Source organism: Nerophis ophidion, linkage group LG08 (assembly GCF_033978795.1).
Source record: "Nerophis ophidion isolate RoL-2023_Sa linkage group LG08, RoL_Noph_v1.0, whole genome shotgun sequence".
In the NCBI taxonomy this organism is placed as follows: Eukaryota; Metazoa; Chordata; class Actinopteri; order Syngnathiformes; family Syngnathidae; genus Nerophis; species Nerophis ophidion.
The window spans coordinates 24,103,118-24,175,206 of NC_084618.1; the positions used below are offsets into that span (position 1 = coordinate 24,103,118).

Below are 72,089 nucleotides of genomic sequence, written 5' to 3' on the forward strand. Positions count from 1 at the left end.
GTGTGTGTGTGTATGTACACATACATATTGCGCTCTACCACGGTATCGAGCACTATTCTCTGGATAATCCAATCAAGATATATGTATATCATTATTTATTTTTTCCAAATATTTTTATTGAATTTTGCGACAGCAAGTTGAAGTATCTGCACATTTTAAGATATCTAACATAATAAACCCCACCCCTTACAATACCCACCCACTCAAATCCCAAGGTAATTGTCACCTAGTGCCCACAACAAATATAAACACACCTGAATATATGCAAACACAGGTTCAATCTAACAAAATATATTAAAGATAAATAAAAAATAGATAAGTTTAAATAAATAAATCAATTATACATAAGATATACAATAAAGTATAACTTAAAAATAATATATATTTTTTCTAATTATTATAATTTTTTTTTTAATTCGGCCTTTTCCAATTCATTTTTTACCTTCTTTTACTGTGTGTCTCCTTGCCGCTCAGGCAAATCATATTGTCTAAAAATGCATTTTCCCATTGATAACGTGACATCATTGCGCTCAAATATATATACAGTATGTCCGATAATAGCTTTTATGCCGATATCCGATATTCCGATATGGTCCAACTCTTAATTACAGATTCCGATACCAACAGATACTGACATATACAGTCGTGGAATCAACACATTATTATCCCTAATTTTGTTGTGATGCCCCGCTGGATGCGTTAAACAATGTAACAAGGTTTTCCAAAATAAATCATCTCAAGTTATGGAAAAAAATGCCAACATGGCACTGCCATATTTATTATTGAAGTCACAAAGAACATTATTTTTTTTAACATGCCTCAAAACAGCAGCTTGGAATTTGGGATATGCTCTCCTTGAGAGAGCATGAGGAGGGTGAGGTGTGGGGGCGGCGGGGTTGTATATTGTAGCATCCCGGAAGAGTTAGTGCTGCAAGGGGTTCTGGGTATTTGTTCTGTTGTGTTTATGTTGTGTTACGGTGCGGATGTTCTGCCGAAACGTGTTTGTCATTCTTGTTTGGTGTGGGTTCACAGTGTGGCGCATATTTGTAACAGTGTTAAAGTTGTTCATCCGGCAACCCTCAGTGTGACATGTATGGCTGTTAACCAAGTATGCCTTGCATTCACTTCTGTGTGTGAAAAGCCGTAGATATTATGTGATTGGGCCGGCACGCAAAGGCAGTGCCTTTAAGGTTTATTGGCGCTATGTACTTCTCCCTACCTCCGTGTACACAGCGGCGTTTTAAAAAGTCATACATTTTACTTTTTGAAACCAAAACCGATAATTTTAAAACCGATACCGATAATTTCCAATATTACATTTTAAAGCATTTATCGACATCCCTAAAATATATATGTACGTATGTATGTGTATATTTATATATATATACAGTTTGTGTATATATACATATATACAGTGTGTGTGTGTATATATATATATATATATATATATATATCTATATATATATATATAAATATATATATATATATAGATATATATATATATATATATATATATATATATATATATATATATATATATATATATATATAAATATATTATGTATGTATATATATGTGTGTGTGTATATATTTATACAGCCCAGCCCCCGGCCAAGTTTTTTTTCCATTTTTTTTTAACCCAATGTGAGTTGGGTGAGTCAAAAAGTTTGGGGACCCCTGGAGTAGAGGATTAACTTGTTCCTTTCCGCAAAAGTGAATCCTCTTGCAGCGTGTTTGGAAGCGACAGACGAACAAAACAAACCCTCACAGACATGACAGTTTTAGCATTGATTACCTAACCACTTTGGTCAGGGGTCAGCAACCTCCACCTTACAAAGAGCCCCTGAGCCCACTTACCACCAAATAAACAGTATGTAGAGCCACAGACTCTTTTTGATCCATAAAATGATGACAACATCACTACTAGTTTCATTACACTTATGCCATAGCGCTTATGAAATCAAACACGAGACAGAAAACGACTCCGCAAGTATTTTTGCTGTGATCGATGACCGAAACTGCTCTTTTTCGGTCATTTTTTTTGTTGTTTGTTATTTTCTCCCCACGTGGCGAACCATCTGTCTGTCCATGAAGCATCAAATGTTCCATTGCCTTAAAGCCCCACTTAAGAACTTTCAGTTTTGGTTGATTTTGGCGGTACCAGTGCACCAAAGCGGTAGTGTTCTGCCAGAAAATAAGGACTAGCGTCATACTGACTGTAATATTGCCACAAATATTAGGTTTCTAATGGCTATGCTGATGTTAAATAGCAGACACTATCAAGAAATTATTTTGGATTGTGCTACAAACATGACGCTACTACCAAGAATGTATCGGGGTGGATACAGGTAGGAAGCAAAAAACAACCGGCAGAAGATTTTTTCCGAAAGATGTAGTGAAACTATCACACTGGGGGCTATTTTTTTGTTACCATGCAAATTTGCGCTGGCTAATATTAGGGTTATCATTTTTGATTTGAGCATCGAAAGTCACCCACTAGTTTAGCAGGAGCAGAGCCAAGGCAGCATCGGTCTGAAATTCCTCGATTTTGAGCTCACGCCAGCGAGTGAAAGCCGGGGCAATGTTGATCCTCACTGTCCTTTAGTCCGGGTAACAACCCTTTTTCTTTATTTTTTATTTTTGTATTTTTTTTGTCCTGTCCAGCTTCTCCGGCAAATCATAAAGTTGATGTAAATGCGCATATCGGCTGTTCAGATTTACTTTACAAAAGAGAAGTGTAGGATACTTCTCTTGTTGCCTTATTTGTATTTATTATATTATATTATCATTTGGTGCAGCCGGGCCGAAGCAGGAGGGGATAGAAAGAGAAAAACAAAGAAAGACAGAGGGGGAAATTATGGAGACTAGAGGGGGATTAGACAAAGAGACAAAAACAACAACAGCAAACACAACAATAACAACAACAATAGAGCATCATCAACAAATAGGATGTGTACAAATATGATGGTAAAAGTGATAGCAAAGAAGCAGTTAGCGAAATAAATTATAATACAGAAATGACAATGAGCATTATTACACTACAAATGGAGCATTACAAATACCAATAGAAAAAGCGCTATTGGTTATGAACAATACCAATATTTTACCTCTATTATCAACAATACTGTTGTTCAAATGCAACAATACATATACGTAATGATAACTACAGATACAAAAGAATGGAGAAAAATGGAGGGGAAGAAAGAGAAGCAACCTATATTAACCTTGTAGATTGTTATAGTAAAAATGGGTTAAGCTTTGTCAGTGTGCCATGTGTTATCCAGTTTCCTCTAGGGCAACAACGTTAATATATGTTTGATGGAACGTGCTTATGTGCATGAGTGTATGTATGTATATGTACTGAATGTGTATATGTATGTTTGTACAGTGAATGTATATGTACATGTATGTAAATATGTATGTTTGTACAGTGAATGTATATATACAAACCCTGTTTCCATATGAGTTGGGAAATTGTGCTAGATGTAAATATAAACAGAATACAATGATTTGCAAATCCTTTTCAACCCATATTCAATTGAATGCACTACAAACACAAGATATTTGATGTTCAAACTCATAATTTTTTTTTTTTTTTTTGCAAATAATAATTAACTTAGAATTTCATGGCTGCAACACGTGCCAAAGTAGTTGGGAAGGGGCATGTTCACCACTGTGTTACATCACCTTTTGTTTTAACAACACTCAATAAACGTTTGGGAACTGAGGAAACTAATTGTTGAAGCTTTGAAAGTGGAATTCTTTCCCATTCTTTTTTATGTTGAGCTTCAGTCGTTCAACAGTCCGGGGTCTCCGCTGTCGTATTTTAAGCTTCATAATGCGCCACACATTTTCGATGGGAGACAGGTCTGGACTGCAGGCGGGCCAGTAAAGTACCCACATTCTTTTTTTACAAAGCCACGCTGTTGTAAAACGTGCTGAATGTGGCTTGGCATTGTCTTGCTGAAATAAGCAGGGCCCTCCATGAAAAAGACGGCGCTTAGATGGCAGCATTTGGTGTTCCAAAACCTGTATGTACCTTCCAGCATTAATGGTGCCTTCACAGATGTGTAAGTTACACATGCCTTGGGCACTAATGCACCCCCATACCATCACAGATGGCTTTTGAACTTTGCGTCGATAGCAGTGTGGATGGTTCCCTTCCCCTTTGGTCCGGATGACACGATGTCAAATATTTCCCCCAAAAAATTGAAATGTGGACTCGTCAGACCACAGAACACTTTTCCACTTTGCATCAATCTATCTTAGATGATCTTGGGCCGAGAGAAGCCGGCTGCGTTTCTGGATGTTGTTGATAAATGGCTTTTGCTATGCATAGCAGAGCTTTAACTTGCACTTACAGATGTAGCAACAAACTGTATTTAGTGACAGTGGTTTTCTGAAGTGTTCCTGAGCCCATGTGGTGATATCTTTTAGAGATTGATGTCGGTATTTGATACAGTGCCGTCCGAGGGATCGAAGGTCACGGTCATTCAATGTTGGTTTCCGGCCATGCCGCTTACGTGGAGTGATTTCTCCAGATTCTCTGAACCTTTTGATAATATTATGGTCCATAGATGTTGAAATTCCTGAATTTCTTGCAATTGCACTTTGAGAAACGTTCTTAAACTGTTTGACTATTTGCTCACGCAGTTGTGGACAAAGGGGTGTACCTCGCCCCATCCTTTCTTGTGAAAGACTGAGCATTTTTTTGGGAAGCTGTTTTTATACCCAATCATGGCACCCACCTGTTCCCAATTAGCCTGCACACCTGTGGGATGTTCCAAATAAGTGTTTGATGAGCATTCCTCAATTTTATCAGTATTTATTGCCACCTTTCCCTACTTCTTTGTCACGCGTTGCTGGCATCAAATTCTAAAGTTAATGATTATTTGCAAAAAAAAAAGGTTTATCAGTTTGAACATCAAATATGTTGTCTTTGTAGCATATTCAACTGAATATGGGTTGAAAAGGATTTGCAAATCATTGTATTCCATTTATATTTACATCTAACACAATTTCCCAACTCGTATGGAAACGGGGTTTGTATGTATATGTACAGAATGTGTATATGTATGTTTGTACAGTGAATGTATGTGTACAAAAAGACCACATTTTAATGGTCAAATCAATGCCAGAACCCAACATTGATCAAACGTCGTCAAAAAGCTTGTTGTTTCAACGATATATTTGAGCTGCTCTACTTCAGGAAATAATTCAGCCAGTTCACAATGTTTTTTTAAATGTGGAATTAAATTATAGAATGGATTAACCAAAGAAATCAAACAAAGCACCGATATGATTCACTTCAAGAGACGGTTCAAATTACAAGTGTTTACAAAGTACACAGAACAATAATTATAAGGAACATCTCGAACCCCTTTTTTTTATTTTTTAAATGAAGATTATTTATGTATTTAATATTTGTTTACTTGCGAAGGTGTATTATGCAGTTATTCACTGGATGTATGGATGTTCCGTTACAGAGGATAAGAACAAGGAAATGGGATAAAATTGCTATGGTATGAAAAGGGGTAGGATTAAATCAGCTCAGTTTCTTCCTGCTCCTTTACGGACATGCTGTAAATGAAACAGCTATCGCATGCATGTTCGAAATAACCTGAAACTGAACTAAAAGTATTGTGCTTGCTGGGCTGCCTCTCCAAAGAGCCCGGACCTAAGTCATTTATTCATTGAGGTTTGTTTGTCTGTTTTTTGTTACTTAGTTTGTCAAAAATGGGACAGGGAACACATGATTATATTTTTGGCGGTGATATGGATCACTGTCTGGAGTCAGGATGTTTTTTAAGGAATCTTTACTATTTAGCGATAGAGCCTGGCAGAGCTCTCTGCTCTCCCGAGTGCTTTTTTTTTTTTTAGTTATTCAATTATTATGCTTATTTCTCGACTCGAGGAGGAGAAAATGCCAGTGACTTCTCCTCTCTGAAATGCGGGATCGATGCGCTGGCCTCGTCACGGTCGCCTTGCCCGAGGCGTTCACGTTCTGCTAGCTGATGTAACTCCAGAGGTCATCCCGGCTTGACCCCCGCGCTCCTTTCCTCGTTTTTGAAACGATCCATGACACCACGGCAGGATGTGTGCATGTATGAATGCACGTCTGGAATGATTTAAGGCGGCTCCGCCCTGCTTGAAATAAGAAACATTCGCTCACCAGGCGTCGTCGTCTTCTTCTCTGGTATCCACCTACACTCGCTGGATGTTGACCCAAATACAACATCTCCCCAATCATCCTCACCCTGAGGGAGGGCTTTTCAATTGCTATATAATCTTATTTGCCTGACAAATATTTGACTCCAATGCATTTGGGATTTTCGCCCCCCCCCTGCTAACAACGCCTTGCAGTTAGCTCAAGTACAAACACAGTATTAGCTCAAGCAAATAGTCAAACAGTTCAAGAACAACGTTTCTCAAAGTGCAATTGCAAGAAATTTAGGGATTTCAACATCTACGGTCCATAATATCATCAAAAGGTTCAGATAATCAGGAGAAATCACTCCACGTAAGCGGCATGGCCGGAAACCAACATTGAATGACCGTGACCTTAGATCCCTCTCGCGGCACTGTATCAAAAACAGACATAAATCTCTAAAGGATATCACCACATGGGCCCAGGACCACTTCAGAAAACCACTGTCACTAAATACAGTTTTTCGCTACATCTGTAAGTGCAGGTTAAAGCTCTACTATGCAAAGCAAAAGCCATTTATTAACAACATCCAGAAACGCTCCCGGCTTCTCTGGGCCCGAGATCATCTAAGATGGACGGATGCAAAGTGGAAAAGTGTTCTGTGGTCTGACAGGTCCACATTTAAAATTGTTTTTGGAAATATTGGACATTGTGTCATCCGGACCAAAGGGGAAGCGAACCATCCAGACTGTTATCGACACAAAGTTCAAAAGCCAGCATCTGTGATGGTATGGGGGTGCAGTAGTGCCCAAGGCATGAGTAACTTACACATCTATGAAGGCACCATTAATACTAAAAGGTACATACAGGTTTTGGAACAACATATGCTGCCATCTAAGCACCGTCTTTTCATGGACGCCCCTGCTTATTTCAGCAAGACAATGCCAAGCCACATTCAGCACGTGTTACAACAGCCTGGCTTCGTAAAAAAAAAAGAGTGCGGGTACTTTCCTGGCCCGCCTGCAGTCCAGACCTGTCTCCCATGGAAAATGTGTGGCGCATTATGAAGCGTAAAATACGACAGCGGAGACGCCGGACTGTTGAACCACTGAAGCTCTACATAAAACAAGTATGGGAAGGAATTCCACTTTCAAAGCTTCAACAATTAGTTTCCTCAGTTCCCAAACGTTTGAGTGTTGTGAAAAGAAAAGGTGATGTAACACAGTGGTGAACATGCCCTTTCCCAACTACTTTGGCACGTGTTGCAGCCATGAAATTCTAAGTTAATTATTTACACAAAAAAAAAAGTTTATGAGTTTGAACATCAAATATCTTGTCTTTGTAGTGCATTCAATTGAATATGGGTTGAAAAGGATTTGCAAATCATTGTATTCTGTTTTTATTTACCTCAAACACAATTCCCCAACTCAAATGGAAACGGGTGTTGTAAATACATTCAGCGGTTTTGAGCGTGCATCGCTTGTTTTAAAGATTATATCCGTGTTTCCCTTGTAGTTTCGCAGCATTCCGTCTCCAGGGGCTTGTACCGTATGTCCGACTTTAGGTGCACCCAGTGACAAACGAGGCCAGAGCTGTTTTCTGAAAACTCTTGCCTTTATTCTGACGGCCATGTCCGTGTGATGAAGTGTTTGTGGTGTGTCTTACCGCGTTGTGGCGGACAGCGGCTTGTGTTCTGTAATTAGCAGCGTTCTCTCTGGCGAGAACGAAGCCGTAGATGACAATAAGCGGCCTTTATTGTGTGGCCCCGCACAAACACAAAAGGCAACATGATCGCTGTCTTGGTAACGTCGAGGTCACTCTTAAAGGGAAACTGCACTTCTTTTGGGGAATTTTAGTCCATCATTCAGAATTCTTATGTAAGATATGTTTTTTTCCAATGCATTCTAATTAGTAAAATACAGAGGTGGGTAGTAACACGCTACATTTACTCCGTTACATCTACTTGAGTAACTTTTAGGATAAATTGTACTTCTAAGAGTAGTTTTTATGCAACATACTTTTACTTGAGTATATTTATAGAGAAGAAACGCTACTTTTACTCCGCTCCATTTATCTGCAATCAGGTCGCTACTCGCTACTTCTTTTTTTTTTATCGCTCTGTTAATGCACGCTTTGTTTGTTTTTATTTTGTCAGACACGCATTCAAAGTAGGATCTACGCATGCTTGCGTTTCACCAATCACATGGAGTCACTGGTGACGTTGGACCAATCACACAGAGCCAGGTGGTCACGTGACCGTCACACGTAGAACCCGACATGTTGAAAAACTTATTGGGATGTTACCATTTAGTGGTCAATTGTACGGAATATGTACTGTACTGTGCAATCTACTAATAAAAGTTTCAATCAATCAACCAATGAATCTAAAGTGTAAAGGAAAAAAGACACTTTTTATTTCAACCATACTTCCCGTCAAAAGCCTAAAGACTGATCGCACAGTTCCTGTCTTCACAATAAAAGCGCCGCTCCATCGCGCCTGCGCTAACAAAATAAGAGTCTCCGAAAGCCAGCGCAAACAAACTAGCAAACTACGGAGTTTGCCGCCAGTGTATTTCTTGTAAAGTGTATAAAAACGAATATGGAAGCTGGACAAATAAGATGCCAAAAACCAACGACTTTCATATGGTATTAGACAGGAAGGAGGAACTTTTTTTCTCCTCCATTTGAAAACCTGGACGTTATCAGCACTGTACTGTCTGATTCCAATCAATGCAAGTCTTCAGAATCAGGTAATACACCAACTTATATTCTTGTCTTCATGAAAGATAGGAATCTATATGTTTAACATGCATGTATATTCATTAAAACACCTTTAAAATGTCAACAAAAACGGCAAAATAAATAAATATAAATTATATACTGTATATATAAATGTATATATATATGTATATATACACATATACATATATATATTTGTGATATGTGTGTATGTAAATATATATATATATATAACATATATATATACATATATATATATGTATGTATGTATGTGTGTGTGTATATATATATATATATATATATATATATATGATATGTGTGTATGTATATGTATATATGAGGTAGATCACCTCGACTTGGTCATTTATTAAGTAAATGATTAACGTTGAAAAACGTATTGGGATGTTACCATTTAGTGGTCAATTGTACGGAATATGTACTGTACTGTGCAATCTACTAATACAAGTTTCAATCAATCAATCAATCAATCAATGCCTACTGAGCCTATGGTGCTGTTAAGTTATTGTGGCTCAATTTGCCTTAATTTGTTTTTATTTTAATATATATTATTTAATATATATTATTGTTTTAGTTGCTTAAGAGATATTCCTGGCTCTGAATTTGCTCATTGCTATTTTTATGTTTTTGTGCATTATTTGTTGCCGTCATCAGTTACTCACTACTTGAGTAGTTTTTTCACAACATACATTTTACTTTTACTCAAGTAAATATTTGGGTGACTACTCCTTACTTTTACTTGAGTAATAAACCTCTAAAGTAACAGTACTCTTACTTGAGTACAATTTCTGGCTACTCTACCCACCTCTGGTAAAATATGGCAAGTAAGGAGATGTCCAATAATGGCTTTCTTGCCGATATTCCGATATTGTCTAACTCTTAATTTCCAATTCCGATATCAACCAATACCGAAAAATACAGTCTTGGAATTAACACATTAGTATGGTTAATTTTGTTGTGATGCCCCGCTGGATGCATTAAACAACGTAAAAAGGTTTTTCAAAATAAATCAATTTAAGGTGTAGGAAAAAAATGCCATTATTGAAGTCACAAAGTGCATTATTTTTTTTAACATGCCTCAAAACAGCAACTTGGAATTTGGGACATGCTCTCCCTGAGAGAGCATGAGGAGGTTGAGGTGTGGGTGGGGTATTAGGTAGCGTGGGGGTGTATTAATAGCGTCACAGAAGAGTTAGTGCTGCAGGGGTCCCGTGTATTTGTTCCGTTGTGTTACAGTGCGGATGTTCTCCCGAAATGTGTTAGTCAGTCTTGTTTGATGTGGGTTCACCGTGTGGTGCATATTTGTAACAGTGTTAAAGTTGTTTACACGGCCACCCTCAGTGTGACCTTTAATGACTGTTGACCAAGTATGCCTTGCATTCACTTGTGTGTGTGAAAAGCCGTAGATATTATGTGACTGGGCCGGCACGCAAAGGCAGTGCCTTTAAGGTTTCTGTACTTCTCCCTACGTCCGTGTACACAGCGGCGTTTTAAAAAGTCATACATTTAACTTTTTGAAACCGATACCGATAATTTCCGATGTTACATTTTAAAGCATTTATCGGCCAATAATATCGGCAGTCCGATTTTATCAGACATCTCTACAAGTAAGAGATGGCTAACAGTGCCGCAAATGGAAGTATTCTATTGCGCCCATTTAAGCCCCATAAAAAAACATCCAAAAACCGCCAACTATACTTTTTTACATCTCATGACCTTAATATTAACAAAGAAATTAGCGATGTTGTTATTATAAGTCCTAACGTCAAGGAACTACTTTTAACGAGGTCGTGATCGAAGAGAGCTAACTAGCTTGCGCAGCTACAGTTTCTGTCATACTGAGCTGCATCGCCACACAGGGAGTAAAAGTAAATTGTAGATTATAAATCATGCATCTCACTTGGATAGTAGAAAGTTGTGGCAATAAACCAAAAAGTTGGCCATTTTTTACAGTCAACTTTTACCCGGAGATGGCGAGAAAGACATGTACAGACACTTGTTTGCACCCACCTTTGTTTTTTTTGTTTTTAATTATCTGCTTGAGGATTATGATTTACATAAACAAACACATCCAACAGCTTCCAAGTGAGAGCATACATTGTACAGTAAGTGGTTGTCTTATTATGTTCGTAGTTTGTATTTCTTGTTTAGCATTCAGCAGTACATCAGTTTAGCACACACAGCTCATCCTCCGTATATTCAGGCTCAAAAATATAAGGTCCCGGATCGTCATTTGTCCTAAAGTACTCATTGGCTCTCATGACGTCTGCCATGATTAATAGTTGTTGTTGTTGCAGGAAATTGCGAACGTTGTGGTGCATCTGTGGAATAAATAAGCTGGCGTACGTTTAAAATGAGTGAAATATGTAAATAGTAAATGATAAATGGGTTGTACTTGTATAGCGCTTTTCTACCTTCAAAGTACTCAAAGCGCTTTGACACTACTTCCACATTTACCCATTCACACACACATTCACACACTGATGGAGTGAGCTGCCATGCAAGGCGCCAACCAGCATCCATCAGGAGCAAGGGTGAAGTGTCTTGCTCAGGACACAACGGACGTGACTAAGTTGGTACTAGGTGGGATTTGAACCAGGGACCCTCGGGTTGCGCACGGCCATTCTCCCACTGCGCCACGCCGTCCCTACATGTATATATTATAATATTGCATGTAAATACTACTACATTACATTTATACTTACAGCGTGTATATTACATTGACAGAGGTTTTTTAGACCACTTTGTAGGCGGAATAAAGCGATTACCATTACCTCAATTCTTAGCTGACTTTTGCTAGTGTTTGTTTATGACTTAGAATGCATAAAAAATTTGAAAAACGTGTGTTTTTGTCTTAGATGAGGGATGGCCGGCAGCATTAAAAAGAAAGTGCAGTTCCTCTTTAAGTATTGTCGTTAAAACACAACATTAGTCGACATACACGTGTGTTTGTGTGTGTAATATGATGCTTGCATTTATTGATTTATGGATTTTGGACATGTCAGATGAAAAATTAACAACCGTGGGACAAAACTGTTAGCTGTCATAACTCAAAAACTGTGTGCTCCTCAGTGATGTGTCGAGTGCACTCATCTTGGAAATGGTAGCGTTGACGACTCGTCAAACTGATGCAGACTGGAGAAAGACTGGTGAAATATGAAAAGGAGTGGATGTCAGGAAAGGGCAATGAATTACATCAAGATTCAAAAATTAGTTACAATGAGCAGAAGTAAATCTTTGATGTTTCAAGGAAAATATATATATATTTTTTTACATTGTGTCCATCTTCCACAATCCCCGTGTGAGACAACTGTATGTTCAAGATTGTAAATTAGGCGACTACCAGCACAGATAATGACGATTTCCTCATTCCAACTATAAAGTCTTCTTTTACTATGAAGCCACGCTGTTGTAACACGTGCCTTGGCATTGTCTTGCTGAAATAAGCAGGGGCGTCCATGATAGCGTTGCTTGGATGGCAACATATGTTGCTCCAAAACCTGTATGTACCTTTCAGCATTAACGGTGCATTCACAGATGTGTAAGTTACCCATGCTTTGGGCACTAATACACCCCCATACCATCACAGATGCTGGCTTTTGAATTTTGCACCTATAACAATCTGGATGGTGTTTTTCCTCTTTGTTCCTGAGGACACGTCGTGCACAGTTTCCAAAAACAATTTCAAATGTGGACTCGTCAGACCAAAGAACACTTTTCCACTTTGCATCAGTCCATCTTAGATGATCTTGGGCCCAGCGAAGCCGGCGGCGTTTCTGGGTGTTGTTGATAATTGGCTTCCGCTTTGCATAGTAGAGTTTCAACTTGCATTTACAGATGTAGCTAAGAACTGTAGTTACTAAGATTGGTTTTCTCAAGTGTTCCTGAGCCCATGTGGTGATATCCTTTACACACTGATGTCGCTTTTTGATGCAGTACCGCCTGAGGGATCAAAGTTCACAGGCATTGAAAGTTGATTTCTCCATATTCTCTTTTAACATTTTGAAGATTTTACGGACTGCAGAAATCCCTAAATTCCTTGCAATAGCTTGTTGAGAAATGTTGTTCTTAAACTGTTGGACAATTTGCTCAAGCATTTGTTCACAAAGTGGTGAACCTCGCCCCATCCTTGTTTGTGAATGACTGAGCATTTCATGGAAGTTGCTTTTATACCCAATCATAGCACCCACCTTTTCCCAATTAGCCTGCTCACCTGTGGGATGTTCCAAATAAGTGTTTGATGAGCATTCCTCAAATTCCTCAGTCTTTTTTGCCACTTGTGCCAGCTTTTTTAAAAACCTTTTGCAGGCATTAGATTCCAAATGAGCTAATATTTGCAAAAAGTAACAAACTTGTCCAGTTTGAACGTTAAATATCTGGTCTTTGCAGTCTATTCAATTGAATATAGGATGAAAAGGATTTGCAAATCCTTGTATTCTGTTTTTATTTGCTGTTTACACTGAGCTGCAACCTTATCGTGGTAGAGGAGTTTGCGTGTCCCAATGATCCTAGGAGCTATGTTGTCCGGGGGCATAAAGCCCCCTGGTAGGGTCTCCCAAGGCAAACAGGTTCTTGGTGAGGGATCAGACAAAGAGCAGCTCGAAGACCTTTATGAAGATGAAAAACCATGGACCCAGATTTCCCTCGCCCGGACGCGGGTCACCGGGGCCCCCCTCTGGAGCCAGGCCCGGAGGTGGGGCACGATGGCGAGCGCCTGGTGGCCGGGCCTGTTCCCATGGGGCCCGGCCGGGCACAGCCCGAAGAGGCAAAGTGGGTCACCCCTCCAATGGGCTCACCACCCATAGCAGGGGCCATAGAGGTCGGGTGCATTGTGAGCTGGGCGACAGCCGAAGGCAGGGCACTTGGCGGTCCGATCCTCGGCTACAGAAGCTAGCTCTTGGGACGTGGAACGTCACGTCACTGGGGGGGAAGGAGCCTGAGCTAGTGCGCGAAGTCGAGAAATTCCGGCTGGATATAGTCGGACTCACTTCGACGCACAGCAAGGGCTCTGGAACCACTTCTCGAGAGGGATTGGACCCTCTTCCACTCTGGCGTTGCCGGCAGTGAGAGGCGACGGGCTGGGGTGGCAATTCTTGTTTCCCCCCGGCTCAAAGCCTGTACGTTGGAGTTCAACCCGGTGGACGAAAGGGTAGCCTCCCTCCGCCTTCGGGTGGGGGGACGGGTCCTGACTGTTGTTTGTGCTTATGCACCAAACAGCAGTTCAGAGTACCCACCCTTTTTGGGAACACTCGAGGGAGTACTGGAAAGTGCTTCCCCGGGTGATTCCCTTGTCCTACTGGGAGACTTCAACGCTCACGTTGGCAACGACAGTGAAACCTGGAGAGGCGTGATTGGGAAGAATGGCCGCCCGGATCTGAACCCGAGTGGTGTTTTGTTATTGGACTTTTGTGCTCGTCACAGTTTGTCGATAACAAACACCATGTTCAAACATAAGGGTGTCCATATGTGCACTTGGCACCAGGAGACCCTAGGCCGCAGTTCCATGATCGACTTTGTAGTTGTGTCATCGGATTTGCGGCCTCATGTTTTGGACACTCGGGTGAAGAGAGGGGCGGAGCTTTCTACCGATCACCACCTGGTGGTGAGTTGGCTGCGATGGTGGGGGAGGATGCCGGACAGACCTGGGAGGCCCAAACGCATTGTGAGGGTCTGCTGGGAACGTCTGGCAGAGTCTCCTGTCAGACAAAGTTTCAATTCCCACCTCCGGAAGAACTTTGAACATGTCACGAGGGAGGTGCTGGACATTGAGTCCGAGTGGACCATGTTCCGCACCTCTATTGTCGAGGCGGCAGATCGGAGCTGTGGCCGCAAGGTAGTTGGTGCCTGTCGGGGCGGCAATCCTAAAACCCCTTGGTGGACACCAGCGGTGAGGGATGCCGTCAAGCTGAAGAAGGAGTCCTATTGGGTCCTTTTGGCTCATAGGACTCCGGAGGCAGTGGACAGGTACCGACAGGCCAAGCGGTGTGCAGCTTCAGCGGTCGCGGAGGCAAAAACTCGGACATGGGAAGAGTTCGGGGAAGCCATGGAAAACGACTTCCGGACGGCTTCGAAGCGATTCTGGACCACCGTCCGCCGCCTCAGGAAGGGGAAGCAGTGCACTATCAACACCGTGTATGGTGCGGATGGTGTTCTGCTGACCTCGACTGCGGATGTTGTGGATAGGTGGAAGGAATACTTCGAAGACCTCCTCAATCCCACCAACACGTCTTCCTATGAGGAAGCAGTGCCTGGGGAATCTGTGGTGGACTCTCCTATTTCTGGGGCTGAGGTCGCTGAGGTAGTTAAAAAGCTCCTCGGTGGCAAGGCCCCGGGGGTGGACGAGACCCGCCCGGAGTTCCTTAAGGCTCTGGATGCTGTGGGGCTGTCTTGGTTGACAAGACTTTGCAGCATCGCGTGGACATCGGGGGCGGTACCTCTGGATTGGCAGACCGGGATGGTGGTTCCTCTCTTTAAGAAGGGGGACCGGAGGGTGTGTTCCAACTATCGTGGGATCACACTCCTCAGCCTTCCCGGTAAGGTTTATTCAGGTGTACTGGAGAGGAGGCTACGTCGGATAGTCGAACCTCGGATTCAGGAGGAACAGTGTGGTTTTCGTCCTGGTCGTGGAACTGTGGACCAGCTCTATACTCTCGGCAGGGTTCTTGAGGGTGCATGGGAGTTTGCCCAACCAGTCTACATGTGCTTTGTGGACTTGGAGAAGCCATTCGACCGTGTCCCTCGGGAAGTCCTGTGGGGAGTGCTCAGAGAGTATGGGGTATCGGACTGTCTTATTGTGGCGGTCCGTTCCCTGTACGATCAGTGCCAGAGCTTGGTCCGCATTGCCGGCAGTAAGTCGAACACATTTCCAGTGAGGGTTGGACTCCGCCAAGGCTGTCCTTTGTCACCGATTCTGTTCATAACTTTTATGGACAGAATTTCTAGGCGCAGTCAAGGCGTTGAGGGGTTCCGGTTTGGTAACCGCAGGATTAGGTCTCTGCTTTTTGCAGATGATGTGGTCCTGATGGCTTCATCTGACCGGGATCTTCAGCTCTCGCTGGATCGGTTCGCAGCCGAGTGTGAAGCGACCGGAATGAGAATCAGCACCTCCAAGTCCGAGTCCATGGTTCTCGCCCGGAAAAGGGTGGAGTGCCATCTCCGGGTTGGGGAGGAGACCCTGCCCCAAGTGGAGGAGTTCAAGTACCTAGGAGTCTTGTTCACGAGTGAGGGAAGAGTGGATCGTGAGATCGACGGGCGGATCGGTGCGGCGTCTTCAGTAATGCGGACGTTGTACCGATCCGTTGTGGTGAAGAAGGAGCTGAGCCGGAAGGCAAAGCTCTCAATTTACCGGTCGATCTACGTTCCCATCCTCACCTATGGTCATGAGCTTTGGGTCATGACCGAAAGGATAAGATCACGGGTACAAGCGGCCGAAATGAGTTTCCTCCGCCGTGTGGCGGGGCTCTCCCTTAGAGATAGGGTGAGAAGCTCTGCCATCCGGGAGGAACTCAAAGTAAAGCCGCTGCTCCTCCACATCGAGAGGAGCCAGATGAGGTGGTTCGGGCATCTGGTCAGGATGCCACCCGAACGCCTCCCTAGGGAGGTGTTTAGGGCACGTCCAACCGGTAGGAGGCCACGGGGAAGACCCAGGACACGTTGGGAAGACTATGTCTCCCGGCTGGCCTGGGAACGCCTCGGGATCCCCGGGAAGAGCTAGACGAAGTGGCTGGGGAGAGGGAAGTCTGGGTTTCCCTGCTTAGGCTGTTGCCCCCGCGACCCGACCTCGGATAAGCGGAAGATGATGGATGGATGGATGGACAACGTGCCAGCTTCACTGGTTTTGAGTTTTGTACATGCTGGTACCATGGAGTTACAGTATTGTTCACGTTAACATGTAATACTCACAGTATTTTGTTAATATTAAGCATTACCGGGACTTCTTTCCCGAGCACATTGATTTCACATAGCAGCAAACGCTACTTCTGTCTACTACAACATTGCTCCCACTAATCATGGCATACTTTAGGAACGCACATAACGGCTATTTTGGGACTAATGATGAACTTGAACCATATCTTTCTGAGTCTGAATATACGGAGGATGAACTACATGTTTTAGAAGCCGGGTGCGAGGCAGATCCAGCTTTAATGAATCGCTTAGCATCAAGTATCACTATTGTGAAATGTTTAATCAACAAAGTAAGAGGAAAAAAAAGTCATTTGCAATGTCCACTCTCACTGGGATGTTGACTGATGGGATGGTTGTATCTTTCAGCACAAGACTTGCGGTCCTCGTTTAGCTGGGAAATTCAGCTTAACCCTTGTTCCTCTGATCAAAAAATATGGGAGGTAATAAGCATCTTGCTGTGTCTTCCGAGTGATGTCTAAGTTGAGAACCAGGATTCAATGATATTTAGCTTGTAGCATATGCAATTTCTACATTTCAGAGTGCTCCAAACTCAGCAGTAGTAGCACCTCATGTACCAAACATTACCTTTAAGCTCTCCATATTAGCCTGAAGCGCTGTGACAAGGGGCTGTGTCACTACGCCAGAAAAGTAGTTCCTCTGTGTTAGCTCCTACAGTAACAATTGTTGCGATCTGCTGCTCAGATCTTCACGTGTTTGTTTTTTCATTCTCTGTCTGACCCGTTTATTTCCTGTTTTTATCCATCACTATGGTTACACATCAGTCCACCTGCTAGTCTCGCCCCGCACACCTGCTAATAATTATCACCCTCCTATTTAAGCTCACCTTTTCTGTTCACTCATTCTCGGATCCTAATTTGCCCACGCGCATCAGTGACGACTCTCATCATTCGTATGTATTTTCTCGCTAGCTCTCACGCCAAGCCACTTTATTGTCTAGCTTTCATGCTAAATGTTTTGTTTACTCTTTTGTGTCCTCGTACCAAGTTTTAGTTTTCCTTGTTTTATCCTAGCTTTCACGCTAGCGTCTTTTGTTTACTTTTTCTCTTTACACCAGTATTTTTGTTCATAGACTTTTGTTATTAAATAAATACCTTATATCTTACTTTTGCTGTGTTCTGCTTCGACGCATCCACGGGAAAACCACACCGGCATTACCATGCCGAAGAAGAGTCTTCACAGTAGGATCCGAGCATCAAGTTGTTTTTCCGCGTCGAAACCACGGGAGGAACCCTTCGACTTAGGGTTGTGGTTGGAGCTCGTGGCTTGGGAGCAGGAAAGACTCGACTGTGGGCCTGAAGTCTCCTCCGAAGCCGTTCGCGCTGCCCCGAAGAAGCGGGGGGTCCAGTGGAGAGGTCCCCCGCGCGGCAGTAATGTTCCAGCACCACTTATTCCTCCCCATGGACACAGCAAGTTTCACCCCGTCCAGGATTCACCCGTCATTACCGGTAATCCTGCTTGTTTTTTTTTCAAATCATTCCTTAAGCTGCCATGACACTTTTTCTGACACAAGCGATGACGTCATTTGGGGAACGCCCACCGGTGTCGCAACACCGGCCTCTGTTGATGACATATTTTCAGAAGATTTTTTTATTGTGGACGATATATCTCAGCCATTTTCCAAAAACTTGGACAGTAATAATACTTTCACACAGTATCAGGACATTTATATTGATTCTAGTCACCCTCAGTATATTGTTAATTGTCAAGATCAGCCTCCCATTACTTTGGCCCCGCCCACATCTCAGCCTATTTCACGTCCTACCCCTACGTCACCTGATTTTGAAACTGACCTAGAAAAATATAGTCCTGCCTGGATGGACGAGTGGTACAGGAGAGTTTTGATTGAACTGGAGCTGGAGGAGAAATTTCTTGCTGCTCAGAACAATCCTCTCCTCATACAGACTAATGGGGTGGAGTCTGCCCTCCTCCAAACCTCCCACCGTCCGCCCTTACGGTCAGCCTCTACCCAACGGGACCCCGTCTGGAATCCGGGTCTCGAGGGGAGGGCCAGTATTACTACTAAGCCTCCTAGACCTCCACCACCGGTGTTCACCCCTGTTAAACCTGTTAAGCCACTACGGCCTCCTAGACCTCCTCCACCTGTGTTCCGTCTGTGCCCTAGTTCTAGTTTTAGTCACAGTCTCTCTCAGAGTTCGAGTCCCAGCCTTCTTCGTAGCCCATGCTCTAGTCCTACTCGTAGACCGACTTGTAGACTGAGTCGTAGTCCAAGTCCTGGTCCGAGTTTCCGTTCTGATTCTAGTTGTAGTCCTAGTCTTTCTCGTAGTCGTCGTAGTCCTAGTTCCACTCGTAGACTGATCCGTAGTCCGAGTCCTGTTTCGAGTCCGGTCCCGAGTCTTGTTTCTTGCCTTTGTAATATTAGTACTGATTCCCCTCGTGGTCTTAGTCCGAACCCTAGTCCTTACCCAAGTTCTTGTCCGAGCCCCAGTGTTACTGTAAGTCCTAGTCTTTGTCCTAGTCCTTGCCCGAGCACCAGTTTGATTGTTAGTCCCAGTCCTTGCCCAAGCCCTAGTTTGACCGTTTGTCCTAGTTCTTGCCCAAGCCCTGGTATGACTGTAAGTCCTGGTCGTTGCCCAAGCCCTTCTCAAAGCACTAGTGTGATTGTAAGTCCTGGTCCTCTCTCAAGTCCTTGCCCGAGTCCTAGTGTTTGTCTTATCACTCATCATAGTCCTAGTCCTGCTCACAGCCAGTCCCCTAGTTCTCCTCGGCAGACCCCTGTGCCTGCTCCTCGGCTGAAGCCGACTCCTGCTCCTCGGCTGAAGCCGACTCCTGCTCCTCGGCTGAAGCCGACTCCTGCTCCTCGGCTGAAGCCGACTCCTGCTCCTCGGCTGAAGCCGACTCCTGCTCCTCGGCTGAAGCCGACACCTGCTCCCAGTCTGGTTCTCACACCAGCACATGACTCTGACCTGGTTTTCACGCCAGAATTAGACTCTGACCTGGTTTTCACGCCAGAATTAGACTCTGACCTGGTTTTCACGCCAGAATTAGACTCTGACCTGGTTTTCACGCCAGAATTAGACTCTGACCTGGTTTTCACGCCAGAATTAGACTCTGACCTGGTTTTCACGCCAGAATTAGACTCTGACCTGGTTTTCACGCCAGAATTAGACTCTGACCTGGTTTTCACGCCAGAATTAGACTCTGACCTGGTTTTCACGCCAGAATTAGACTCTGACCTGGTTTTCACGCCAGAATTAGACTCTCGCCTGGTTTTCACACCAGAAAATGTTTCTAGCCTTGTTCTCACGCCAGTTTCAGACTCTAAACTGGTTCTCACGCCAGCACAAACTCCAAGGCTGGAGCCCACTCCGGTACCAGCACCACGACAGGTACCGGTGCCAGCTCCGTGCCGCCAAGCACCGGTGCCAGCTCCGTGCCGCCAAGCACCGGTGCCAGCTCCGTGCCGCCAAGCACCGGTGCCAGCTCCGCGCCGCCAAGCACCGCCGACGACGGGGCTGGAGCCCACACCAGCGCCGACGACGGGGCTGGAGCCCACACCAGCGCCGACGACGGGGCTGGAGCCCACACCAGCGCCGACGACGGGGCTGGAGCCCACACCAGCGCCGACGACGGGGCTGGAGCCCACACCAGCGCCGACGACGGGGCTGGAGCCCACACCAGCGCCGACGACGGGGCTGGAACCCACACCAGCACCACCGACGACTCCTGCGGCTCCCAGGCCGCCTCCGACGACTCCTGCGGCTCCCAGGCCGCCTCCGACGACTCCTGCGGCTCCCAGGCCGCCTCCGACGACTCCTGCGGCTCCCAGGCCGCCTCCGACGCCTTCTTCGGCTGCAGCACCCGCATCATCCTCGCCAGCTGCACTCGGGCCTGCTTTGGCTGCAGTCCCCGCACCCTCGTCTGCTGCTTCCAAGCCTGCTGGGATTTCGGTGCTGAGGCGTCGTCCACCACGTCGACCACGGGCGTGGCCTCTGCGAGGTCATCCTCCTCGCCAGATACTCCCTCCTCCATGTCGGCCACGGATGTGGCCGTGCCCGGGTCGTCCGCCTCGCCGGGCACCTCATCCTGCGAGGCGGCCACTAATGTGGCCTTTTCGAGGTCGCCCGCCAAAACTTTTTCGGCAGCAGCGTTCCACCCGCCGCCGCCACATGATGTGTCCTCGGTGGATTCGGGGACATGCGATCTGGCGACCCTCCACCGTGGCCTCCCTCCGCCCTCCCTTCGTTTGTGAACTTTCTGGTTTTGGGGAGGGGGTTCAAGTTTTTGTTTGTTTTTTAAGACATCTGGTATCTGTCTTTTGTTGGGGGGGAATACTGTTGCGATCTGCTGCTCAGATCTTCACGTGTTTGTTTTTTCATTCTCTGTCTGACCCGTTTATTTCCTGTTTTTATCCATCACTATGGTTACACATCAGTCCACCTGCTAGTCTCGCCCCGCACACCTGCTAATAATTATCACCCTCCTATTTAAGCTCACCTTTTCTGTTCACTCATTCTCGGATCCTAATTTGCCCACGCGCATCAGTGACGACTCTCATCATTCGTATGTATTTTCTCGCTAGCTCTCACGCCAAGCCACTTTATTGTCTAGCTTTCATGCTAAATGTTTTGTTTACTCTTTTGTGTCCTCGTACCAAGTTTTAGTTTTCCTTGTTTTATCCTAGCTTTCACGCTAGCGTCTTTTGTTTACTTTTTCTCTTTACTCCAGTATTTTTGTTCATAGACTTTTGTTATTAAATAAATACCTTATATCTTACTTTTGCTGTGTTCTGCTTCGACGCATCCACGGGAAAACCACACCGGCATTACCATGCCGAAGAAGAGTCTTCACAACAATGTTGCTATTGCTTGGTCACTATGCAGGTTACGTCATGTAAATTGAGCATTGTTGGCGGTTTTTGGATGTTTTTTAGAGGTCTTTGATTGATTGATTTATTGAAACATTTATTAGTAGATTGTACAGTACAGTACATATTCCATACAATTGACCACTAAATGGTAACACCCGAATAAGTTGTTCAACTTGTTTAAGTCGGGGTCCACGTTAATCAGTTCATGGTACATGATGTGGTGTTTCTGGGATTAAAGGCCTTACTTTTTCTCCTCCAACATATTGCTAGGTATTGTGGCCAAACCGCGCAATTTTTGTTTCATCTGACCACAGAAATTTCCTCCAAAAGATCTTATTTTAGTCCATTGGATGTCAGATGAAACAAAAATTGAGCTCTTTGGCCACAATACCCAGCAATATGTTTGGAGAAAGGGTGAGGCATTTAATCCCAGGAACACCGCACCTACTGTCAAGCATGGTGGTGTTGTATTATGCTCTGGGCCTGTTTTGCTGCCAATGGAACTGGTGCTTTAAATAGGAAAATGGAAAAAGGAGGATTACCTCCAAATTCTGCAGGACAACATAAAATCATCAGCCCGGAGGTTGGGTCTTGGGTGCAGTTGCGTGTTCCAACAGGGCAATGACCCCAAACAACGGTGCGTTCAAGGACTTCCGAAATAAGGACAAAATGCTGCACGCCAAATACTCTTATCAGTGAAGCATGTTTAATTGGGATTCTTGACAATTAGTGTTTGTGTCATGTTTGTCCTCCTACACAAACCATATTAAAGAAAAATTTAAATTTCCCTCATTTTTTCCCATTTTCATACATTTTTGAAAAAGCTCAAGGGCGGCGCTAAAGAGCCGCTCGTGGCTCAAAACCTGCATGTTGCCGACCCCCAAACTATACCTTGTATTAGAAAGGACCACAACAGTGGCCTAGTGGTTAGAGTGTCCGCCCTGAGATCGGTAGATTGTGAGTTCAAACCAAAGACTATAAAAATGGGACCCATTACCTCCCTGCTTGGCACTCAGCATTAAGGGTTGGAATTGGGGGTTAAATCACCAGAAATTATTCCCGGTCCTCACCTCCCAGGCGGTGATCAAGGGTGATAGGTCAAATGCAGAGAATAATTTTGCCACATCTAGTGTGTGTGTGACAATCATTGGTACTTTAATTTTAACTTTAATGCATATGCATGTACGAGCCAGTCTGCCCCACAACAAGAGGGTGGGGAAAAAGAAAGAACTTGTTGACGACGGCGGCGGACTCGTGCAAAGCATTTTGGGTACATTCCTACCATATAGACAATCCCTTGATGTCACACTTGGGGAAAAACGTCACTAAATTCCAAACGGCTCATTTCCCGGAAGTATGAAAGAAGGCAATTTTTTATGATTATCTCACAAAAAAACACTCAACCGGGTACCAATAGGTAGGATAAGTTGGTTTTGCATAATAGGTCTCCTTTAAGTGTGTCATGGTCTGCGGCTCGGATCATGTCATATTCTGGTTCTGTTCTGTTTGTATATCACATCCTGTTTGGTTTTTGTCTTTCTTAGTTCCTGGTGGCACTTCCTGTTTGTTTCCGTTGCCATAGCCACGCATTAGTGTCACTTGCATCTTGTTTTTCAGGCGCACCTGCTCTGTGATTATCTCCTTTATTTAAGCCTGCCCTTTTTGTTCATTCAGTCTCGCAGTCTAGTTTGCTGTCCGATGCAACAGGTGATGTCGCTATCCCCGATTGTGGTAAATAACTTTTTGTATTCGTTAGCTTCCACGCTATTCCTCTGTTTGTTTCCCTAGCTTACCTGCTAGCGCCTTTAGTTCCTTCTAGCTCCCATGCTAGTTCTGTTTGTTTTGTCTCTAGTGCCTTTGTGCAAGTTTTTCTGTTCCTAGTCTGTTTTGTTAGTATTAATAAATCATCCTTTCTTACCTTTTATGCTGTGTCCAAGTCCGACTGCATCATTCGAGAGAACAAACCCGCACCACGATGCCAGCTAAGAGTCACAAATTGCATATTTTGGCACTGAATGAATAATTCAAATCATATTATATTGTTATATTGCTACAAGAGTCTGTGTTCATCCACCAAGAAAGTAGTCCACAACAAGGTCACTTTTGTGGTTTGTTTTTTTAAATCAGGAGGAATTCAGCAGCCGAGCCTCCTCTAAAATCCCGACTTTTGTTGGATATGTTTGTGTACATGTGCAGGCTCGAACGGTTCTTTGGTTTTAACACATTGGGACGTTTGACCCCAAGAAAAACTGGTCCACGGGTTCACTGGAACCCAAAGGACTCTTGGACGCGTTGTAAGAGACTTGTTAGTGCAGGAGATTGGGTAAGGGGGGGTGGTGTGTGTACTTCGAGCTTCCTGCCGGACAGGAAATTCAACTTCCTGTCGTGATTAATAGGGGGGCTGTTGGATGTTGTTGGGAGGTCAAAAGGGGGGGGGGGTTTCCCACACACAGCACCCTCACATTTCACCTTAAATGTCAGCCTTTGTTTGAAGGCCACACACACACACACACACACGGCTGGAGGAAAGATTTTAGTGGCCACCGCTAGGATCCTTGTCACCTCTCCGGGGCAAAAATTGTTTATTTCTTTAGATCCCTGCGCACATTTCCGCCGCCCCCGCATGGCGGGCCCACGAGGGTCACGATCCAGTCAGACTGGTGTTTCTCAATCTGGTGTCAGAGCGAGGAATGTCAACACAAGAACTGCTGGACTCGTCGCAAATTGCTGTAACTGCTTGGGATGTGCGGTACAGGCCCAACGTTTGGACACACCTTCTCATTCAATGCGTTTTATTTATTTTTCATGACTATTTACATTGTAAACTGTCACTGAAGGCATCACAACTATGAGTGAACACATGTGGAGTTGTGTACTTAACAAAAATAGGTGAAACAACTGAAACCATCTTTTGCATTCTAGTTTCTTCAAAATAGCCACCCTTTGCTCTGATTACTGCTTTACACACCACCCCCAATCCCCGCCCACCTCAACCTCCTCATGCTCGCTCAGGGAGAGCATGTCCCAAATTCCAAGCTGCTGTTTTGAGGCATGTTAAAAAATATAATGCACTTTGTGACTTCAATAATAAATATGGCAGTCCCATGTTGGCATTTTTTTCCATAACTTGAATTGATTTATTTTTGGAAAACCTTGTTACATTGTTTAATGCATCTGTCACGCCAAATTTCTTCTCCCTACAAAAACCTCCCCCCCCATTTACTTCCGGGGTCATGATTAATACAGACGTTTTGTTAACGCTATATTATAAAAATATAACGCTATATTATAAAAATATAACGCTATATTATAAAAATACAGACGTTTTGTTAACGCTATATTATAAAAATATAACGCTATATTATAAAAATATAACGCTATATTATAAAAATACAGACGTTTTGTTAACGCTATATTATAAAAAAAAAAATTAAAACAATTTACAAACACAAGCTATGTAAATAAATGAAGTAAATGCGTCATCCCATAGCTTGTGTTTGTAAATTGTTTTTTAATTTTTTTTATAATATAGCGTTAACAAAACGTCTGTATTTTTATAATATAGCGTTATATTTTTATAATATAGCGTTAACAAAACGTCTGTATTAATCATGACCCCGGAAGTAAATGGGGGGAAGAAATTTGGCGTGACACATCCAGCGGGGCATCACAACAAAATTAGGCATAATATTATTATGCCTATATATGTATATATATATATATATATATATATATATATATATATATATATATATATATATATATACAGTCGTCGAAATAACACATTATTGTGATATATATATACACACATATATATATATATATATATATATATACAGTCGTGGAATTAACACATTATTATCATAATAATGTATTAATTCCACGACTGTAAATATCGGTATCAGTATCGGTAATTAAGTGTTGGACAATATCGGTTATCGGCAAAACAGCCATTATCGGAGATCTCTAATTCTTACAAACTTTTGTGTGGTGTTGCTTCCTTATTTGTCTTTATTCAATGCAGATTTTTAAGTGCAGCAGTGGGAGCTGAACTGAATGTTGCAGCGTGTGATAATTACGTCGGTCAGCTGGAACAAAAAATACCGATAGCTGTATCATTAGTCCAGAATCTTCAAAAACCGGTACCAAAAAATACCGGTACTGGGTATACATCCCTATTAAAGGCCTACTGAAATGAGATTTTATTATTTAAACGGGGATAGCAGGTCCATTCTATGTGTCATACTTGATCATTTCGCGATAGTGCCGTATTTTTGCGGAAAGGATTTAGTAGAGAACATCGACGATAAAGTTCGCAACTTTTCGTGCTGATAAAAAAAAGCCTTACCTGTACCGGAAGTAGCAGACGATCTGCGCGTGGGATCTCCTCACATCTGAACATTGTTTACAATCATGGCCACCAGCAGCGAGAGCGATTCGGACCGAGAAAGCGACGATTTCCCCATTAATTTGAGTGAAGATGAATGATTTGTGGATGAGGAAAGTGAGAGTGAAGGACTATAAAAAAAAAAGACTCTACAGTGGGAGCGATTCAGATGTTATTAGACAAATTTAGTAGGATAATTCTGGAAAATCCCTTATCTGCTTATTGTGTTAATAGTGTTTTTGTGAGATTATGTGGTCGTACCTGTACAACCTGAAGGTCGGCCCCTCACCTTTCTTCAGCACCAGTCGACGGGTGGTGGCGATGCCCGTCTTTGCCCTTCGCAAGGGACCCTCTTCGAAACACGATCTTTCGAAATGATCGCTGCATAATACACTGTACTTTGTGTGTGTGGTCCAATCCAACCGTGTTCGCTTGACCGCTCTGTTCCATAGTAAAGCTTCACTGTCATCTTTCGGGAATGTAAACAATGAAACACCAGCTGTGTTTGTGTTGCTAAAGGCGGCCGCAATACACCGCTTCCCACCTACAGCTTTCTTCTTTGACGTCTCCATTATTCATTGAACAAATTGCAAAAGATTCAGCAACACAGGTGTCCAGAATACTGTGGAATTATGCGATGAAAACAGTCGACTTATAGCTGTGAACGGTGCTGGAACAAAATGTCGTCTAAAATGCGTGACGTCACGCGCACGCGTCATCATACCGCGACATTTCATGAGGATACTACGGTGTGAAATTAAAATTTTCAATTTAGTAAACTAACTGTATTGGCATGTGTTGCAATGTTAATATTTCATCATTGATATATAAACTATCAGACTGCGTGGTCGGTATTTGTGGGTTTCAGTAGGCCCTTAACTGACACATTTTTTTTTCCCTTAAATGTGATGCATTTGATTGACGAAAAGTGTGAGAAAGGACGGGTTGGGGGAGGAGAGATGTGCTTTTTAAGATTTCATGTTCTCCTCCAGCCCCCACAGTTTTGCAGATAATGGTTGCCAAGGTGACTACGGAGAGAAAGGGAAAGTATGTGGCCGCTCCTCTGGTGCGCTGAGGAGAGGATTCCAGTCCGCCTTAAATACCTCTGGATCCGCAAAGTGTTCACCTGAATGTGGAATAACGAGCACGACGGCGAAGATTCTTTACAGCCAAGAGGAAAAACCTCATGTTTATTCAGCCATGGATTTCACATTGTGAAAAAAAAAATTAAATATACAAAATAATGCCATGGAAATAGAAATGAAACATCATGACATAACGACAACAAAGGGTTCCGTCGTGGTTTGAGATGGTGTCGCTGGTTCCCAGATAAAGCAAAGGGAGGACATCCGGATACAAAAAGCAAGGCTCATTCAAGGGTCCGTTTCCACAGAGACCGGTCTTGTGCGGGGGAGGTAGCGCTCTGATGCGATCGGAGGGGCCTTTGGCGTTGTTGGGGAGATCACGTTTGGGAGTTGTTGGATTGTGCGGAAAATTTAAGTTATTGTTGTAAATCTATCGCCGAGCCGGCAACGATTAGGACATCTCACATAGCAACAATTTGTTGCTCGTTTTGGTCTTCAGGAACTTATTGTTTGTTTTTGTTTGAGCGGAACACCAAACTTGTTTTCCTCCGCTGTTTAGCTCAATTCTTGAGCGCACCCGTGTTTAGAGCCCCTTGCACAAGGTTACATAGTTTGATTCACAAAACAGCCCAAAGATTCATTATTGTATTCAGCACCCCCGAAATGACTCCACGGCCTTGTTCACACTGCAGGTCATATCTGACTTTTTTTGCCCGTATGCGACCTGTATCGGATTTTTTCGAGTCAATGTGAAAAGTGCAAATCCGGACCCAGGCCTCCTTTGTACGTGGCTACGAATCGGATATACACTATATTGCCAAAAGCATATGGCTACCCATCCAAATGATGACAATCAGGTGCCCTAATCACTTGGCCCGGTGTATAAAATCAAGCACTTAGGCATGGAGACTGTTTCTACAAACATTTGTGCCATGGGATGCCACCTGTGCATCAAATCCAGTCGTGAAATTGCCTCGCTCCTAAATAATCCATAGTCAACTTTATTGTAAGAAAAGTGAAGAGTTTGGGAACAACAGCAACTCAGCCACCAAGTGGTAGGCCAAGTAAACTGACAGTGGGGGGTCAGCGGATGCTGAAACGCATAGTGCAAAGACTTTTCTGCACAGTCAGTTGCTACAAAGCTCCAAACTTCATGTCACCTTTAATTAGCCCACATACAGTACGCAGAGAGCTTCATGGAATAGGTATCCATGGCCGAGCAGCTGCATCTAAGCCGTACATCACCAAGTCCAATGCAAAGTGTGGGATGCAGTGGTGTAAAGCACGTCACCACTGGACTCGAGAGCAGTGGAGACGTCTTCTCTGGACTGATGAGTCACGCTTGTCGGTCTGGCAATTTAATGGACGAGTCTGGGTTTGGAGGTTGCCAGGAGAACGCTACATTTTGTACTGCATTGTGCCGAGTGTGAAATTTGGTGGAGGAGGAATTATGGTGTGGGGTTGTTTTTCAGGAGTTGGGAACTTTGAATGCTCCAGGATACCAAAAACATTTTGGACAATTCCATGGGATGGCACTTCAAGTTCATATGTGAGTAAAGGCAGGTGGCCAAATACTTTTGGCAATATAGTGTATATCGAATTTGACTGCAGTTTATCTGACCAATATGTCATCAAATAGCGATAAAATGCCTTTCTCATTTGAATTGATATGGTACCGATTCCCTATACCCGGGAATCAATACCTGTACTCAACGGTACTAATTGTGGGTATGTATGTATGTGTTCAAATGTGTTACATGTTATTAGTTTAGAAAATACATATTTAATATTTAATACTGAGCTGTGCTGTCCAGTTGCTATATTGTTTTCTTACACGTCTGTGTCTCATTCGCAAGTATGCAGCCTACTGTATTATAAATCTAAGGTCTAACTTTTTGCTTATAGGTGGCCTGTATCGGATTTTTTCATGTCAACGTGAACAGTGCAGTTCAAAATGTTTGAAATCTGACCCAAGTCTCTTTTGTATGTTGATATAAATCAGATATGTATCGAATATTGACTGCAGTCAGACCAATAAGGTCACGATCTTCCGACCAATACGTCTTCAAATAGTGATAAAATACCTTTCACATTTGAATCGATATCTGTACTCAACAATTTTTGTTTTCATGAGTATGTTCAAATGTGTTGATAAATGTTAGTTTAGAAAAAAAATATTTAACATTTAATACTGAGCTGTGCTCTCCAGTTGTTATATTGTTTTCTTACACTTCTGTGTCTCATTTGCAAGTATGTAGCCTACTGTATTATACAGTAGACTTTGCATGCAATTGCTATTCCAAGACGTTTTTGGACAGTTTTTCTGTCCATATCTGACCTGTATAGGATTTTGTCATGTCAATGTGAACAACCGTATGCCGAATTTTTCCATTTCAACCCAGTATATATATCAGATGTGTATCAAAGGTGACTGCAGTTTGAACGTTTGGATCGCATTAATTTGACCAATACGTCATCAAATAGCGATATGCATCATCATAATATAGCGAAAATAGACGGTTGCAATATACACAGGCCAAAAGTTCGGACACACCTTCTCATTTAATGCGTTTTTCTTAATTTTCACGAATATTTACATTGTAGATTGTCACTGACGGCCTCAAAACTATGAATGAACACGTGGCATTATGTACTTAACAAAAAAATGGTGAAGTACCTCAAAACATGTTTAATATTCCAGTTCCTTCAAAATAGACACCCTTTGCTCTGATTACTGCTTTGCACACTCTTGGCATTCTCTCCATGAGCTTCAAGAGGTAGTCACCTGAAATGGTCTTCACTTCACAGGTGTCATAGTTGTGATGCCTTCAGTGAAAATCTACAACGTAAATAATCACGAAAATAAAGACAACGCATTGAAATGCGAATGTGTGTCCAAACTTTGGGCCTGTACTGAAATAGTTGACAAATGGGCAAAAGCAGGCGAAACTAATGTTTTAGGACAGGGGTCGGGAACCTTTTTGGCTAAGAGAGCCATGTAAGCCAAATATTTTAAAACGTATTTCCGTGAGAGCTGTATAATATTTTTAACACCGACTACAACTGTCAGGTTCAAACATTGATTGATCTATCAAACAGACAAGAAGCAAGATATTAAACAGAGACAGGATTCAATTTAGCTCAATGAGGAGAAACCCATAGGCCTGTACCCTTGTACAGTGTCGTCCCACGCTTTGACAAGAGAATTCTACGCCTCCTCTTTCATTTGGACTTTCCCTGATTACAACAACTAAATGCGCGCATCTCTTACTCTTTTTAATAACATCGTTATTCTGAAGCTAACCAATAATAAATAAAGTACTTACGACCATTAATTTGACTTCTTGAACAGGTGCGGTATAAACTGATGGATGGATTCAAATGCATGAGAATGTTTTATATTTTGAACGTTATTTTTAACACTGTGTTTACCAGCGGAATTATTAATTACTTCTCGTGTTAAGCAATGTCAGCTAAGATTTATCTGAGAGCCAGATGCAGTCATCAAAAGAGCCACATCTGGCTCGAGAGCCATAGGTTCCCTACCCCTGTTTTAGGGGCTCACGTCCATGTTCCACGACTGTCTGACTGCTCGCCCACACGCTTTTCGAAGCAGACTTTAAAGCAAATGCTTGCTCTAATCCTTCGTTCTTACGTGCAATAACTTGTTCCAGAAAATGTTGACTTTGATTGCACCAAATCCTTGAAATTGCCACAAATGCGCCTACTCGGACTGGAGCCATGTTTACTTTACAGATATTGGGTTTCACTATGTAAAAGCGCTTTGAGTCTCTAAAAAAAAGCACTATATAAATATCATTCACTTTGTCCTTCGTAGTTTTTACGTGCAATAACTCGTGCCGGAAAATGTTGACTTTTGATTGCACCAAATCCTTGAAATTGCCACAAATGGGCCTACTCGGACTGGAGCCATGTTTACTTTACAGTAATTGGGTTTCACCATGTGAAAGCGCTTTGAGTCTCTAAAAAAAAGCGCTATATAAATATAATTCACTTTGTCCTTCGTAGTTTTTATGTGCAATAACTCGTTCCGGAAAATGTTGACTTTTGATTGCAGCAAATCCTTGAAATTGCCACAAATGCGCCTACTCGGACTGGAGCCATGTTTACTTTACAGATATTGGGTTTCACTATGTAGAAGCGCTTTGAGTCACTAGAGAAAAGCGCTATATAAATATAATTAACTTCACTGCAGCACGTGTGATGTCATGTCTGCGTGCTTGTCGGTTTGCGTTCACGTTAGACATCGCATTTTCTTTGGAATGTCAACGACTACATAAAAAGATCGGATTTGACCAAACAAAAAAGATCGGCTTTGGACACCCTACCTTGCAGTGTGAACAGAGCCCTAATGTGTCAGCAGAGTTCCTGTGGTAGTTGGTTGGGGGGGTAGAAAAGCACTGCGGTGTCTGCCCTTGTCACTGCACAGTTATTGGATCACGGGGAGGAAGACCAGGAGCGCCAACAAGTGACCTAAACACCCCGCACCCCCATAACCCATTTGTCCCGCAGACAGCTGCAAGGACCGCCGCATTCTTTGGCTCCTCGCCATTGGTCGCGTGACAGTCGCCCCCTTAATGGTTAATTGCTGCATCGGTGCACTTTTCAGGTCCTGGGGTGCGGGGGGTCGGCGCGGCTGATTTAAGGCAGGTTTGGGCCAAAGTCGGAATTCCTTTCACTGGGTTTGGCCTGACCCCCGCGGTCTTAACAGCCTCAAACTGCGGGTAATCTGAGCTTCCCCCCTCAACCCCCCGTCCTCATTAAGACCGCACAATAAAGGCCCGTCGAGGTCACGTGACCACGCAGGGCGGCCTCCGTGAAAACCTTCAGGAGAAATAAATAGGATTAAAACAGGTATAAATTAAAGGACACCGCAAGCTGAGCACATATTAAAGTTTAGGCCAGTTGTGCTGAGTCACTACGAGGGCACATGCTGTTTCAAAACAAAACAAAGCCATGACTCAGCAAAGCAAGCGCGATCACACTAACAGTAAGCGGAGGGAGGTTTCGCGTCCAGCCAAGTGTGCGAAGAAGCCAAGGCGCCGGACAGAAAAACACGGTGGTGACCCGCCCCCCCTTAAACTCAAGTCACCGAAAACTCTCAACGGGTGATCGTCAGCTGCCAATCTTCGTCAGCGTCACGTGCACACGCCGCGCTTGGAAGGGTGCGGGGGGGCGGGGCTTATTAGAGGATGAAGAGCTTTGCGCCTCCGTTGTGCCATGTGTGCCTGCTTCAGTCTAAATACATGCTATACAGTGGTGGTGGTGTCTGGGTGAAATGTCCCACTTGAGCAGCTCCAGTTCGTCTCTTTGAGTGCCTCGTCACAGTCTTAAAAGGACGTCAAACCTGGAAGAGAAAAATATTGTGTAAGTGGACAAGACAAACAACCCCAAACTGATTTTTTTTTTTTTTAAATAAATCAATCAATTACAATTAGTGCACCAACCTAAAAAAACTCCCTCACCCATTCACACTCATTCACACAAAAGGGGTTGTTTCTTTCTGTTATTAATATCCTGGTTCCTACAATATATAAACCCCATTTCATATGAGTTGGGAAAATGTTTTCGATTCAATGCGATTCTCGATTCAAAAACGATATTTTTCCGATTCAAAACGATTCTGTATTCATTCAATACATAGGATTTCAGCAGGATCTACCCCAGTCTGCTGAGATGCTAGCAGAGTAGTAGATTTAAAAAAAAAAAAAGCTTTTATAATTGTAAAGGACAATGTTTTAACAACTGATTGCAATAATGTAAATTTGTTTTAACTGTTAAACGAACCAAAAATATGACTTATTTTATCTTTGTGAAAATATTGGACACAGTGTGTTGTCAAGCTTATGAGATGCGATGCAAGTGTAAGCCACTGTGACACTATTGTTGTCTTTTTTTAATTTTTATAAATGTCTAATGATAATGTCAGTGAGGGATTTTTAATCACTGCTATGCTGAAATTATAACTAATTTTGGTACTGTTGTTGATAATATTCATTTTTGTTTCACTACTTTTGGTTTGTTCTGTGTCGTGTTTGTGTCTCCTTTCAATTGCTCTGTTTATTGCAGTTCTTAGTGTTGCTGGGTCAGGTTTGGTTTTGGAATTGGATTGCATTGTTATGGTATTGCTGTGTATTGTTTTGTTGGATTGATAAAAAAAAAAAAAAAGAGAGAATCGATTCTGAATCGCACAACGTGAGAATCGCGATTCAAACTCAAATCGATTTTTTCCCACACCCCTAATATATATATATATATATATAAGTATAAAAAATCTCCTTCTCACCCCGGTAGGGTGGTATGTGTCATCCTCAAGCTCGGGTCCTCTACCAGAGGCGTGGGAGTTTAAGGGTTCTGCCCAAAATCTTGGCTGTTCCTAGGACTGTGCTCTTCTTGACTGAGGTTTCAGATATTGTTCTTGGGATCTGTTGTAGCCACTCTCCCAGTTTGGGGGTTACTGCTCCGAGTGCCCCCACTACCACGGGGACCACGCTCATCTTGACCTTCCACATTCGTTCCAGCTGCTCTTTCAACCCTTGGTACTTCTCAAGTTTCTCGTGTTCCTTCTTCCTGACGTTGGCGTCAACTGGGATTGCCGCATCTATCACCACCACCCCTTTTCTGCTCTTTGTCCACCACCACTATGTCTGGTTGGTTAGCCAGAAGCTGTTTGTCAGTCTGGAAGGTGAAGTCCCACAGAACCTTGGCCCTGTTTTTCTCAGCCACCTTCTGTGGTATGGCTCATTGGGATTTGGGTACTTCTATTCCATACTGGTTGAAGATGTTCCTGTATACTATCCCAGCCACTTGGTTGTGCCTCTCCATGTACGCTGATCCGGCTAGCATATTACAGCCTGCTACTATGTGCTGGACTGTCTAAGGTAAGAGTGTAACGGTACACCAAAATTTCGATTCGGTATTTACCTCGGTTTAGAGGTCACGATTCGGTTCATTTTCGGTACAGTAAGGAAACAACTAAATATACATTTTTGGGTTATTTATTTACCAAATTTGTATTGTAAACAATGGCTTTATCGTTTTAACATTGGGAACACTGTAATAATTCTGCCCACGTTAATCAACATTAAACTGCCTCAAATTGTTGCTCAGATTAAATAAAATGACAAAACTTTTCTTCTCCATATAAAAAGTGCAAAATTAAACCGTTTCAAGTGAACTCATCATGCTTAATTTATCACAACATTTGGGAAGCCTGTAGTTGATTTTTATTATGTAAATGTTATATTTTTATCAACATGTGATAGCAGGGACCCTGCCATTCAAAGCTTTTCTGTCCGTAAAACACACATACACCCCGCAAAATGAGCTAACTTTACGCTAAAAGCTAATTAGCTTTCACCTCAAGCCAGAACTGCGAGCGAGCTGAGCTGCAGTTTAAGTTTTTAGAAGGTCAACGGGCTCATAGTGACGTTACTAGTAGTTGACTGGGAGGCGTTTATTATCATTTGGGGAGAGTACGCTGCCTTATACTCACCTGCTAAACACTTATCTGCTCGGCGCTGAGGCATTTACGACATGCGCTCTGAATACACACTGCTGATTGGCTGTTACCGCTCTGAATACATACTGCTGATTGGCTGTTACCGCTATATATGTAACCAATCAGATGGTTTTGTGGGTGGGACAATGCTGGGTGCTGAGACAGAGGCAGAAGAAGCAAAGTAGCTTGTTAAGACTTTAACTTAGAAACTCGTTCGGTACACCCCCGTACCGAACCGAAACCCTCGTACCGAAACAGTTCAATACAAATACACGTACCGTTACATCCCTAGTCTCAGGGGCTTCTTTGCACAGTCTGCATCTTTGGTCTGATCTACTCTGGTAGATCCTGGCCTCTATGGCTCTTGTATGCATATATATACAGTATATATACAGTATATATATATATATATATATATATATATATATATATATATATATATATATATATATATATATATATATATATATATGTATGTATGTATGTATGTATTTTGGGATTTTTCAAAGGCAGTATAGTACCCCTTTTTTTATTCATTAGTACTGGTATATGGTGCAACCCTACACTTTTCATGCAAGATTACACATAAGTTCTTAAAAAAACATGTTTCCCTCTCTGACACTTTGTTGTGTACTGTATTTTTGTTCATGTCAGCACCAAAAAGATCACTGTCAGTTATTCAAACTTTACATTTCCTCTTGTAAACAACGAGGCATACTTTTTTCCCCCTACGACAGTTTTCTTCTCCTTTCCTCCTTTCAAGCTCGGCTGTCAGCCTCCGCGATGCTCGACAGGCAGACAAAAGACGAGCTGAGGTTTAAATAAGTGGCAGGATTATACCCTTCGCCGGATACAGCGTGCCGCTGCCTTGGAGACGCTAGAGTCAGTGGACTTAAAGGGAGTAATCCTGCACGGGGTTAGCCACTATGGCCGCTATTAGCAGCTTCCCAGAGGCTTTACCCAACGAGGACGTACACAACAGATGAGGACTCTCTCGCCTACACCTCCCATGATTTGTCCAGAGCTGGCAGCCATGTATGGGTGATGCCTCCCTTGGCCTGCGGCGCCTGACGACAACGCGGGCGCCTCCTACGTCTAGCCTGATAACCATCATCATGCGGTGGCGGGCTGAGAAGGAGGTCAGGAAGGCGAGAAGACAAGACAAAGGGACTCTAAAGTCACGGTACAGTTCATCGGCCACAGTTTGCGTCGGTAAATCCTGTTCAGGCAGTGACGACATAGCAGGGACACCACGGCGTAATAATTCAATAAACGTGACAAAGAGCAAGCTATTGACATCCCACACTGGAAACCTGATTAAAGCTTCTCTTCTTTCAAAATGCACTATAGCAAACTAAACAGTACCAGTTGGAGGAAACATTATCTTGTAGTCTCACACACAAGTACGAATGGCTACCGTTCACATTTGAATAGATACAGTACCAATTCCCGGGACGTAGAAATCAATACCTGTACTCAATGCTATCAATTTTTGGTACTAATGTTTATGTTTAAATGTGTTGATAAAAGTTAATAGTTTAGAAGAAAAAACAGATGTACAAAGCCTGTTTCTATATGAGTTGGGAAATTGTGTTAGATGTAAATATAAACGGAATACAATGATTTGCAAATCCTTTTCAACCCATATTCTGTTGAATGCACTACAAAGACAAGATATTTGATGTTCAAACTCATAAACTTTTTTTTTTTTTCGCAAATAATAATTAACTTAGAATTTCATGGCTGCAACATGTGCCAAAGTAGTTGGGAAAGGGCATGTTCACCACTGTGTTACATCACCTTTTCTTTTAACAACACTCAATAAACGTTTGGGAACTGAGGAAACTAATTGTTGAAGCTTTGAAAGTGGAATTCTTTCCCATTCTTGTTTTATGTAGAGCTTCAGTCGTTCAACAGTCCGGGGTCTCCGCTGTCGTATTTTACGCTTCATAATGTGCCACACATTTTCGATGGGAGACAGGTCTGGACTGCAGGCGGCCAAGGAAAGTAGCCTCACTCTTTTTTTACGAAGCCACGCTGTTGTAACACGTGCTGAATGTGGCTGTGCATCGTCTTGCTGAAATAAGCAGGGGCGTCCATGAAAAAAGACGGCGCTTAGATGGCAGCATATGTTGTTCCAAAACCTGTATGTACCTTTCAGCATTAATGGTGCCTTCACAGATGTCTAAGTTACCCATGCCTTGGGCACTAATGCACCCTCATACTATCACAGATGCTGGCTTTTGAACTTTGCGTCGATAACAGTCTGGATATGGTTCGCTTCCCCTTTGGTCCGGATGACACAATGTCAAATATTTCCAAAAACAATTTGAAATGTGGACTCGTCAGACCACAGAACACTTTTCCACATTGCATCAGTCTATCTTAGATGATCTTGGGCCCAGAAAAGCCGGCGGCGTTTCTGGATGTTGTTGATAAATGGCTTTCGCTTTGCATGGTAGAGCTTTAACTTGCACTTACAGATGTAGTGTATTTAGTGACAGTGGTTTTCTGAAGTGGTCCTGAGCCCATGTGGTGATATCCTTTAGAGATTGATGTCGGTATTTGATACAGTGCCATCTGAGGGATCGAAGATCACTGTCATTCAATGTTGGTTTCTCCAGATTCTCTGAACCTTTTGATGATATTATGGACTGGAGATGTTGAAATCCCAAAAGTTCTTGCAATTGCACTTTGAGAAACGTTGTTCTTTAACTGTTTGAATATTTGCTCACACAGTTGTGGACAAAGGGGTGTACCTCGCCCCATCCTTTCTTGTGAAAGACTGAGCGTTTTTTGGGATGCTGATTTTATACCCAATCATGGCACCCACCTGTTCCCAATTAGCCTGCACACTTGTGGGATGTTTGCATGCAGTCGCAATTCCAGGGCATTAACTGGCACTAGGGTATAGACCATTGGTTCTCAACCTTTTTTCAGTGATGTACCCCCTGTGAACATTTTTTAAATTCAAGTACCCTCTAATCAGAGCAAAGCATTTTTGGTTGAAAAAAAGGAGATAAAGAAGTAAAATACAGCACTATGTCATCAGTTTCTGATTTATTAAATTGTGTGGTCTTTCTTGAACTATTTGGAAGAAAAGATATAAAAATAACTAAAAACTTGTTGAAAAATAAACAACTGATTCAATTAGAAATAAAGATTTCTACACATAGAAGTAATCATCAACTTAGAGTGCCTCTTTGGGGATTGCCGTAGAGATCATGAACTTAATTCTAAACATTTCTTCACACAAAAAAATAAATCTTTATCATCAATATTCATGGAACATGTCCACAAAAAATCTAGCTGTCAACACTGAATATTGCATTGTTGTATTTTTTTTTTCACAGTTTATGAACTTATAGTCATATTTTGTTGAAGTATTATTCAATAAATATATTTATAAAGGATTTTTGAATTGTTGCTATTTTTAGAATATTTAAAAAAAATCTCACGTACCCCTTGGCATACCTTCAAGTACCCCCAGTGGTACGCGTACCCCCATTTGAGAACCACTGGTATAGACTACAGCAGTGTTTCTTAACCTGCTATACACTTACTCACCACTTGTGGCATTAATGACAATAACAAACAAACAGAAGAAGTCCCCAGCTAAAGTTATAGAGAAGTTTCTCAAGTGCAAAAATTATGACTCAAGTGGTGAAGCTGTATTTTTTTCATTTTCACAAAAAATTTATTGACAGTTTAAAATACATATATACTATAACTTATTTATTATTAATTTGGTTAGAATGTATTTATTTTAGCACTGCATATTTGCATGTAAATGTGTTTTTCATTAATTTTTATGAGTCCTTTCCTTTGCAGTATATTTGGTTAGTATTACTTTTTGCCTTGATAATAACCTTTGTGATTAACATGTGTTCATATCATTTGACAAAGTTTATTCTGTTAAACTGTAAGTAGGTTTGATATAATTTTTTTTAAATGATTAAAATTGAGAGTAACTTTACTCAATGTTGATAGTGCTGTAGTGGAAAAGCTGGGCCCTGAAGTCAAAAAGGTCAAGAATCCCTGGACTACAGGGTGTTGCCTTAGCCAAGAAGTAGTATTTGCCTGTCTTTTCTTTTGTTGAGCCCTAAAAAGTATTTAGACTGTAAGTATTGTACTTACAACACACCAGTGGTTTTGATTACCAAATTTGGAGGTGTTGAAATGGCCATGTAAAATCGCTAATGCTAATTTAAAGTTTATTCTGGTAAACTGAAAGTAGATTTGATATAATTTCTTAATATGATTAAAATCGAGAGTAAGTTTACTCAATGTTGATATTTGAGTGGGCCCCGGGTCCCTCTGTAGTGGAAAAGCTGGGTCCTGAGGCCAAAAAGGTCAAGAACCCTTGGACTACAAAGTGTTGCCTTAGCCGAGAAGTAGTATTTCCCGGTCTTTTCTTTTGTTGAGCCCTAAAAAGTATTTATACTGTAAGTATTGTACTTAGACCACACCAGTGGTTTTGATTATCAAATTTGGAGGTGTTGAAATTGCCATGTAAAATCGCTAATGTTAATCTAAAGTTTATTCTGGTAAACTGAAAGTAGGTTTGATATAATTTCTTAATATGATTAAAATCGAGAGTAAGTTTACTCAATGTTGATATTTGATTGGGCCCCGGGTCCCTCTGTAGTGGAAAAGCTGGGTCCTGAGGTCAAAAAGGTCAAGAACCCTTGGACTACAAAGTGTTGCGTTAGCCGAGAATTAGTATTTCCCGGTCTTTTCTTTTGTTGAGCCCTAAAAAGTATTTATACTGTAAGTATTGTACTTACAACACACCAGTGATTTTGCGCACCAAATTTTAATTGCCATGTAAAATTGCTAATGCTAATCTTTAGCATGTATATTGAAAATCCAATGTAAATTGGCATTGAGCTGGCATATTTTGAGAAGTGGAACCATACTCTACTTTTGAGCGCCTGCTTCTCGCATGCTAGATGGTTGAAATCCCCAAAATGTGAATAGTTTTGCACGGTGGAAGTAGGTTTGAAAAGAGGCAATGTGTCTCGGTTGGCACACTACATCCCTCCCTGCCGCATCCCCCGCCAAACTACACTTGTAGCCGTTGATGAATGGCTTCCGACGCGGCTCGAGTCGCCAGTGGCCTCTCCCTCTTCTCACCCGGCGTCAGGAGTGTAACCTCATCAAAGAGAGGCGGCAAAGAGTGGATTAGACTTGCCAGAGCGATGCGGGCTGCTGGCGTGCGGCCCATTTAATTGGCAGACCCCCTTCTTTTCCCGCTTGGAGTAACTCCCCCCGCTGGAGCAATAAAAGTATCCTATTCTCCTTCAATTATCCTGCCTGTCCTTTGGCAGGTCCCCACAGCCACATCAGTCACTTAACTTAACGCATGCAGGCCGACGTCAACCTCAACCCCCCCGCGACTTTCTTGCCTCCCTCCTCCGTGACATTCCTGTTGCTATCCCAAGAACCTGGAAACTTAAGAACCATTACCAGCCAACAATGAATTGATTTGGTTCACAAATTCTTAACATTTCTTGAGTCCAAAATCCCACATTAGTGAACTCTAATTCACGCGCAAAGAATTCCACTAATGCCTGGGTGTACCACCGCTGACGACCACAATGTATCCAACTGCACATCTTTTAGATTTTTCCCATGCATTCCAATACACAAGTGAATGGAAGCACAGTGAAAGGGTCAAAGAGATTGCATTTTGGCTTTAATTTCAAAGTATCTAACCAGAATACAACACTGTAAGATAATACTGCAACTAGTGTTTCTTCGGGTTGGATTGTTGGACGTACCTCATGGAATGAGTCCTGTTGAGGGCTTCAGGCCGGCAGATGCTTCCAGGTGCTGACGAAAGCCGTGGGAATGAGGGAGTACGGTACCGTGGTGATGCTGTTCCAAGCGTCCAGCGTAGGGTCGTAGCAGTCCAAAGTTTTACAGCGCTGAGTGCCAAAGTACCCGCCCACCACGTAGAGTTTGTTTCCCGATGCCACGGCCTGGCAGCTCATGCGCTTGGCCGTCACGTCGCCCACTTTAGTCCACTGATAGCTCTCGCTGCTGAACTTGTACGCCGAGCAAGCCGAGAACTCTGTGTCGCCGCCCATGACAAAGATCTGGTTTCCCAGCACGGCAGCAGCGGTGTAGCGCCAGGGCTGCGGGCAGGACGCCGGTACAGTCCATCGGTTCTCTTGGGGGTCGTAGCACTGGACTTTGGGCAGTTTGTCATGGGTGACGCTTGTTCCCCCGAAAGCAAAGAGCTTGAGTTTGACGCTGACCACGGCCGCGTTGCTCACGCCTTCTCGCAGAGGTGCCACCATGGTCCACTTGTTGGCCACCGGGTCGAACTGTTCCACCTGTTTGAGCGACACGGACGGTGAGGCGGGGAGGCAGCCGGTGGCCGCCGTGTGACCTCCGACCACATACAGGCAGTGCTTCAGTTCGGCTGAGCCGTGACCGAATCTGGCGATGAGCATTGGCGCCGCTTTGGACCATTCTTCATGGACCGTATCATAGACCCAAACGTCTTTGGACACCCCGTTTTCTGAACCTCGTCCCCCTGTGATATAAACCTTACAACCAATGGCACAGGCACTGAATTCCTTCCTGGGGCTCGGAATGTCTGCTTTGGGAATGATCTCCTTGGCCTTTTGGTCCACAAGGTACAGCTTGTCACACATGAATGTCTGCCCCCCCAGGAGAAAAAGGGCATGACTGGTTTTGCGGGGACGGGCACACGGACTATTGACCACGCCGTCGTTCTGCAGGATCTTCAGCTTGCAGCGGATGGCCTCATCTACCAGCTCCTTGCTCTTGGCCTGGGCGTTGATCAGCTCCTCAGTCGAGACGTTTTCCATCAGGAAAATGGCGGGCAAAAGAGCCAGGCGAACCGTTCTGAGGAGTTCAGGAAGGTCGCAGTGTCGTCTCTCTAGATCATAGTTGATCCAGTTCAGGGCAGTCTCATAAACTAGTCGCTCATCTTCAGTCTCTAGCTCTTCATGGGACAAAAGCTGGACCACCATGTCTTTGGGCAGCTGGAGGAAGTCTTCCGTCTTGCAAATGGCGGGGAAGTTGCTTAGGCACATGCTCCAGGAGAGTTCTGACAGCTTGGTACACTGGTGGGCGTCTGACAGCAGGAGCATCCCAAGGCAGTTGGACGGGTGAAGGTTCCTCTCCAGGAATTCTGCACATGCATCTCTGATGTCCTGGAACTCCAGCATGTCCCCGGCTTCCAGAAGTGACTCTGCATTCTCCTCGTTGATGACCACCCGAGAGGAGTACGCGTAGTCCAGCAGGAGCTCCAGGACTTCTGGGTGGATGGACTCGTGGAAGTCAACCTCCCTGGCCTGGCTCTCCCTCAGCCCGCCGCTGAACATGGCCTCAAAGTAACGGCTGCAAGCGGCCAGTACGGCGCGGTGGCATGGAAAGGAGCGGCTGCCGGCGTGAAGCAACACATCTGTGAATAGTCGTTGCTGCCGCAGAGAATTGAGGTGCATGAGGACGCTGTCGGCGTAGGAGGACTTGTGGAACAGGTAGATGTTCATGGAGCCGGTGCTAGCCCGGGATTTCCGGTTCTCGTGGACACACACAGACATTTTCATTGAATCCTGAAAAAGACAAAAAAAAAAAACATTTCAGAAGCATTCATTTATTTTATTTTTTTTTTATTTATTTTACGTGAGTAGCTACTGCCCCAAATACGTCTTCAGCAATACAAACAGGACAGACGGTACGTATTTTTATACAGTGAGTGTTGCAATCCTTCCCAAGAGCCAGCGAGGCATTAGGGAGGAGTTCCTGTGATTACTATTTGCACAACACTCCGAGAGTGAGTCAAAGAAGTCGAGCAGATAACGAGAGCCTTCTTCAGGATGCGGGGGCAGAGCGTGTTGTTTGTTTATTCAGCAAATATCCATTAGCCAAGTGAGTGCCTGTCTGTGAAAAAAGCACAAGCAGAGCAGCAGGACTCCAAAGTCCCCCAATAGTCTTGTTCTGTCTTTGGCCTGTCCTTGCTCAGAGCTCATTCCGCACAGAAACACAACACTTTATTTGTTACGGTGGCGCATTTGCACACATTGAGAACAAAAACATATTTTACTTTTGGGTACCTTATTGTACTTTATTAAGTAAATAGGATTGGTGCAAAACACTACCTTCCAGTAGACCGTGTTCCCCAAATTATCGGTCGGGACTAGGGATGTGTATTGTTTACATAGGGCATGGAGATATGGCAGAAAAGTACATCAGGATATAAATGTTTTATGTTGTTGTTATTAGGGGTGTAACGGTACGTGTATTTGTATTGAACTGTTTCGGTACGGGGGTTTTGGTTCGGTAAGGTGGTAAACCGAACAAGTTTCTAAGCTAAATTCTTAACAAGCTGCTTTGCTTCTTCAGCCTCTGTCTCAGCACCCAGCATTGTCCCACCCACACAACTATCTGATTGGTTACATATATTGCGGTAACAGCCAATCAGCAGTGCGTATTCAGAGCGCATGTAGTAAATGCTTCAGCGTCGAGCAGATAGGTGTTTAGCAGGTGAGCATAAGGCAGCGTACTCTCCCCAAATGATAATAAACACCTCCCAGTCAACTACTACTAACATCACTATGAGCCCGTTGACCTTCTAGAAACTTAAACTGCAGCTCAGCTCGCTCGCAGTTCTGGCTTGAGGTGAAGGCTAATTAGCTTTTAGCGTAACGTTAGCTCATTTTGCGGTGTGTGTGTGCGTTTTACGGACAGAAAAGCCTTGAATGGCAGGGTCCCTGCTATCACATGTTGATAAAAATAAAACATTTACATAATAATGCTGTGATACATTAAGCTCGATGAGTTGACTTGAAACTGTTTAATGTTGCACTTTTTATATGTAGAAAGGTTTTGTCAATTTATTTAATCTTAGCAACAATTTGAGGTAGTTGAATGTTGATTAACGTGGGCAGAATTATTATAGTGTTGCCAATGTTAAAAGGATAAAGCCATTGTTTACAAATTTGTTAAATAAATAACAAAATAATTATTTTTTGTTGTTTTCTTACCGTACCGAAAATGAACCGAACTGTGACCTCTAAACCGAGGTACGTACCGAACCGAAATTTTTGTATAGCGTTACGCCCCTAGTAGTTATTGATAATTATTGATTTTTTTCATGACCTGTCAAAAATAAGGACCAGGACAGAAAATATACTAAACGGAAATGTTTTTACTTCAAATGTAACTTTCCTCTGATTATAATCCCCTCAGCTATCGCGGCAGAAAGGAGAGGAGATGTCAACACAAGCATGGAAAACACTCAAACAATGTAAACAAAATTGTGAAATCACTTGACTAAAAGTTCTTAAAATGAAGGAGCAAAAATAAGGAATATGTAAGAAATGCTGAATAAAGTGTAACAATTTAATCATAGAAAAAACGCAGAAGAACTTTGTCGGGACGAGCGCCTCGCATCTTTTACAGACCACAATATCCCAAAAAACTGACTTTTTTTATTCTATCCACAATTTCTTCATTTTTACAACCTCTTTTAGTTCCGTGCAAAGAATCAACCGGCAGACAACGAGATGGCGCAACCAAGTTTGATACTGTCACCTGATTGGCTCCAAATGATCAGTGATCACTTCCTGCTTTGCTCGGTTACCAGAAAGCGAGTGCCTTTGTTCATGCAACTTCCGCTTCCTTCCCACATAGAAGGGAAAAAAATTATAGAACATTTTATTGACCGTGGTTCTCAGCAGGAAACCGATGGTTTGTACAGTCCAGGTAGAGAACGAGACGCTGTCCCTGGTGGAGGAGTTTAAGTATCTCGGGGTCTTGTACACGCGTGAGGGAAAGATGGAGAGGGAAATCAGCCGGAGAATCGGAGCAGCTGGGGCAGTATTGCGGTCGAGAGCTGAGCCAGAATACAATGCTCCTGGTCTACCGAGCTATCTACACTCCTACTCTCACCTATGGTCATGAAGTGTGGGTCATGACGGAAGGAACAAGATTGGGGATACACGCGGCCGAAATGATTTTCCTCAGAAGGGTGGCTGGCATCTCCCTTAGAGATAGGGTGAGAAGTTCAGTCACCCAAAAGAGTTGAGCCGCTGCTCCTTCGCTTGGAAAGGAGCCAGCTTAGGTGGTTCGGGCATCACGAGCGTCTCCCAAGGGAGGTCCTCATTGCACGTCCCACTGGGAGGAGACCCCGCGGCAGGCCAAGGATTACATCTCCTCTCTGGCTTGGGAATGCTTCGGGATCCCCCAGGAGGAAGTTGCTAATGTTGCTCTGGAAAGGGAAGTCTGGGGTTCTCTTCTGGAGCTGTTGTCCCTGCGACCCGATTCCGATAAGTAGTTGAAGATGGATGGATGGATTGTCTATCCCGATATGTATTGATATAACCCCTACTCGTACGAAATCGGTACTTTGAAAAAGGATGCGGTTCCTTAAATGGTGCCTGAATCAGCACTTAAAAAATAGAAAACTTGCACAACTTCTGTTGAGTAAATTCAGCATCAATAGATCAATAATAATAACTTAGAATTTCATGGCTGCAACACGTGCCAATGTAGTTGGGAAAGGGCATGTTCACCACTGTGTTACAGCATCTTTTTTTTTAACAACACTCAATAAACGTTTGGGAACTGAGGAAACTAATTGTTGAAGCTTTGAAATTGGAATTCTTTCCCATTCTTGTTTTATGTTGAGCTTCAGTTGTTCAACAGTCCGAGGTCTCCGCTGTCGTATTTTAAGCTTCATAATGCGCCACACATTTTCAATGGGAGACAGGTCTGGACTGCTGGCAGGCCAGGAAAGTACCCGCACTCTTTTTTTACCAAGCCACGCTGTTATAACACGTGCTGAATGTGGCTTGGTATTGTCTTACTGAAATAAACAGGGGCGTCCATGAAAAAGACGGCGCTTAGATGGCAGCCTATGTTGTTCCAAAACCTGTATGTACCTTTCAGCATTAATGGTGCCTTCACAGATGTGTACGTTACCCATGCCTTGGGCACTAATGCACCCCCATACCATCACAGGTGCTGGCTTTTGAACTTTGCGTCGATAACAGTCTGGATGGTTAGCTTCCACTTTGGTCGGGATGACACGATGTCAAATATTTCCAAAAACAATTTGAAATGTGGACTCGTCAGACCACAGAACACTTTTCTACTTTGCATCAGTCCATCTTAGATGATCTCGGGCCCAGAGAAGCCGGCGGCGTTTCTGGATGTTGTTGATAAATGGCTTTCGCTTTGCATAGTAGAGCTTTAACTTGCCCTTGCAGATTTAGCGACAAACTGTATTTAGTGACAGTAGTTTTCAGAAGTGTTCCTGAGCCCATGTGGTGATATCCTTTAGAGATTGATGTCGGTTTTTGATACAGTGCCGTCTGAGGGATCGGAGGTCACGGTCATTCAATGTTGGTTTCCGGCCATGCCGCTTACGTGGAGTGATTTCTCCAGATTCTTTGAACCTTTTGATGATATTATGGACCGTAGATGTTGAAATCCCTACATTTCTTGCAATTGCACTTTGAGAAACGTTGTTCTTAAATTGTTTGACTATTTGCTCACGCAGTTGTGGACAAAGGGGTGTACCTCGCCCCATCCTTTCTTGTGAAAGACTGAGCATTTTTTGGGAAGCTGTTTTTTTACCCAATCTTGGCACCCAACTGTTCCCAATTAGCCTGCACACCTGTGGGATGTTCCAAATAAGGGTTTGATGAGCAGTCCTCAACTTTATAAGTATTTATTGCCACCTTTCCCAACTTCTTTGCCACGTGTCGCTGGCATCAAATTCTAAAGATAATGATTCTTTGCAAAAAAAAAAAAAAAATTTTTTTTATCAGTTTGAACATCAAAGATGTTGTCTTTGTAGCATATTCAACTGAATATGGGTTGAAAATGATTTGCAAATCATTGTACTTCGTTTATATTACATCTAAAAAAAATTCCCAACTCATATGGAAACAGGGTTTGTAAATAAATTAATATTAAGTTCTCGATAATAATTCAAGAAATTCTGTCTCACCAGAAAGTAGTTGAGAAGCACTGCAGTAGACAGACATCCAAAAGTGAGGTGACCTTTTCAAAATATGCTGTATGGATACATTATCCAAACACGAAAAACTTTACTCACCAGCAGTATCTTTGCTTTTTCACAAACCCACAACCAACTCCCAGCACAGTCATTGACCTTTGGGGAAGTTGGTAGTAAAACTTTGTGTATTTGTAGACTTTTCATTTCCTCTGCATCCCAGGGTTCATGGATTTTTTATTTTTTATTAGTGACTTACAACGTTATAAATTTCCCTGTCTTTCTCATTGCGCTTCAGGTCAGTTTCCTGCGGTTGCATCACCGCCCTCCAAGCCCTCCCTCTCGACGACACAACCATGCGTGGAGGTTTCTGGTTGAACACGGCCTACCTCCGAGGAGCGTGTGAGGAGAATGTCAAGCATCGCAACAACTTTAACAACCTGACATGATAAGGTAATGGAGGGGGAAAAAAATAGATGCTCGGGATTCCAGGTGAATATAAGCGTATGTACTCAGCGCCCGTCAGCCAACGCTCAAGCTCGAAAAAAATGTTTTGACATGCTGGACGAGTATGTTCCTCACTTCCAGGCATTCCAAGTATGCGTACAGTAAAAGCTCACAAAGCCGATGTTAGCTTAGTGCCGGGACCGGAGGCAGGTAAATGCAAATGGCGAACAAGGCCGTAAAACGGGAATAAGAGGATGCAATGGATCGTAAGACATACAGAGTGCGGAGAGTCACAGGAGTTAACATGTGACAGGGATTATATGTACTCTATGTAACTGGGTTACCTTGGCAACCACAACCTGGAACATCCACATGTCTTTTAGGCTAGTGCCTCAGAGAGCCGCTTCATGGTATTATTTAGTTCGTCCTTTTATGCAAATGCAACCAAATTATGCAGGACCACAGCCAATGTTGCCTAATCCCGAGTTTTAATCTAAAATCTTAACAAGCTGCTTTGCTTCTTCTGCCTCTGTCTCAGCACCCAGCATTGTCCCACCCACACAACCATCGGATTGGTTACATATATAGTGGTAACAGCCATTCAGCAGTGCATATTCAGAGCGCATGTAATAAATGCTTCAGCGTCGAGCAGATAGGTGTTTAGCAGGTGAGCATAAGGCAGCGTACTCTCCCCAAATGATAATAAACACCTCCCAGTCAACTACTACTAACATCACTATGAGCCCGTTGACCTTCTAGAACAGGGGTGTCAAACTCAAATACAGAGTTGGCCAAAATTTAAAACTGAACAAAGCCGCGGGCCAAGGTTGAAAAAATGAACCTTTTAATAGGGACCCAAACAAGTTTTTCATTAACTATTGAACAAGCAAGGCTTATATAATTTTATAGTGACATGCAAAATCCAGTTACAAATAATAAAAAATATCAATGGCATATCAAATAAAATTTAAATAAAAATGTAATGCCTCTATTCTATTTGCAGCCTTCTGAGGTAAATATCAAAACAAACTTTTTCCGCAGGCTAATAATGAATTTGAAAATAAAATAATAATGAATGAATCAAACATTCAAGCCTTGAAGTAGCAAGAGAAAGTGCATGAATAGATTGTTAATTATTGCTCAGTTTGCTATACTGATTTGCTTTAACGCTGAATATGGAAAAAGCAACGCTTATACAACTTAATAGTGCAAAATCAACTTTAAAAAAAACATCAATGGTATATAAAAGAATGTAAATAAAAAATGGAATGCCTCTTTTCTATTTGCAGTCTTCTGAGGTAAATATCAACATTAACTTTTTCCACAGGCGAATACATTTGAAAATAAAGTAACAATGAATAAATCAACCATTCAGGCCTTTTTACTGCTCAGTTTGCGACACACGGTTGTTGGTAGCAAGCGGTGTATATTGTAGCGTCCCGGGAGAGTTAGTGCTGCAAGGGGTTCTGGGTATTTGTACTGTGGTGTTTATGTTGTGTTACGGTGCGGATGTTCTCCCGAAAATGTGTTTGTCATTCTTGCATGGTGTGGATCCACAGTGTGGCGCATATTTGTAACAGTGTTTAAGTTGTTTATACGGCCACCCTTAGTGTGACCTGAATGGCTTTTGAATAAGTATGCGATGCATTCACTTGTGTGTGTGTTAAACCCGCATATATTATGTGATTGGGCCGGCACGCTGTTTGTAAGGAGGAAAACCGGACATGACGACAGGTTGTAGAAGATGCTAAAGGCAGTGCCTTTAAGGCACGCCCCCGATATTGTTGTACGGGTAGAAATCGGGAGAAATTTGGGAGAATTGTTGCCCCGTGAGATTTTTGGGAGGGGCACTGAAATTCGGGAGTCTCCCGGGAAAATTAGGAGGGTTGGCTAGTATGAGTATTAGGGGCGAATGCGGTGTACCGGCGGGCCAGCTCTAATGTTATTTGGAAATTGCCTCAAGGGCCAAATGAAATTACATGGGGCCAGAGTTTACACCCATGTTCTAGAAACTTAAACTGCAGCTCAGCTAGCTCGCAGTTCAGGCTTGAAGTGAAGGCTAATTAGCTTTTAGCGTAACATTAGCTCATTCTGCGGTGTGTGTGTGTGTGTGTGTGTGTGTGTGTGTGTGTGTGTGTGTGTGTGTGTGTGTGTGTGTGTGTGTGTGTGTTTGTGTGTGGGTGTGTGTGTGTGTGTTTGTTTGTTTGTTTGTGTGTGGGTTTTACGGACAGAAAAGCTTTGAATGTCAGGGTCCCTGCTATCACAGGTTGATAAAAATATAACATTTACATAATACAAATCAACTACAGGCTTCCTAAATGCTGTAATAAATTAAGTATGATGAGTTGACTTGAAACTGTTTAATGTTGCACTTTTTATATGTAGAAGAAAAGTTTTGTCATTTTATTTAATCTGAGCAACAATTTGAGGCAGTTTAATGTGGATTAACGTGGGCAGAATTATTATAGTGTTCCCAATGTTAAAACGATAAAGCCATTGTTTACAAATTTGGTAGATAAATAACCCAAAAATGTATATTTTGTTGTTTTCTTACTGTACCGAAAATGAACCGAACCGTGACCTCTATACCGAGGTAAGTACCGAACCGAAATTTTTGTGTACCGTTACACCCCTACCGGGGCCAGATTCTTTATTACACATGTTATGCCTCGCGGGCCAAATTGAAGATGCCGGCGGGCCGCAATTTGGACACCCTTAGTTTAAAGGTTCCAATGGAAAAAAAAAAAAATTGGAAAAGCTTGTTGTGTTAAATAACATTGAGTTAAGAGCTGCAATTAAAAGGATTAAATTTATTTTCTTTCGTCATTAAAATACAAACCCCGTTTCCATATGAATTGGGAAATTGTGTTAGATGTAAATATAAACAGAATACAATGATTTGTAAATCCTTTTTAACCCATATTCAATTGAATGCACTACAAAGACAATATATTTGATGTTTAAAGTCATTAACTTTTTTTTTTTTGCAAATAATAATTAACTTAGAATTTCATGGCTGCAACATGTGCCAAAGTAGTTGGGAAAGGGCATGTTCACCACTGTGTTACATCACCTTTTCTTTTAACAATACTCAATAAACGTTTGGGAAGTGAGGAAACTAATTGTTGAAGCTTTGAAAGTGGAATTATTTTCCACTTTCCAAAGTGGAAAAGTGTTCTGGCCAGAGAAGCCGGTGGCGTTTCTGGATGTTATTGATAAATGGCTTTTGCTTTGCATAGTAGAGCTTTAACTTGCACTTACAGATGTAGCGACAAACTATATTTAGTGCCAGTGGTTTTCTGAAGTGTTCCTAAGGCCTTGTGGTGATATCCTTTAGAGATTGATGTCGGTTTTTGATACAGTGCCGTCTGAGGGATCGAAGGTCACGTTCATTCAATGTTGGTTTCGGGGCATGCCGCTTACCTGGAGTGATTTCTCCAGATTCTCTGAACCTTTTGATGAAATCCCTAAATTTCTTGCATTCGCACTTTGAGAAACGGCTATTTGCTCACGCAGTTGTGGACAAACGGGTGTACCTCGCCCCATCCTATTTTTTGGGAAGCTGTTTTTTTACCCAATCATGCCACCCACCTGTTCCCAGTTAGCCTGCACACCTGTGTGATTTTCCAAATAAGTGTTTGATGAGCATTCCTCAACTTTATCAGTATTTATTGCCACTTTTCCCAACTTCTTAGTCACGTGTTGATGGCATCAAATTCTAAAGTTAATGATTATTTGCAAAACAAAAAATGTTTATCAGTTTGAACATCAAATATGTTGTCTTTGTAGCATATTCAACTAAATATGGGTTGAAAAGGCTTTGCAAATCATTGTATTCCGTTTATATTTACATCTAACACAATTCCCCAACTTGAATGGAAATGGGGTTTGTATATTAATCCATCAAATGCCTTATTGACACAATATTGCTCGGCACATAAAACGATGTGGCGGGCCAGATGTGGCCCCCGGGCCTCGAGCTCGACACCTGTGGGAAAGCGTCTTAACACATGCACGCTTGACTAAGAGCCGGAATGAGGACGAAGCATTTATCAGCGCCGGGATGAAATATCAAACAGAGTGTGACCTTGGCTCAACAGGCCCGATCACATTCCGCCAGCGACAAAGACGACAACGCGTCACCTTGTGGCCTCTAGCTTAGTTATCACACACACACACACACACACACACATCCACACACACACATTCACACACACACATTCACACACACACACACACACACACACACACACACACACACACACACACACACACACACACACACACAAACACACACACACACACACGCCATCGATTCTGATCTTTGTGTTTTCTCATTTCCAACACCTAATTGCATGGGAAAAACTATCCCATCAGGAAAAAAAGAGCGTTTCTGGTGAATCATGCACTAAATGAGGGAGGTCTGTCACCACCGCGTTATAATTAGCAAGACTTTTGATTAAAATAATGGACGCTATTCTCGCACCAAAGAGATTGAAGTGAATTCATTTCCTGCTTTGGGCGGCCGTTAAATCAAGATTAATCTCTAGCTCGCAATCGTTCTCACGCTCTGCACTTCATGGATTGATTGTTTTTCTTTCCTCTGTGTGGAAAGTAATACTGAAGAAACGGCATTGTTTTTTGTTTTTTTCTGGTATAATGACACCAGTTAGAGTCGAGATGAAAGGACGCGTCGCTGTCCAAAACATTCCATGCTTTGCACTCGTCAGACATGACTAATGGAGCGATGAGCTCATCCCAACAATCAGTGCTTATCAATTGCATCCAACTTTTCCATGTTGTTTACTTAGGTTTGTTTCTGTGGCTGTAAAGTGATTATGATAGATCATTGGTGTCAAAGTCAAGGCCCGCGGGCCAAATCCGGCCTCCGAATGAATGATAAATGGTCCCTGGTAAGACATTTGATTAGTATTAGAACCACAGCCGCCTGCTGCTGTTTTGCACGCACCAATACTCCATCAGTGTTGGCGCTGGGAAATTTTAAAGTGCTGTCCCAGGGACCCCATCAAGTCATAAAAATGGGGCCCCACAGTACATTTTTGGGGTCCCACTTTTAACAGATTTGAAAACAAATAATAAATGTACGCATTATCCTTTTATATCTTACAAACCCCGTTTCCATATGAGTTGGGAAATTGTGTTGGATAAAAATATAAACGGAATACAATGATTTGCAAATCCTTTTCAACCCATATTCAGTTGAATATGCTACAAAGACAACATATTTGATGTTCAAACTGATAAATATTTTTTTTTGCAAATAATCATTAAATTTAGAATTTGATGCCAGCAACATGTGACAAAGAAGTTGGGAAAGGTGGTAATAAATACTGATAAAGATGAGGAATGCTCATCAAACACTTATTTGGAACATCCCACAGGTGTGCAGGCTAATTGGGAACAGGTGGGTGCCATGATTGGGTATAAAAACAGCTTACCAAAAAATGCTCAGTCTTTCACAAGAATGGATGGGGTGAGGTACACCCCTTTGTCCACAACTGCGTGAGCAAATAGTCAAACAGTTTAAGAACGACGTTTCTCAAAGTGCAATTGCAAAAAATTTGGGGATTTCAACATCTACGGTCCATGATATCATCAAAAGGTCCAGAGAATCTGGAGAAATCACTCCATGTAAGCAGCATGGCCGGAAACCACCATTGAATGACTGTGACCTTCTATCCCTCAGACGGCACTGTATCAAAAACCGACATCGATCTCTAAAGGATATCACCACATGGGCTTGGGAACACTTCAGAAAACCACTGTCACTAAATACAGTTCGTAGCTACATCTGTAAGTGCAAGTTCAAGCTCTACTATGCAAAGCGAAAGCCATTTATCAACAACAGCCAGAAACACTGCTGGCTTCTCTGGGCCCGAGATCATCTAAGATGGACTGATGCAAAGTGGAAAAGTGTGCTGTGGTCTGACGAGTCTACATTTCAAATTGTTTTTGGAAATATTCGACATTGTGTCATCTGGACCAAAGGGGAAGCGGACCATCCAGACTGTTATTGACACAAAGTTCTAAAGCCAGCATCTGTGATAGTAAGGGGGTGCATTAGTGCCCAAGGCATGGGTAACTTACACATCTGTGAAGGAACCATTAATGCTGAAAAGTACATACAGGTTTTGGAACAACATATGCTGCCATCTAAGCGCCGTCTTTTTCATGGACACCCCTGCTTATTTCAGCCAATTCCAAGCCACATTCAGCATGTGTTACAACAGCGTGGCTTTGTAAAAAAAGAGTGTGGGTACTTTCCTCGCCCGCCTGCAGTCCAGACCTGTCTCCCATCAAAAATGTGTGACGCATTATGAAGCGTGAAATACGACAGCGGGCTGTTGAACGACTGAAGCTCTACATAAAACAAGAATGGGAAAAAATTCCACTTTCAAAGCTTCAACAATTAGTTTCCTCAGTTCCCAAAAATGTATTGAGTGTTGTTAAAAAAAAGAATGATGTAACACAGTGGTGAACATGCCCTTTCCCAACTACTTTGGTATGTGTTGCAGCCATGAAATTCCAAGTTTATGAGTTTGAACATCAAATAGCTTGTCTTGTGCATTCAATTGAATATGGGTTGAAAAGGATATGCAAATCTTTTTTTTTGTTTATATTTACATCTAACACAATTTCTCAACTCATATGGGAACGGGGTTTGTACTTGTTACTTTGTGACTTTGACTTTTCGGCCCCTGGCGGAAAAAAGTTTGGTTCGAAGGGATAACATCATCCATTGTCATTTGTACCCCAGAAGAAGAAATTAGCTCAACAATGAATGTAATAATTCTTTTCGAACAGACTTTGGAAAAAAACACCCATTGCATCCCAGGGAGAAAGGATGACGCCTCTGGTCTCCATCTGAGGCCTGACTGGCTTCAAATCATTGCCAGGTGTCCTTAATCATAGACTCTGGGAGAGGGATGGGAATGTGACGCAGGGGGGGGACGGAGGGGGACTTCCTTCACAAGTAAACATGGGGATCAGATGGGCTCGGAAGAGACAAAAAGGAAAGAGGGCATGTAGGACGACCATCGATCAGCATCAACTCTTCTCCCGCTGGATCTAATTTATAGTCTTGAGCCAGCTGTCGTGAACACGTTAAGACCGCAAGCGTCCGGATAAAACGAATTTACGGGCCATCAGGCTGGCGTGACACCTGATGTCGCCTGTTTAACGAGTATGTGCCCTAAGACAACAAAAGTCGCCTCGGGGCTCTTTTCATAAGGAGCGGGTTTAATGACCGCACGTCTGATACATCAGAGTGAGAACCTAACGTCAGGACGCTGAAAAAGGTTACCATCTGTCTCCACCAATTGGGTTTACAGAAAGGACGGACGGAGTATGCAATAGTAACTATTTCCGCTGAGGGCCACAGACAAAATAACGTGGAGGCCATTTTGGTAGTTTTCACTTTCAAATAAAAGTGATCAGGTTGTGTTTTGTGTGTTGACTCTTTGTGTTGGTAGCAAGTTGTTGTACCATTCGTAGAAAATGTTGAGTGGATTGGGTGATAAAAGGGAATGTTGTGCTGTGTACACTTCAAATTACAATGTAGGGTCATCTCATTGTACACAATAAATTTGCAGCAATTAGATTGTCAGATATTCCCCTGCCGAGTGTGAAGCGACCGGGATGAGAATGAGCCCCTCCAAGTCCGAGTCCATGGTTCTCGCCCGGAAAAGGGTGGAGTGCCAGCTACAATTGGGTAGGAGATCCTGCCCCAAGTGGAGGAGTTCAAGTACCTAGGAGTCTTGTTCACGAGTGAGGGAATAGCGGATTGTGAGATCGACAGGCGGATCGGTGCGGCGTCTTCAGTAATGCGGACGCTGTATCGATCCGTTGTGGTGAAGAAGGAGCTGAGCCGGAAGGCAAAGCTCTCAATTTACCGGTCGATCTACGATCCCATCCTCACCTATGGTTATGAGCTTTGGGTTATGACCGAAAGGACAAGATCACGGGTACAACCGGCCGAAATGAGTTTCCTCCGCCGGGTAGCGGGGCTCTCCCTTAGAGATAGGGTGAGAAGCTCTGCCATCCGGGGGGAGCTCAAAGTAAAGCCGCTGCTCCTCCACATCGTGACATAAAACAATAGTGAACCACTGACCTAGTGTATAAGTGCATAAGTATACATGCTGAAAGTAGTGTAGTGTATGTAAACATCTTCAACTGCACGAATTCCATGCAACTGGATTATTATTTGTGCATATCTGTTAGAGCATGCATAATAATGGAAAAGTATTGATACACAAGTACACAATATTGTGTCCTGGCGCAGGATTTGTGTCTGGGGGGCGTGAGAGGCAATATCGCATATATGCAGATGGATCAATAAACAAACATTCACTTTCGGGAAGGCGTAGAAAATGTTTGTCCTGTATAAAAATGCAACACCCAGCAAGTTCCAAACAGCCCCTTTTAATGCAGTGCTTCTTAAAGCCTGGGGGGGCGTGAGAGCCATGAGCCTAATAGCATCTTTAGCGTTATTAAATAACTATCTTGACACATGCGTAGAAGAAACATAAACATAACTTCAATGTGGGACGTGGGAAAAATCCTGTCCCCTGGGGGGGGGCGTGACATAAAATGATAGTGAACTACTGACTTAGTGTACAAGTGCATAAGTATACATGCTGAAAGTAGTGTATGTAAACATCTTCAACTGCACGAATTCCATGCAACTGGATTGTTATTTGTGTATATTTGTTAGTGCATGCATCATAAGGGAAAAGTATTGATAAACAAGTACACAATATTGTGTCGTGGCGCAGGATTTGTGGGGGTGGGTGGGGGTGGGCGTGAAGGGGGAGGAAATATTGCGTATGTGCAAATGGATAAATAAATAAACATTCACTTTCGGAAAGGCGTAGAAAATTTCTGTCCTGTATAAAAATGAGCAAGTTCCAAACAGCCCTTTTTAATGCCGTGCTCTTAAAGGGGCCTGGGGGGGCGTGAGTGCCATGAGCCTAATAGCATCTTTAACTTATTTATTAAATAACTATCTTGACACATGCATAGAAGAAAAATAAACATTACTTCAGCGTGGGGTGTGAAAAAAATCCTGTCCCCTGGGGGGGCGTGACATAAAATAATAGTGAACCACTGACCTAGTGTATAAGTACATAAGTATACATACTGAAAGTAGTGTATGTAAACATCCTCAACTGCACTAACTCCATGCAACTGGATTGTTATTTGTGTATATTTGTTAGTGCATGCATAATAATGTAGAAGTATTGATGCACAAGTACACAATATTGTGTCCTGGCGCAGGATTTGTGTGGGTGTGTGTGTGGGGGGTGAGGGGGCGTGAGAGGCAATATTGCGTACATGCAGATGGATAAATAAATAAACATTCACTTTAGGCAGGGCGTGGAAAATTTCTGTCCTGTTTAAAAATGCATCTGCGAGCAAATTTTAAACAGCCCCTTTTAATGCAGTGCTTCTTAAATGGCCTGGGGGGGCGTGAGAGCCATGAGCCTAATATCATCCTTAGTGTTATTAAAATAACTATCTTGACACATGCGTAGAAGAAAAATAAACATTACTTCAGCGTGGGGTGTGAAAAAAATCCTGTCCCCTGGGGGGGGCGTGACATAAAATAATAGTGAACCACTAACCTAGTGTATAAGTGTGTAAGTATACATGCTGAAAGTAGTGTATGTAAACATCCTCAACTGCACTAACTCCATGCAACTGGATTGTTATTTGTGTATATTTGTTAGTGCATGCATAATAATGTAGAAGTATTGATGCACAAGTACACAATATTGTGTCCTGGCGGAGGATTTGTGTGGGTGTGTGTGTGGGGGTGAGGGGGCGTGAGAGGCAATATTGCGTACATGCAGATGGATAAATAAATAAACATTCACTTTAGGCAGGGCGTGGAACATTTCTGTCCTGTTTAAAAATGCATCTGCGAGCAAATTTTAAACAGCCCCTTTTAATGCAGTGCTTCTTAAATGGCCTGGGGGGGCGTGAGAGCCATGAGCCTAATATCATCCTTAGTGTTATTAAAATAACTATCTTGACACATGCGTAGAAGAAAAATAAACATTACTTCAGCGTGGGGCGTGAAAAATATCCTGTCCCCCTGGGGGGGCGTGACATAAAATAATAGTGAACCACTAACCTAGTGTATAAGTGTGTAAGTATACATGCTGAAAGTAGTGTATGTAAACATCCTCAACTGCACTAACTCCATGCAACTGGATTGTTATTTGTGTATATTTGTTAGTGCATGCATAATAATGGAGAAGTATTGATGCACAAGTACACAATATTTTGTTCTCAAGTTTCCAGAACGCTTTTTTTGAGGTGGGGGGTATTTAATGATGTAGTTGATAGGCTGAGTGTGTGTGATGAACAATGAAAAGAGCTCACCTCTTTGGGGGAAAGCAGGAGTTCAACCTCGCCCGTGGAATCCCTCAGACATGCCCGTGGTGGGAGAGCCACGATGCCGCCTCGCTCTGAGCGCTTCTCCCGGCAGCAGAGCAGAAGAATCCGCGATCCGACTGTCGGTGCGTGTGTGTGCCTTATGGAGGCCGGTAGAAGACGGGCTTTGATCGGTTACGCTGGTGATGAGTCTCCGCAGCAGGCTACGTTTCTGCTTCTTCTTTTCTGTCTGACTTTGACTGACTGACTGACCGACTGACTGACTGACTGAGCCGCCGGTGCCTCCGTTCTTGTGGTGACCGTTTGTGTGTGTCTGTTCAGCGGGGAGGGGAGGAGGGAGGAGCCGTCACCTCGCGGAGCAAATGAAGTGCGAGCTGGAGTGGAGGGGGGGGGGTGTTGGTTTGCAAAATGCTTGGCGCACACACTCACTCACACACACACACACACACATGCAAACACAAATTTTTGTATTTTATACCTTCTTGAGACACTCCAAAAAATGCCTACCTCTTTAGGACCACCCTTTCTAGATATATAAATATTTGTATTTACAACATTAATATTGGATACATACTATGCAAATATAAAAAGGTAAGATATTAGTTAATATTTAATTATTTTTTTTGTAATTTGTTTTTAAGCTTCATTATTTACTTCAGTATGTCTCTATATACATATTTATTTTCCATCCATCCATCTTCTTCTGCTTATCTGAGGTTGGGTCGTGGGGGCAGCAGCCTAAGCAGGGAAGCCCAGACTTCCCTCTCCGACACAGTCATTTTGAAAAATCTCTCCTTTTTGGGACCACCCTAATTTTGACAGATTTCAACACCAGGGGTGCAAATGAGGTTTCTATTTTTTAATCATTTTACTCTAAAAATGTCACAGTTTTAAGAACAAAAAAAAATTGGCAATATTGTGATAAAAGTCGGAATTTTATATGAAAAATGTCACCATTTTGCATTAAAAAGTAATAATTTTACGAGAAAAGATTGCAATATTAGAGAAACAAAAAGAATATGAGAAATTGTTCTCAATTTTATTAGAAAAAAGTTATGGAAAAAAAGAGTGCTTTTAGTTAATTATTTTTTTGTTGTTGTTGTTTGTTATTGGTTTTTAATCTTCTTTATTTACTTCAAGTTATTACAGTATGTCTCTATATACGTATATATACATATGTATTTATATATATATATATATATATATATTTTTTTTTTTTATTAATTTTGGCCAAGGGGTTGCAATTAAATGTCTTACACACACTTGTAATTACATCAATCAATCAATCAATGTTTATTTATATAGCCCCAAATCACAAATGTCTCAAAGGACTGCACAAATCATTACGACTACAACATCCTCGGAAGAACCCACAAAAGGGCAAGGAAAACTCACACCCAGTGGGCAGGGAGAATTCACATTCAGTGGGACGCCAGCGACAATGCTGACTATGAGAAACCTTGGAGAGGACCTCAGATGTGGGCAACCCCCCCCCTCTAGGGGACCGAAAGCAATGGATGTCGAGCGGGTCTAACATGATACTGTGAAAGTTCAATCCATAGTGGCTCCAAGACAGCAGTGAGAGTCCCGTCCACAGGAAACCATCTCAAGCGGATCAGCAGCGTAGAGATGTCCCCAACCGATACAGGCGAGCGGTCCATCCTGGGTCCCGACGAGCGGTCCATCCTGGGTCTCGACTCTGGACAGTCAGTACTTCATCCATGGTCATCGGACCGGACCCCCTCCACAAGGGAGGGGGGGACATAGGAGAAAGAAAAGAAGCGGCAGATCAACTGGTCTAAAAAGGAGGTCTATTTAAAGGCTAGAGTATACAGATGAGTTTTAAGATGAGACTTAAATGCTTCTACTGAGGTAGCATCTCGAACTGTTACCGGGAGGGCATTCCAGAGTACTGGAGCCCGAACGGAAAACGCTCTATAGCCCGCAGACTTTTTTTGAGCTCTAGGAATCACTAATAAGCCGGAGTCTTTTGAACGCAGATTTCTTGCCGGGACATACGGTACAATACAATCGGCAAGATAGGCTGGAGCTAGACCGTGTAGTATTTTATACGTAAGTAATAAAACCTTAAAGTCACATCTTAAGTGCACAGGAAGCCAGTGCAGGTGAGCCAGTACAGGCGTAATATGATCAAACTTTCTTGTTCTTGTCAAAAGTCTAGCAGCCGCATTTTGTACCAACTGTAATCTTTTAATGCTAGACATTGGGAGACCCGAAAATAATACGTTACAGTAATCGAGACGAGACGTAACAAACGCATGGATAATGATCTCGGCGTCTTTAGTGGACAAAATGGAGCGAATTTTAGCGATATTACGGAGATGAAAGAAGGCCGTTTTAGTAACGCTTTTAATGTGTGACTCAAAGGAGAGAGTTGGGTCGAAGATAATACCCAGATTTTTTACAGAGTCACCTTGTTTTATTATTTGGTTGTCAAATGTTAAAGTTGTATTATTAAATAGAGGTCGGTGTCTAGCAGGACCGATAATCAGCATTTCCGTTTTTTTGGCATTAAATTGCAAAAAGTTAGCGGACATCCATTGTTTAATTTCATTAAGACACGCTTCCAACTGACTACAGTCCGGCGTGTTGGTCAGCTTTAGGGGCATGTAAAGTTGGGTGTCATCAGCATAACAGTGAAAGCTAATACCGTATTTGCGTATGACGTCACCTAGCGGCAGCATGTAGATGCTGAAGAGTACAGGGCCAAGGACCGAACCCTGGGGAACTCCACACGTTACCTTAACATAGTCCGAGGTCACACTGTTATAGCAGACGCACTGCATCCTATCAGTAAGATAAGAGTTAAACCATGACAGGGCTGAGTCTGAAATACCAATTCGTATTTTGATACGCTCTAATAAAATATTATGATCGACGGTATCGAAAGCAGCGCTAAGATCGAGGAGCAGCAACATAGATGACGCATCAGAGTCCATCGTTAGCAATAGATCATTAGTCAGTTTTGCGAGGGCTGTCTCAGTCGAGTGATTTGCCCTGAAACCGGATTGAAAGGTTTCACATAGATTGTTAAACGCTAAGTGCTCATTTAGCTGCTCTGCAACAATTTTTTCGAGGATTTTCGAAATAAAGGGAAGGTGAGACACCGGTCGGTAGTTTACCATGAGGTCTGGATCGAGGTTAGGTCTTTTAAGGAGAGGATGAATAACCGCTTTTTTGAATGCAACGGGAACAGTGCCCGAGGAAAGTGATAAGTTTATAATATTTAGCACTGATGGACCTAATAATACAAAAAGCTCCTTGATAAGTTTCCCAGGAAGTGGGTCAAGTAAACATGTTGTTTGTTTTATTCCATTTACACGTTGTAACAATCCTTCTAATGTTATTTCATCAAAACGAGAGAAACTATTTTGGATATTTGCAGTATCCGCCGTATATACAATCGTATCTGTGTTACTATAACCCCGTTGTAGCTGGGACGCATTGTCTTTAATCTCCTTTCTAATAAGTTCAATTTTCTTATTAAAGAACTTCATAAAGTCATCTGCCGAATGGATGGAGCTACTGGAAGGAGTCCCTTGTTGGGTTAGCGATGCTACTGTACTAAACAAAAATTTTGGATCGTTTTTATTAATGCGGATGAGATTTGAGTAATAATTAGTTTTAGCTAAGGTAAGCATGCGTTTATAAGTTATTAAACTATCACTCCATGCTTGATGGTGCACCTCAAGTTTAGTCGTGCGCCATTTGCGTTCCAGCTTTCTACATAATAATTTCTGAGCTCTAGTTTCTTCAGTAAACCATGGCGTACGCCTTTTTGGAGCCTTTTTTAACTTCAGCGGTGCTATACTATCAATGGTTTCGCGCAGGGCGTTGTTAAAGTTGTTAGTGAGGTTATCAATAGAGCCCACATACTTTGGGAACGGTGCCATTACCGAGGGCAGTAGGTCCGCAAGAGTCGTCGTTGTGGCAGCATTAATGTTGCGGCTGCTATAGCAGTTATTATTATTATTAGCTTGCCAAACATGAGTCTGAACTTCGAATTTTATAAGGTAATGATCGGACATTACTTTAGTATACGGGAGTATCATAACTTTTGAGACGGTGATACCTCTGACAAGCACTAGGTCTATCGTATTACCGCTGCGATGCGTCGGTTCATTTATTATTTGTGTAAGACCACAGCTATCAATTATAGTCTGGAGCGCCACGCACGGTGGGTCCAATGGGGTATTCATATGGATATTAAAGTCCCCCATTATAATTATATTATCGGCGTGCGTCACTAGATCAGCAACAAACTCTGTTATGTTGGCCAGAGGGGTAGCACGTTTAAAACCGACACAGAGTCATTTAGAAAAATCTCTCCTTTTTGGGACCACCCTAATTTTAACAGATTTCACCACCAGGGGTGCAAATGAGGTTTCTATTTTTTAATCATTTTACTCTAAAAATGTCAGTGTTTTACAAGAACAACAAAAAAAATTGGCAATATTGTGATAAAAGTCGGAATTTTATATGACAAATATCACCATTTTGCATTAAAAACTAATCATTTTACGAGAAAATATTACAATATTACAGAAACAGAATATGAGGAATTGTTCCCAATTTTATTAGAAAAAAGATGTGGAAAAAAAGACTGCTTTTTGTTAATTATTATTTTTTTCTTGTTGTTGTTTGTAATTGGTTTTTAATCTTCAATATTTACTTCAACTTATTACAGTATGTCTCTATATACGTACATTTTTTTTTTTTTTTAATGAATTTTGGCCAAAGGTGGCAAATTTTAAATTTCTTACACTCACTTGTTATTTTATATGTTGGCAGAGGGGGTGCACTTTTATAACCGACACACAGTCAATTTGAAAAATCCCTCCTTTTTGGGACCACCGTAATTTTGATAGATTTCACCAAAAGGGTGCAAATGAGACATTCTCTATTAGATTCAATGGTTTTCCGTATTGGGACCATGATTTATGTCATAACTTGTTCACCGGTCCTCATGTGGAAGGTTATTTTCCTTGTTGATGTCTCAAGAAAAGTACCAATACAAGAACACACTCACACACACACTTCAGCCTCATTATTTGCAAGTCTTGTATATTGTTTTCCAAATCCATCACTTCCGGTTTCCTCTGGGAACTGATGAGCTGATGTTTGTGTTTCAAGAGCAAGCCAAACTTGACTTGAGAGAACACACAGTACTATACAGCACCTGATAGTGTTTATTTAGGAAAATATATACTCATTAAAATGATGGATTATTATAACCACAGACAGGGACGGCTTGACTGATTTGTGGTGGAGGCTCAGAAAATCTGTGATGAGGTGGCGACTTGTCCAGGGTGTACCCTGCCTACCGCCCAAATGTAGCTGAGATAGGCTCCAGCGACCCCCCGCGACCTCCAAAGGGGCAAGCAGTAGAAAATGGATGGATGGCTAAGAAAATTAATCAATTGTCATGATTTCAGTTCTCATTTTTTTCACTGAAATTAGTTAGGATTCCATATATAAAATGTTTTTAACGGAATTTGATATAGAATGTTCAATAAAACAAATAAAAAAGCCGAACAAAATGTGGGGGAAACAATCGATTTTTAGATGCATCGCAACTTATTTGTTTATTCACTGGCAGCACAGGGGAAAAAAGGGGTCATTGCATGTGCTTCACAATACTAAAGTTCTGTGTTCGATCCTGGGCTCGGAATCTATCTGTGTGGAGTTTGCATGTTCGCCCACCTCCAAAGACATGCACCTGGGGATAGGTTGATTGGCAACACTAAATTGTTGTCAGAATATCTGTGTGGGCCCTGCGATGAGGTGGCGACTTGTCCAGGGTGTGCCCCGCCTTCCGCCCGAATTCTGCTGAGATAGGCTCCAGCACCCCGCAAAACCCCTAAAGGGACAAGTGGTAGAAAGTGGATGGATGGATGTTACTAACAGAGAAAAAGGAAATGGGATACAACAGCCAGGATGTGAAAAGTGGTAAGATTAAATAAGCTCTGGTTCTTCCTACTCCTTTTCGGACGTGCTGTAGAGAAACAAGTGGAAATATATTATGCGTTACACCAAGGGTCCCCAAACTACGGCCAACGGGCCGCGTACAGCCCGCCAAAGTCCAAAATCCAGCCCGAGGGAAGTCCCACGTTTAAAATTATTATTATTATTTTTTTTTTATTATAATTTTTAAAAATCTGTCTTTTCCAATTTATTTTCTACCATTTGTTACTCTCTGTGTCTAGGGATCTTTCTGTGTGGACTTTGCATGTTCTACCCATGACTGCGTGGGTTACCTCCGGGTACTCCGGCTTCCTCCCACCTCCAAAAAAACATGCACCTGGGGATAGGTTGATTGGCAACAGTAAATTGGCCCTAGTGTTTGAATGTGAGTGTGAATGTTGTCTGTCCATCTATGTTGGCCCTGTGATGAGGTGGCAACTTGTCCAGGGTGTACCCCGCCTTCCGCCCAAATGCTGCAGGAGATGTCTTTATAATGATAGTCATACTTTGCTCCTAGGAAATAATACCGTACTGATCATTTTTGGCAGTAATTTAGACCTGCACTGCATTATACTGATGGTTGTGTCCCACACATTACATGTAAAATAGGCTATACTGTGCTACTTGAATCTATTAAAAATAAATTAGGAGGAATACTTCTATGCCTTTAGAATAAACATCTGGATTTGAAGAGAGACAATAGAAAACACACAAAAGGTTGCATTACAAACAGTACAATGGGCAAACGCTGAAACTATGAGAGAAGAGTGGCATCTAGTGGGCAAATCAAGAATTTTGTATTTGATAAGTTAAATACCAAACATTGCTGTAAACCAGGGATCCCCAAACTTTTTGACTATGGGGCCGCATTGGGTTAAACAAATTTGGCCGGGGACCAGGTTGTATATATACAGTACAGGCCAAAAGTTTGGACACACTTTGGGCTCTGTACCGAGGATGTTGTTGTGGTTTGTGCAGCCCTTTGAGACACTTGGGATTAGGGCTATATAAATAAACATTGATTGATTGATTGATTGATTGATTCATTGATGTGTTTGCTTTTATTTTCATGACTATTTAAATTGTGGAATGTCACTGAAGGCATCTAAACTATGAATGAACACGTGGAGTTATGTCCTTAACAAAAACAGGTTAAATAACTGAAAGTATGTTTTATATTCTAGTTTCTTCAAAATAGCCACCCTTTGCTCTGATTACTGCTTTGCACACTCTTGGCATTCTCTCGATGAGCTTAAAGACGTAGTCACCTGAAATGGTTTTTACTTCACTGGTGTCATAGTTTTGATGCCTTCAGTGGTCATTTCCAATGTAAATAGTCATGAAAATAAAGAAAATGCATTTAAATGAGAAGATGTGTCCAAATGTTTGGCCTGTAATATATGTATGTATGTATGTATGTATGTATGTATGTATGTATATATATGTATATGTATGTATGTATATGTATGCATGTATATATGTATGTATGTATATATATATGTATGTGTGTATCTATGTATGTATGTACAGTATATGTATGTATATATATGTATGTGTGTATATATATGTATGTATATGTGTATGTATGTATATATATGTATGTGTATATATATATGTATGTATATGTGTATGTATGTATATATATATATACATATATATATATAAATGAATGTATTTATATATGTATATATATGTATATGATATATATATATATGTATGTGCCCTGTAATGAGGTGGCGACTTGTCCAGTGTGTACACCACCTTCCGCCCGATTGCAGCTGAGATAGGCACCAGTGCCCCCCGCGACCCCAAAGGTAAAAAGCTGTAGAAAATGTGTGTGTGTGTGTGTGTATATATATATTTTTTTATTTTTATTTTATTTTTTCAAGCGCGATAAAGTCATGTTATTGATGGGAAAATGCATTTTTAGACAATATGATTTGCTTGAGCGGTGAGGAGACACAGAGTAAAAAGGGGTAGACAATGGATTAGAAAGGACAGATTTCAAAAATAATTATTATTTTAAAAAATAATAATAATTTGGGACTTCCCGCGGGCCGGATTTTGGACGCTGGCTGGCCGGATTATATAAACTCAGGAAAAGTGTTGATTTTAACACCATTTGAGTTAAAATAACACCCTAGATCATCCATCCATCCATTTCCTACCGCTTATTCCCTTTTTGGGGTCGCGGGGGGCGCAGGCGCCTATCTCAGCTACAATCGGGCGGAAGGCGGGGTACACCCTGGACAAGTCGCCATCTCATCGCAGGGCCACACACCCTAGATCAGGTGTCCCCAATTTTTTTGACTCAGGTGGTCGCATTGGGTTAAAAACATTTGGCCGGGTGCTGGGCTGTATGGCTAGGACAAGATGTAAGCATGTCACAATAAGTTTTGTATTTTACACACCTAAAAATACCCTAATTATCGTATGCACATAGCGTGGTGAAAAGAAAGTACAGTAAGAGTAAGAAATGAAAATAGACATCGTCCCCTTTAATTTTTTTCTATTTACTTCCGCAAACTTACGTCCTGCTGTGGCGCAAGTCCCCGCCCCCCTGCGCGTTGTGTGCCTCACATGACTTGAAGGCTGCATTTGACGGAAACATGCCCGCTGCTGCCTCCAAAGCCGTCGTCCTGCTGGTGGTCTTGTCCTCCTGCTGGGGTCGGCAGGCTGACTACTCCCACGACGGCTTCGAGGAAGTCGCCCAACAGACCTCCATGTTCGGCTCGCTGTGGCCGCTGCCGCAGAAGGTGCAGATCTCGTCGGTGTCTTTAAAGTTGGCCAGGGACACTTTCCAAATCTTTGATGCCAAACTGTCGTCGGCGGGGCCGAGCTGTAACCTCCTACAGAATGCGTACAGGAGGTAAGATGGGCCAACCTTTTCATTTATGTATTTATTTTTTTTATTTTTTTTTTTCTTTAGCTTTTAGCGCCACTGCTAATGCTTTAGAGCCGGGCTGGGCAATTATTTTGACTCGGGGCCCACATTTAGAGAAAAAAAAATGTGTCTGGAGGACGGTATTTCTATCTATCGATGTGTATATATATATATATATATATACATACATATACAGTATATATATATATATATATATAAATATATATATATATGTATGTATGTATGTATGTATGTGTGGGTAAAATCACAAGACTATTTCATCTCTACAGAACTGTGTCATGAAGGGTTCCCTCAATTGTCTGGAGATTTTAATGGAAGCATTTACATACAATGGTTTATATATATGGCACAGAGTGGGTGGGTACAGGCAGGCGTAGGGGCGTGGTGATTGGCTCATGTGTTACCTAAGAGGTGTTTCCGTCTGTGACGGCATGCTAATATGATTTCACTGCGCTTGTTGAGTGATGACAGGCCTGGGTGATATATACCAAACAGTTTCTCTTTTGATGCTTCCATTAAAATCTCCTGATGATTGAGGGAACCCCTCATGAAACAGTTCTGTAGAGATGAAGTAGTCTTGTGATTTTTCCCACACATACATATTGCGCTCTACCAAGGTATCAAGCACTATTCTCTGGATGATCCAATTAAGGTATATATATATATATATATATATATATATATATATATATATATACACACACGCGTACACACACACACATAAAAACTGTAACAATCTGCTGTATAATGTGTGTTATGGTCCTATTTTTAGGAACACTAATACAAAACCTCACAATAATGTCTGATTGAATGCTAAAAACGTTATGACAGACCGCCTTAAAAACATTACATTTTTCTATGAACGATAAAACACGGAATATTGACAAAATATGAACGTCACACCCGCTTTCGATCGACATATTTTACAATCAAGTGAAACGCAACAAACAGTGAAATATGAACGCAAAGGGTACAAAATAAACCCACCTACAATCTGATATATTTGATAATTGCTGAATTCCCCCTAGGGATCAATAAAGTACATTCTATTCTATTCTATTCTATGTATCACTAAGCTTTAGAACTTTGTTGTGAAAGTCTCCTTCCGCATCTGTGGAAACGCTTCCCGCCCACACTGCTTGGTGCCTCGTCTGAGCTGCTGTGATGTGGATGAGTGGTCACCAACCACCAGGCCGCGGCTCGATTGGTACCTGGCCGCAGAAATTTAAAAATATTTTTTTTATTAAATCAACTTAAAAATCACAAGATACTCTTACAATTAGTGCACCAACCCAAAAAAACTCCCTTTTTCATGACAAAAAAACAATTAAAATCCCCCCGCCGGGCCGCAAGACAAATTATCAAGCGTTGACCGGTCCGCAGCTACAAAATGGATGGGGACCACTGACGTAGATGACCATAGTAACTAATTAGATGACCATAGTAACTAATTACATCACTATCGTAACTGGTATATCATCCATTAGTGCAGATTCCAACCATTGAAATACTTTGTGTAGTTGAAGACTTACAGTAATCCGAAAACATCACTACACATCATAAAGGCAGCTACACTTTTCATCTTAAAGATCCCCAAAAAATATTTGGGAATGTTTGGTGAACCAGATTGAAAATCTTAACGGGCCGCATGTGGCCCCGGGGTCTTACTTTGCCCAGGTCTGCTTTAGAGGAAGTGGAAAGGTAACTGCACATTGTTTACAAATTTTGCCTGTCATTTGTAGTCTTTGCCTTTGTAGTTCGTGCCTGTCGCCACGTACTACAAAGGTGGGGACGTGAAATTTTTCAGGACTTATCCAGATCCCGAATACAGATCAGCAGGTAACAGATGGTAAGGAAATATAATTGCGAAACAAAACGCCAGATAATATGTCTTACTTTATACACACACCATAATAATACTCCTATGTTGAAGCATATCAAGTGGTGCGGCTTCATAGCGGCAACATGGATCATGTGATCTGCATATAGGAAGGGGCGCCCCTGTTCCTCCCCTTTTTTAATCCCTCGACAGAAATGTGTATCGCTTGGTCTGAGCATGTTGTCCTACCAAGCATCCATGTGTGGGTGAAGAGACCTTCCCCAACAGGAAGTAGTTCATGGGACGGTGGGAGCGGGATTCAAACCAGGAACCCTCCAGTTACTGATTAACCCGCTCTACATTCACACCCGGGCCCTTGCAACATCAAGGAGTCACATGATGACACTTGTGTGTTTTTGTTTCTTCAGGTATTACGAGTACATTTTCAACGGCGTTAAAAAGACGTGGCCGAGCAAAGACGGGTGGACGGACCCTGCCGGTCTGCTGGGCCTGCAGGTGTTGATCACAGACCCGGAGCCAGGCTGTGAACAGTACCCCAGCGTGACAGCAGACGAGTCCTGTAAGTTTATCTCCGCTTTCCTTCAAGTTATGACCGTGCTGTGCTGTCTTCTCATGTAATAGCTGTATCGTATCATTGACCTAGTGAATGTTTAAAGGGGAAATACACACGTAATTAAGTTAAGTGTCACCAGTCTCTTTCTGTTATGTAGTGCAAGGGTGTCCATTTTCTACGAGACATCCTGAATTGTCCTTTTCGGACATGATGTAAAGAGAAATGATATGAAATTATGTGTGATGTATTGTACTGTATGTTCAAAATAATCTAAACTCAATCGATACAACGCAGTGTTGGCGTTAACGCACTTTTATGTGTCTTTTTACGCAGTGAAATCAGATAAGACATGCATCCCCAATATCTTTTTACGTGAGATTTCCAGTTGAATTCATAATCAATCATTATACCTACAAATTTGGTTTAATTTACTCTTTCAATTTCTATTCCGTCTACAAACCCCGTTTCCATGTGAGTTGGGAAATTGTGTTGGATGTAAATATAAACGGAATACAATGATTGGCAAATCCTTTTCAACCCATATTCAATTGAATGATAAATAAATAAATGATAAATGGGTTGTTATTGTATAGCGCTTTTCTACCTTCAAGGTACTCAAAGCGCTTTAACATTACTTCCACATTTACCCATTCACACGCACATTCACACACTGATGGAGGGACTTGCCATGCAAGGCGCTAACCAGCACCCATCAGGAGCAAGGGTGAATTGTCTTGCTCAGGACACAATGGATGTGACGAGGTTGGTACTAGGTGGGGATTGAACCAGGGACTTTCGGGTTGTGCACGGCCACTGCGCCACGCCGGCTATGCCGTCCCTATGCCGTCCCTATGCACTACAAAGACAAGATATTTGATGTTCAAACTCATAAACTGTATTTTTTTTTTGCAAATAATAATTAACTTAGAATTTCATGGCTGCAACACGTGCCAAAGTAGTTGGGAAAGGGCATGTTCACCACTGTGTTTCATCACCTTTTCTTTTAACAACACTCAATAAACGTTTGGGAACTGAGGAAACTAATTGTTGAAGCTTTGAAAGTGGAATTCTTTCCCATTCTTGTTTTACGTAGAGCTTCAGTCGTTCTACAGTCCAGGGTCTCCGCTGTCATATTTTACGCTTCGTAATGTGCCACACATTTTCGATGGGAGACAGGTCTGGACTGCAGGCGGGCCAGGAAAGTGCCCGCACTCTTTTTTTACGAAGCCACACTGTTGTAACACGTGCTGAATGTGGCTTCGCATTGTCTTGGTGAAAGAAGCAGGGGTGTCCAGGAAAAAGTCAATGCAAAATACAGAGGACAAATTTCACCACACCTAGTGTATATGACTGTCATTGGTACTTTAACTTTAACTTATATATTTTTCAATGACTTGTTGAAAATAGGGAACAGGAGAGAAAAATATAAAAACAAAAATATATAAAATGTAAACATTGTTATTTCAAATGTAACTTTTCCTTGATTATAATCCCCTCAAATATCAAGGCAGAAAGGAAATGTCAACCCAAGCATGGAAAATTACACGCAATTTAAACAAAATAGAAAAATCACCTCTTACAATGAAGGTGTAAAAATAAGGAATATGAAAGAAATGTTTAATAAAGTGTAACAAAATAGTGTGTAAAAGTAAACAGAGAAATCTGAAAATAAGTATTTTCTGCAGGTTTATTGCCAGGAAGTCACAGCTGCGCTCTACAGGGTGAGCGCAGCTAAGGTGGTTTTGTATGACTACGGCCCCTTTTGGGGGGAAAAAATACAATAAAAACTGCTATATTATCGAGGTGATTTTTCTACATTTATCCACAATTTCTTAATTTTTACTCTCTTATTACATGCAACATGCAAAGAATCATCTGCGAGACAACAAGATGGCGCAACCAAAATGACTGTTGATACTGTTACCCGATTGGCTGTCAGCGTGTCACTCCCACTGATCAGTGATCACTTCCTGCGTTGCTCGGTTACCAGAGAGCGAGTGCCTTTGTTTATGCAACCAACCTTGCTTTGCAACTGCCGGTTTCTCCCGACTTAGAAGAAAATAATATCTGTCTTTTTTTGTTGATATTTGTTATGTGTGTATTAGGGTTGTACAGTATTAGTAGAGTACCGTGATACTAATAAATCATATTCGGTACTATACCGCCTCTTAAAAAGTACCGGCCTCGTTTTGTGATATCATCCAATTCTAATATAAAGTCAAGGCAACTTTATTCATATAGCATGTTTACAACAATTTAAAAATTGGACCATAGTGCTTTAGAGGTTAAAAATTATAGAGCTAAAATAAAATTAAATAAAATATAAAATAGTATCAGACAGAATAATTGATTATTGCATACTAACAGTAAGAAGTAGATTAATAATTTGTTTTCTACCACTTGTCCTTAATAATGTTGACAAAATAATAGAATGGAAAATGACACAATATGTTACTGCATATATCAGCAGACTAAATTAGGAGCCTTTGTTTGCTTACTTACTACTAAAAGACAAGTTGTCTTGTATGTTCACTATTTTATTGAAGGACAAACTTACAATGAGAAACATGTTTAATGTACCCTAAGATTTTTTGTTAAAATAAAGGCAATAATGCCATTTTCTGTAGTACCCATTATTTAGAAAAGTATCGAAATACATTTTGGTACCGGTACCAAAATATTGGTATCGGGACAAAACGAGTGTCAATATATATGATGTATATCAGGCCCAGGCAATTATTTTGACTCAGGGGCCAAATTTTTAGAAAAAAATTTGTCTGGGGCCGGTATATCTATTTTTAGGAAAACTAATACAAAACCTCACAATAAAGTCTGATTGAATGCTAAAAATGTTATGACAGACCGCCTTAAAAACAGAATGGAATTTTAATGTTTTCTATGAGGGATAAAACCCTGAATATTGAGAACATGTGAACGTCACACCCGCTCTCAATCGACGTATTTTACAATCAAGCCAAATGCAACCAACACAGCGAAATATGAACGTGAAAGGTAAAAAAACAAAAAACATCTACAATCTGACTTATTTGATATATCACTAAGCTTTAGAACTTTCTTGTAAAAATCTCCTTTCATGTCTGTCCCTGACACCCACATTTCAGGCTGGCCGCTCTGGAAACATTCTGTGGAAACGCTCCCCACCCACAGTGCTCGGTGCCTCGTCTGACTTGCTGTGATGTATATTACCATAGTCACTTGTAGTGTTGTACGGTTTACGGGTATTAGTATAGTGCCACGTTATCAATTAATCATATTTGGTACCATA

At 42.2% G+C, this 72,089-nt stretch overlaps 2 protein-coding genes across 3 annotated transcripts in view; one reads left to right on the forward strand and one right to left on the reverse strand.

Annotated features, from left to right (window-relative positions):
- Positions 1–27,205: 27,205 nt before the first annotated feature.
- enc1 (ectodermal-neural cortex 1) lies at positions 27,206–57,830 on the reverse strand. The gene is made up of 3 exons (XM_061908060.1): positions 57,509–57,830; positions 40,437–42,245; positions 27,206–32,499 (listed from the first exon to the last, which is right to left on the reverse strand). The coding sequence occupies exon 2, from the start codon at positions 42,237–42,239 to the stop codon at positions 40,464–40,466; it is 1,776 nt and encodes a 591-aa protein (XP_061764044.1). The 5' UTR covers positions 42,240–42,245; positions 57,509–57,830; the 3' UTR covers positions 27,206–32,499; positions 40,437–40,463.
- Positions 57,831–66,057: 8,227 nt separating this feature from the next.
- The window catches only part of hexb (hexosaminidase B (beta polypeptide)), a 31,071-nt gene continuing 25,039 nt past the window's right edge, over positions 66,058–72,089 (forward strand). For both annotated transcript variants that reach the window (XM_061908063.1, XM_061908062.1), the window contains exons 1-2: positions 66,058–66,374; positions 68,658–68,809. In XM_061908063.1, coding sequence (XP_061764047.1) covers positions 66,115–66,374; positions 68,658–68,809 — 412 coding nt within the window. In that variant the 5' untranslated portion in view covers positions 66,058–66,114. The remainder of the gene's footprint in view (positions 66,375–68,657; positions 68,810–72,089) is intronic.

Excerpts from the sequence above, each read along its gene's own strand:
- enc1 (XM_061908060.1), bottom strand. The coding sequence starts at position 42,239 with ATGAAAATGTCTGTGTGTGTCCACGAGAACCGGAAATCCCGGGCTAGC.